The sequence below is a fragment of the Phyllostomus discolor genome, chromosome 6 (assembly GCF_004126475.2).
Source record: "Phyllostomus discolor isolate MPI-MPIP mPhyDis1 chromosome 6, mPhyDis1.pri.v3, whole genome shotgun sequence".
NCBI classification, from domain to species: Eukaryota; Metazoa; Chordata; class Mammalia; order Chiroptera; family Phyllostomidae; genus Phyllostomus; species Phyllostomus discolor.
Window position 1 is genome coordinate 47,988,397 of NC_040908.2, and position 72,089 is coordinate 48,060,485.

At 45.4% G+C, this 72,089-nt stretch overlaps 1 long non-coding RNA gene and 1 other non-coding gene across 2 annotated transcripts; one reads left to right on the plus strand and one right to left on the minus strand.

Annotated features, from left to right (window-relative positions):
- Positions 1–25,028: 25,028 nt before the first annotated feature.
- Positions 25,029–25,156, plus strand: LOC114501207. The gene has a single exon (XR_003684959.1). It is a non-coding gene; the product is annotated as a small nucleolar RNA SNORA40 (small nucleolar RNA).
- LOC118501510 lies at positions 25,065–41,516 on the minus strand. The gene is made up of 3 exons (XR_004904134.1): positions 41,507–41,516; positions 40,737–40,739; positions 25,065–25,157 (listed from the first exon to the last, which is right to left on the minus strand). It is a non-coding gene; the product is annotated as an uncharacterized LOC118501510 (long non-coding RNA).
- Positions 41,517–72,089: the final 30,573 nt, after the last annotated feature.

Here is a 72,089-nt window from a genome sequence, read left to right on the forward strand (position 1 = left end):
ACACACCAGCACCTCTAACAGCAGCATTTTCAATAGTCATTTGATACAACTATTGTTAAGACCATGATGAAAATACCACCTGGGGACACTGTGAGAAGAAAGACCCTTGTAGTGGGATTTAGCGGCAACCCGAGCATCAGCCTGAGCGTGAGGGAGAAGGCCTCCTCACTGGCCTCCGAGGCCACCCCTGGGCTCCCTGCCCCTGGCTGGGCTTCTGTGCCCACACCACAACTTTTTAGGGCCCACCGTGATTAGCTTCCATCTCTCTGTTGCCCCTCAAATGCTTTCTCTAGAGCCCTGGCAATCTTTCCACACCTCATTGCTTTCTCATTCCCCACAAGTCCTGGTAAATGGATTGGTTGCTCAGGGTCGAGGACGTGATCAGAGAAAGGGCTTAGACAGCATTCTTGCCATCCTCCCTTTTCACAAAGGGATGTGAGCCCAGAGGCAGTAGTTGAGAATGGCAATAGCTAGGATTATCTGAATATTTTCTATGAGACAGACTTCGAGCCAAGCATTTCATGTGCATTACCTCATTTAATTCTCACAACAACCCCCTGAGGAAAATACTGTTATTATCCTCACTTGACAGACAAAGTAACTGAGACGTGGTGAAGTTAAATAATGTGACCCAGGACACCCAGCTACTAAGTGTTAGAGCACAGATTCCAACCCAAGTCAGTCTGACTTCAACTTCAATGTCTTAAATGGATTTGGGAAGCAATTTGTATAAAATCCCACAACAAATCTAGGGTGTGGCTAACCTCAGGTCCAGGTTGCTATCACTTGCTATCCATCCTTAGGGGTCTGGTCCTTGGTAAACAATTGCTGAATTGATGAAGCCAGGGCCAGGCCTGGCCTGGTGGTCTCCTGCTGGCTCTGAAACTGGTCCCTTCCTTCTCAGACCTGGTTTAGCCCTAGTTTGGGAGAATGTCAGAGCTGGAAGGACTTGGGAGCTCATCTTGCTGAACTCATCACTGTGACTTGTTCAAGGTCAAAAGCGAGCTTGGGGCAGAGCCTAACACCCATACCAGCTTCTCTCCACCCTGGCTCCATGCTCTGACCCTGCCCCGATGGGCCAGGTGACATCATCCCCAATAGTATTTTGTTGGTCAAGACTTGGTAGCAAGTCTCAACAAGTCCTCTCCAAGGAGTTAAGATTAGCACAGGAACCTCAGCTATGACTCAGAACTGACCTGGGTCAGGTTAGCTTGGCTCTCATTACCACTCTCCTCTGATTCACCAGTGGAAAAGTGGTCCAAGACCTTTCTCCAGTTGCCAGCTTCCTCCCTTTGCTTCTAACCCACTGGGCTCTGCAGAGTGGGGAACAGGGCCTTCCTATTTCTCAGCCTCAGAAGCTAACCTCTGAAGCTGGCTGGGGCTTGGAGATTCCATTCTCTGGGACCCTCCCTGATGTTCTTCATCATTCTCTCATATTATCCATCCTCGGTCTCCCTGACAGTCAACCAAAGAGCTTACACTCACCTGCTCTGCTTCAGAGGGAAAATCCTTGGTCAGAAGCTGGCCTGGTACAGAGAGCTCTGTTAATATCCTACTGTGACTTCTCAGATTTCATTGACTTCTCTGAGGTATGATGGCCTCAATGCAAGTGTAAGGGAGGTACCATTTGTGTGTTTCATGTCACTCTCACAATCTTAAAGCTATAGAAGTCGGTGCCCTATGAATTCAGCTGTGTGTGTACATGCGTACATTTGTGTGCATGTGTGAGAGTCTGTGGAGGGAGCAAGAGGAAAGGGGCTGAAGCACAGGTCTGCATACCCCTATGGGATCCCAGGGCCCTGCTTTCACACGTCCCAGATCAGGGCTGGCAGAACTCATCGTCCCATCTGTAAAATGGCTGTTTAGACCTCATGGCCTGTTAGTGTCTTGACCTGCACGCCAGCATTTTTCCTGAGACAGTTAATTTTCAAATGCTCCTGGGCCCCACTTGCCCTTTTCACACACAGCCTTGGCTTGGGTCTGAAATGGGTATTTAACCTATTTCTAAACTCCCCTCTCAATCTGCATCCCAGAGGCATCTATGAAGGAGCAGCATGGGTCAGCAGGTGTCCCTGGTCAGCAGTGACCTCTCCAGCAGGTAGGAGAGATGAAGCAGGAGGAGGGAGAGGTGGATTTCTGGTGCAACCCTGTGATGTCTGCCGGAAACCCTCAAAGCTGATTACTTACCTGCCCCTTGCCACCCGCTGACTTTGATTCAGGTTGTCTCTTTCCCCCAGAGAAGTTCCTGGAATAGTGGAATGTCAGCATTCCCTTTTCCTTCTCTCCTCTTCTTTTTAAGGACATGGTGGAGACATGGCCCTGTGAAGCTGGAGTCATGAATGGAATACTTAGAAGGACCAGGGGCCTAATACAGCACTTTGTGAGTATCAGTGGAGCCACCATGTGAAAGGAATGACACCCCTTCTCCTGGACTGGAAAAGTGACCAGAGTCATGGGGAAGAAGGCCTTTTGAAAGCTGTGCCTCCAGTGAGGCTGGGGAGTGAGGGGAGACTAGGGGTGTCCCGGTCAGGGAGGGTGGGTACCTGCTCCTGTCCTGTGTCTGTCCCTGGGCAAAGCTGGAACAAGGCTAGGGAGAGCTGAGAGCCACCTCTGCTTCTGCAGAGTCTCTGAGACAGCCTGCCCTGCAGCCCAAAGGTTAATTAAACCGAACAACCAGCCCTGGAGAAAAAGCAGGCAGTGCTCCTTTAAAATGCTGCAACCTTAATGGGCACAGCAGATGACAGTTATAAAAATCAACAAAGGATGTGAACAGATGCTCCAACAGAGTCAGGGTCTCAATCACACAGGGTGGGGCTGGTGGTCCTTGCTTGGGCTTGAGCTGGGAGGTGACAAGGAGATATGGCACTAGATGACAGCAGGGAGTGGGGTGGGTAGAAGAGGACAGTAGATAGTGTCAGAGGTCAGGAGGCAGTGTTGTGGAAAAAAAAAAGGATGAAATGAGAACCATGAGTCCAGAGGGAAGGACAGGTGCTGTGGCATGTCAAGGCAAACCTGGTCCACTAGGATCTCACCCATGGACAAGTGGTCTCTGTAGTCCCCAGTCTGAATCTAAGAATACTGATCCTCAGAATAGGTAGCAAGGTCCAGCCTTGTTGGGTGGCTGTACCTTACAAAAGCTAGGCTGAGCCAAGGTGCAAGGCTGGCCATGTGCTGGGGAAGCTGCGGCCACACACAGGGTGGGCTTAAGCCAGGGCAAGAGATCTGGCTCTCTGGTTCATCCCAGGCTGTGCCTCTCAAGGCCACCCGGTGTGTGGGGAACACAGCTGGTCTGCCTGGAAGAGCCCAGCACAATCTGCATCTTTCTCAATTCATTCCTATTGTCCCCAGGGACCAATAGGGCCAGCCCAGGTCATTCCAGCCCTTAGCAAAGAACGTCCCCACCCCCAACATCCAGCACTGTGTACACCCCTGACTTTGCTTCAGGCCTGAACATGGCTGAATGCTGAGGAGAGGTTTGGGGGACCTCACAGCACTGCCTAGGAATAAACCCACTGTCCAGTCCCCTCCCAGGATCACAGACTCTCTCTCCACCAGTTAGGGGACAACAGTGAGGGTAGGGAGGTGTCTCTACCAACCCATGCATCCTTATCCCCATTTTTAATGGGCTATTACCAGGTAGGCACTTGGGTACTAAACCAGAGGGACAACTGAGGTGGCAGAGGCTTTGCTCACATCTGAAGGAAACCCCTGCGACATCACTGTCATGTTGCAATGTCAATCTATGTAGCCGCTATGTGGTAGGACTTTCTATGGCTCTGTAGACACAACCAACATCCATCCATCCATCCATCCATTAATACAGTCATCTGACATCCTGTGTCTCCCTTTTCCTACTCTGGCTCCCTCCACCCTAAACTTCCTTAATATGCCTTCTGTTCTGTGAAGCTTCCAGACTTTGACACAAGCTGTTCCCTATACCTTGAACATGCCACCCCCATCCAAGCCCTCTTGCCCATTCAGTCTCAGGTCTTCCAGAAAGCTATGGGCAATCTGATGGTGATGTTCCTTTCTCCTCCCATAGGCCCTGGGTTTCTCATATTATAGCATCTGTCATGCTGCATTGTCATTGCCAAGATGAACATGCTGCTCTATGAGACCTATGTAGGGTGCTAGAGACAGAGGAGAAGGAGGTGCCATCCTATCTGTCCCCACAGTTTACAAGACAGTTTACAGAGAGAGGCAAGTACCCAAACCACCATCAGAAAGCAGCAGCCTCTTTTTTTTAAGATTTTTAAAATTTTTTATTTACTTTTAGAGAGAGAGGAAGGGAAGGAGAAAGAGAGGGAGAGAAACATCAATGCATGGTTGCCTCTTGCATGCCCCCTACTGGGGACCTGGCCTGCAACCTAGGCATGTGCCCTGACTGGGAATCAAACCAGCAGCCCTTTGGTTCACCGGCCTGCACTCAGTACACTGAGCTACACCAGCCAGAGCAGCCATATCTTTCACATCTGTGGTTGACCTGTCAGCAACTTTGGCTTCAGTTTTACCACCGTCATCATGATCAGCACCACCACTTCTTTTAAACAGCTTTATTAAGTTATAACTAATGCATAATAATCAGACCTCTTTCAAGGTGAATTGTTGGATTATTTATAACAAGTATATACCCATGAAACCATCACTACCATCAAGATAATTTTCATCTTCTCCAAGTTTCTTCTTGCCCCCTGTAGTCCTCCCTCCTGTCACTTTCAGTGCTTTCCCTGTCCCCCAGCAACCCCTGCTCTGCTGTCTGTCACTATAGATTAATTTGCATTTTCTAGAGTTTTATATAAATGGAATCGTATGGCAAGTACTCTTTTTGACCTAGCTTCTCTCACTCAGCACAATTACCTTGAGACTCATCCAAGTTGTTGCATGAACCAGTAGCTCATCCCTTTTTATTGCTGACTATTGTTCCATTGGATGGATGTACCAAGATTTGTTTATCCAGGCACCTCTTGATGGGGATTTGGGTTCTTTCCAGTTTGGGGCTACTCCAGATAAAAACTGCCCAACATCTGTGTGTGAGGCCTTGCATAAGCCTCTATGGGGATGGATGCTGTCATTTCTCTTTTCACCACCTTCATGAACAGGCTCCTCCCATGTGAGGGTGGTGCCTGGCCAGCAGGACGTCCTGACAGGGATGGGGGAGAGAAGCAAGGAGAAGAGAACACAGCCTGACTGGCTAAGGGCTTGCTGCAAACCCCAGGGGCAGGAGAAGGAGGGGTCCAACTGCCTGGGAGGTGCCAGCTTTACACACCCCACACACCCCATGAGGGGCTCCTGACCGATCAGCACCAGGGTCTCTATCTCCACACAGCTGATAACAGGAAAAAGTTTTAGAGGCGTCTTCACTCATGGCCTGTTTAGAATGAAGAGGTATCTACTGGAACATCTTCTTTCTGTTGGGGCTGAGGATGAGAAGTCTCCTTCCCTCCACACATTGACCCCTTTCTTTCCTAAGGATATGCACACACACACACAGTCCTCTGTAACTCATGGGGAAGCAGAGGGTCTGGGAGGTGAGAGATCCCTCAGACCCCAGCGGTGGGCTTCCTGGAAGAGAAGGTGGAGTTGCCCTGAGGTCTGATGTCCTCACCTGGGAGTGGCTGCTCTGACCTGACTTCAGGTGACTGTGGAGTCACTGAGTGGGCAGCTGAGGTATTGAGGAGTTTGAAAAACCCCATGGGTATCTGAGCTGCTTTTAATCCTAAGTCCCCTCCCTTAGGGCCTCAGGACCAGCAATCCTTTGGTCCCTAAACCTCCCACATCAGCCCTCCCTGAATTCACTCCCCCAAGCTGGGGACATCATGTGGACAAGCCAGCCTTCATATCCCTCCCTTCCCCAGCTCCCTCTGCCACAGGCCACCCTCCTCCTTCACCTCAGGGCCTCCCCGTCTTCTAAGGGAGCCACTTTTGTCCTTGGGCCCCACTCCCAAGGCCTTTCTCACTTTTTTCTCCTTCAACAAGCTTCCTTTGATCAGCTCAAGTCACTCCCTGCATCTGATTTGCCAACCTTATTCCCTTTTCAAAAGGCCTGTGACCTGAGATAACTCCTTTGCAGAGCCTTAAGGAGTGAAACCAGGATTATCCAGATCTTAGAGGCTGCCTCAATTTCTCCTTTTCCACCTGTAATGTGAACAGTGCCCATGTTGTGGGCGGGAGGTGTCATCCTGTTTCTGCCAGGCTCAGGCTGCTCCTTTAAAACAAAGGACATGGAAGCAGTAGGGCTTGATGAACAGAGAGAAGATGCAGGAATAAGCTATTTTGTGTCTTCCCCATCAGAGTGGGTCCCCAGAAGCCAGGAAAGGGGCAGAGAGAGGCTTGAAACCAAGTGCTCTGACTTCTTCATGGATGCTTATCTACCTTCAAATCAAGTCTGCCAGTTTTAATAGATGCTCTCCCATGCTCAGCATGGGGCATTGGTGGCTGAAGGCCAGAGTAAGACAAATCAGTTGGGGGAGAGGTGGGAGCCAGCTGTGATAGCACTGCAAAAAGCAAATGGTCAGAATGGGTAAAATACAAGAACTGGATGTGTGTAATCCCAAACACAAAGAGCACCATCTGACAGCCTAAGCAAAGAAGGGGTCCTGCAGTCTCTGGCGCCCAGGAGGGATTCACAAACAGGGCCATGTGGGAGCTGGTGCAGAAGAGCAGGCAGAGCGGATGTGGGAGTGGTGTGGAGGGCACTGCAAATGGCCCACCTCCCTCACAGAGATGGCAGATCGAGCCCTGGTCCACCCTGTCTAGCTCCCTCTCACTTCCTTCAACTATATCCTCCAAGGGCTCCCCACATCCTTCCCTAATAACCCCCCACCCCATCCCAGGTCTCGTTTTCTTGTTTCCAAGAAATCCAGAGGGTCAGTGTAGAGTCCTGGCACCAACACTTTCCCTTTCCTCTTTGGGGCCAGCAGCAGATCTTTATTGGGAAATGACCATCCTGTGCCCCTGCCACAGCCCTGAACCCCACCGCTTGGCCTCCCATATCATCCAATCACCTGCAGCCTCCAAGGCCCTTTGGATAGGGCAGGTGAAGATGTGATGATATGGAAACATTATCGCCTTCAGCTATAAATACCGCCAGGACACTGGCAGAGGTGGGAGTTGCTGAATATAGTATCTGGCTCCAGATCTTGATGTGTGTGTGTGTGTGTGTGTGTGTGTGTGTGTGTCAGCATCACCTTGGGAGCTTATTAAAAATATGTAGGCCTGGCCCCACCCTGGAAACTGAGTCAGAATACCCAGGACATGATGTTAGGAGACATGTTTATATTTTTAACATTCATGAGATGATTTTAACATCCTTCCCACAGCCCCACCTTCCCCCTGAGTTGGAAACAAAGAGGCTGTGGGAGTAGAGAGGCTCACAGGTCCAGCCATCAGTCCTTTCCCATCCAGGTGGCCTGGAGCAGCCCTGGGCACTCCAGCCTTCTATGGACCCTCCGGAGATGTGGGAGCCTCCTGGCTTCACCTTCCTCACAGTTGGCTTCAGGGCATCATACCCACCCTGGCAAAGGGATCCTTCCAAGCCAGAGTTCTCCCATCACAGGTTCATAGTTTTTGTCTTATGGGCTTTGCTGCCACTTGTTTCTCACTCACATCTCTAAATGTGTGTAAAACCCTCAGCTTCAGACTCTGGAATTGGTGTCCCTCTTTCAGGTCTACTTTGAACCACTTTTGAACACAGCTGTTTTTGCTCTTTTTAATTATGGTTAAGTTTCTCCTTTTAGCTGTTCTAAATCAAAATCCTCCTCCTCGCCAACTCCAGGACCCTTTCTTCTTAGGAAAGACAGTGGTGATGGATTTGTATTCTCTACCACCTCTGCCACCAATGTCCCCCTCACTGTGGTCACACTCACTGCAACCAGCACCATCAATGTCATCTCCCTAGTTTTCATCACCACCATCGTCACTGCTACTTCCACCATTGTGGTGAATCTGGCACCATCATTACTACCACTGACATCAACACCATCACTGCCTCCAGCCCATCAGTATCACTGCTCCTTTAATTATCAACATGACAAGCATAATTATGTCTGCCATCATTTTCTTTATAAAATCTGCATGGGTTTGGATTTAAATGCCTTCTTGACTTTCTCTTGAGCCTGACTTGTGTTCTTGGTTGACACCTTCACCTTGCAACACCACTCCTATCTAGGAACTTTCAGGGACTGCTCAGTCTGCTGAGGGTGATAGCATCCCTCCTAGGGACCCCAGATTACTGGGGAAGACATACTCTCAAGAACTCCACACTGGAGAAAATCCTCCATTGAATATCTACAATGATGGAGACCCCTGAGGGAGATAGTATCTTAGGGAACTCCTGGACTGAGGGGAAAGGAGTCTCCAGACATGGCGGAGGAACTGTCTTAGGGGTTCCCAGATTGCTGGGGGAGCATTTCCTCAGGAAGTCCCTCACTGTATTGATGGGAGAGCCTTTTCAGCAAGCCATGTTCTAAGGTAGACTCTCCTTAACGAAGCCTTTTAGTAACTAACGGGTGAAGGCCATCCCCTCATGGAGGTTGGAGACTGCTGACAGGTTCAGAAGTACCTGAGGAAGGGGGCAAGGAGAGAAGGAAGGTGCTTTCCTAAGACTATCATTTAAGAAAACAGAGCTAAGATGCATATCAAAAACCATACTAAAAAGTATCAGGAAACACAGTGGAATGGACCTTGGGCCTGCTGCTGCTGCCGGATTCGCGTGGCAGAGATGCTAAGGCCTCCTGGAGAAGGGGGTTCTGGGCTGAGTGAACCCCTTGCAGCTCCCTGTCCCCAAGCTCTGACTTCCCCAGTGATGACCCAGCCCATCTCCAGCCTGGGAGTGGCTGGAGGGTGTGTGCCAGACTAGCATTGTTTCCACAGCCGCTCCCTGTTTCCAGGTTGTGTCCACCCTGCCTGGCGCCAGCCCCTGCCTGGCAGCCCCAAGTGCAGACACAGGGCTCAGGGGCACTCAGGGCCAAGAATGAGTGGAGCAGTGCCCTTGGCCAAAGGCAGTGAGAATTCTCTTCCCCCACAGGGCAAGGGAGGATGACCTGGGTGTTCAGGTACCTGACAATGAGCTGGACCCTGATCAGAAGTCTTCAACATTTGGGAACTTTCACTATCATTACGTTCAATTGGGTCCAACCATTCTTTCTAGTCCCTCAAGGTTTCACTTTGCCTTGCCAAGTTCTTTTTCAAAGTCTCTCCAGAAGCTTATTTCCTCCAGGAAATCATCCCTGGTTTTTCCCTTAGAGAGAAGAGCTCAAAATATCCTGGTTTCATGTCCTTATGTGAGCATGTAGACTTTCTATTTCCCAGCTACAGAATAGCTCCAGCTCTGAGCTCAGTCAGAGACTTGACCTTGACCTTGACCTGATATTGATTGATCCCAACACTGACTGTGGACAGAGTCAAACCCTAATCAAAGGTAGATCGTAAAGCTGGAAACTCAACTCCCAACTCTATCTGCTGCCCTTCAGAGAAAATCCATTGGTGGCAAGGGAAAACCAGGTAAGAAATTATGGTGGCCAGCTTCAGCCCTCTGCAGTGGTTGTAGCTTTCACTCACAGTAATTGCTTCAACAAAGAAGTGTGTGTGTGTGTTTTCTTTATTCTATTTAGAATCTCCTTTCATCACAATTCCGTCCCATCTTCTCCAGGGAATAGAAAAAACAGGAAAAGGATCTCAGGTTACATGGGGAGGAATTCTGTGAAGTCTAGAGTTCAAGGAGGCCCTCAGGCCACCTAGTGGGGCTCGCTGTCACTGCATCCACTGTGTCTCCCTCCTCCCCTAATCAGGAATGAACTGGGAATCTGAGACATTATGTGAGTGGGAGGCAGCCACTGGGACACGTTAGACCTTTGGAGCTTCTGTTTGTCTTCTCAGACAGTGACCAAAAGGAATAGAACCCTCCTCAATTCATCTTCCCCTGCTTCCGGTCCAGCCCTGCATTTCCATAGCCACCTGTCCCATGCTTGGCCCCACTCCTGCCTCCCTCTAGTTCTATAGCATCAAGTACACTCTTGGTCTGTCTCCCTCTCATTCCTCTTCTGTCTCTTATTTTCAGTCTTTCTTTACTTTTTAAACATTATCTTTTTTTCTCATCCAATTTTTCTGTGTCCCTCTATTGATCCTCAGCAAAACATTAAGCACCTGGTGCTTGTTTGCAAAGTATAGTTTCACCTGACATTACAAAGCTTCACAAGATGATACAAGTGTAAGTCTTGCCTCTTCGGCCAGAAATCTGAGCTGCAGACTTCTCCTATCTCTTTCACAGCAGAGTTTAGCTCACAGCAAAATCCAAAAGTGCCAGAGTGAGGAAGGTCTTGGAAATTCAGTGCTCTCATTTAACAAAAGAGGGACATTGAGACCCCATAAAAGGAAGGATATTTTCCTGGACAGCCCAGCTTATTAATAATGGAGCTACAAGTCTGACCTATATTTTACCCCCTTCAAGAATGAACCTTTACCTCTCTAAAGAAATGCCTCTGGTCCACCCACACCATTGGTTACCACTGCATTTGACTTAGTTCCTCTGAACAGGCCAATGATATAGGAATATAATACAGATAATGCTAAGACAAATGAAAACATGCCTAGGACTAGGAAGTCGGGTTCTCAATGTGGGAGAATGAGACCAAGTAAGCTGAGTCATAAGGAAATAGGGCAATGATTAGACTTGGTCTAAACTTATTGAAATCTGAGCCTGCTGGACAGGTAACTATATGGATGGACAGATGGACACACCAAGTGAGTTCTGAGTAAGATAACAATATGAGTACAGATGTCTCATCCTCTATCCCACCCGCTCACATTACCCGAGATTCTCATTGAAATGACCAAAATATTAGAAATGTGGAAATAGAAAATGTGCAGGATTGCCAATAATATGGAAGAGTACAACTCACAACCAGAAAATCAATGAGGCTTTGTATGAGAACAAAACCAATGACAGCAGCAAAGCCAATCTGCAGTGGTTCTGCCTGACGAACAGTACCCTAAAGGGGAAGTAGAGAAGAGCCAGATGAGAGTCAGAGAAGCCAGAGGACTGAGAGCAGATAAGGAACATACCATGTGTACTCCCTCCATACTACAGGGCAGCAGCCTGTGTAAGTGGCACCGGAGGCTCTAGGTTTTGAGTGACAGCAACCTCCCACAGAAAGCCTGCAGGGAAGTGGAGTTTGCCCTGGTGGAGTGGGCAATGATCCATGGAAGGAGGTTGGGTCCAGCTGTGGTTTATACCTGGAATGAAGGCCAGACCTAACAGGAAAACGGAAGTAGAAAATAGCTTCCCCAAACACTGAGCCAGAGTCTCAGACACACAGTCCCCTGCTAGGACTGCTCACAGCTCTGCCTCCCGTCTTACTCTGAAGGGATTGTGTAAATTATTACCAGCCACCTCTCCAGCTTAAGATCTGGCAGCAGAATTTGTGCAGCAACCAAAAAGAATGTGATAGAAGCTAAGAACAGTTCCTTCATTCGCTGTACTGGCTGGTCCTGTTGCTTTGTCCTCAGGAGGAAGTTGAAGAACCCAGCATGGACCAAAAAGATTCTGCAAGATGAAAAATTATACTTTTATCCAATATTTAGTATAGGAAATGTTAGGAAAAATTTTCTTTTTGTTCTCCAATAATTCAATGTAACGTAAACTCTATAAAAAGATAACAAATGAGATGATGTAATATGAGATAACAAATGAGTGAGACAAAAAGTGGTAAAATGAAAAGGGATAAGTCAAAGAGTTAAAGATAAAAGTGGAGTTGAGGATGGGGAAAGAGGGTAAGGAAACTAGACATGCCATAGAATTGAAATCTGCACTAGGTATAGAAAGGAGAATTTGACACTGAAGAAAATGGAGTCAATGACATGAAGGATATTTGAGCTGTTTTTTCAGAATGCCAAGGAAAACAATAAGAAGGTAGAATGATTAAAAGAAAATGAGAATCTTTGTGGACAGGAAGATTCAATATTGTCAAGATCTCAGTTCTTTCCAGCTTTATCTAAAGATTCAATGCAATTTCAATCAAAATTCCGTTAAGTTGTTTTTGTGGGTATTGACAGTCTGATTCTAAACTTTATATGGAGAGGCAAAAGACCCAGAGTAAATAACGCAATACTGAAAGAGAAGAACAAAGTTGGAGCACTGACACTTCCTCAGAAAGAGATCCCCATCAATATAGTCAGCTGATCTTAGATAAGGAACAAAGACAACGCAGTAGAGTAAAGATAATCTTTCAACAAGAGGTGCTGAACAACTTAGTTTTAAATGTAGAATGCAAAACTATAAAACTCTTAGAATATAACATAAAAGAAAACCTAGATGACTTGAGTTTGGTGATGACTTTTTAGCTATGTACCAAAGGCATGATCCATGAAATTAAAAATCAGTAAGCTGGGCTTCACTGAATTTAAAAACTTCTCTGCAACAGACACTGTCAAGAGAATGAAAAGATAAACCACAGACTGGGAGAAAATATTTGCAAAAGACATATTTGATAAAGGACTTGTTCTAAATATACAGAGAACCTTAAAACTCAAAAACAAGAAAATAAATTAAAAATGGGCACAAATGGACACCTCACCCAAAAAAGATATTCAGAGGACAAATAAGTATATGAAAAGATGCTCCACATCATATATCATCAGGGAAATGCAAATTAAAGCAACAATGGGACACCACTACCCACTTAATAGAACAACCAAAATCCAGAACTCTGACAGCACTAAATGCTAATGAGGAGGCAGAGCAGCAGGAACTCTCATTCATTGCTGGTGGGAATGCAAGGTGGCAACAGCCACTTTGGAAGGCAGCTTAGCAGTTTCTTACACAACTAAGCATACTCTCACCCTACAACCCAGAGAATGCACTCCTTGGTACTTACCCAAATGAACTGAAAACTTATGTCCACATAAAATTTTGCATATAAATGTTCAGGATAGCTTTATTTATAATTGCCAAAACTTGGAAGCTACCAAGATGTTTATGCATTTCAGGTAAATGGATAAACAAACTGTGGTATATTCAGACAATGGAATATTATTCAGTGCTAAGAATAAATTAGCTTTCAAGCCATGAAAAGACATGAAGGAAACTTAAATGTATATCACTAAGTGAAATAGACTAATCTGAAAAGGCTACATACTGTACCATTCTAACTGTATGACATTTTGGAAATGGCAAAACTGTGGCGACAGTAGAAAGATCAGCAGTTGGTGCGGTTATGCTAGAGGAAGGGCTGAATAGGAAGAGCACAGAGGATTTTCAGGGCATGAATGTCATACATTTGTCAAAATCCATAGAACGTGCAATAGCATGAGTGTAATGCAATGTGAATTATGGACTTCGGGTGATAATGAGGTGTCAATGTAGTTTAAATTTTGTCACAAATGTACTGCTTTGGTATGGATGTTAATTTGGGGAAGATTTGGGAGACAGGGTTATATGGGAACTTTCTGTAGTTTCTGCTCAAGTTTTCTGTGAACCTAATAGTGTTCTTAAAAATAAAGTCTGTTTAAAAGGGAGAGAAATAAGAGAACATGGCACTGTGAAAGGAAAGAGCAGGGATTCAATGTTCAGATCATTGATATTCCTGAGGAGGAAATCAGAACCAAGGAAACCCACCACACGACAATGGAGACAAAAGCTTTTTGAGTTGAAGAAAGATCTGAAAAGGAATAATTACATTGGATATATCCCCAGAAATCCCAAAATTCAAAGAAAAAGAGCATCATGATGAAAAAGAAAATAGGTTACATACAAAAGAAAAAAAGTAAATTTTGTACTTCTTTTCTGTTTAATGCAAAAAATAAGGAAAAAAGATATTTGAAGCTTTAAGAAAGAGAGTCTGCAATTGGAAACACAAACCAGCCAAGTTTGCATCCATGTGTGAAGGCCATTGTCAGATATGAAAGAGCTCAGAATATTGTATCCATGTACTTCCTAGAAGTATACTTATTTCCAGTATATATAAGACATAACCCACTTGAAGACATAATCCAGCCAATAAATAACTCAAGAGGGGTGTGTGTAATGTCAGACTGACAGTGAGCACTATTAAGTGTAGACAGGTACCTAAGTAATTGTGGTTTAAAGAAAAATGGCTGCCCCTGTCCAAAATTGAAGAGGGGATATTGGCCACCTAGATGGCCATTTCCATTTGCAACTTCTATACTAAATTAATTATTTTTTAACCATAAATAATTCCCTAAGCCATTAATGTGCTACCTTGACATAAGTGGTATTCACATAGGTATATAAAGAGGTAAAAATTCATTAAGCTGTATACTCAAGATTTTTATATTTTATTGCATATAAGTTATACTTCTACTGAAAATAAATTAAAAAATGAAAAGACAAAAAATTCACTTATATCAAAAACATTGGAACTCCAACCACTGGGAAGAAATACCATTAAATGGGTGCATTTTACCTATCCACATGACATTTCTGTGTGAGTTAGAAAATAGCCTTCTCTTTCTCAAGAGCCTTTACTTCCATCTCTTAAAAACTGTGCTAATAAATACATATGCCTTTGGTGACTATTATTAAATTGTATCTACTTAGCTATGGTACATATGTATAGTACAACCTGCCTAACTGTATGGTTTAGCCTTAGTGCCCTACCTGCCTTAACCCGCCCCCTCCCCATGGCCTCTGAGAGGAGTGGGAGCCACCACTACCAGGCTATTTTCTTACCATTTGGCAGAGTTCATCCACATTGGTCCATTTTTTATTTCAAACTTAACTTCTGAAGTGATACGGTAAATTTCTCTACACAAGGGAGGTTTTCCATTAAGTTCCCCATAACTTTAGCATAAGATTTCTTGCTATAATAGCCAGAAATAAGTGGGGTACTTCCACCTCTTCGATTGTTCAGAAATACCTTGTCTCTCCTAAGTCTACCCCACACACACTGAGGCCTGCTGGCAGGTAGGAGATGAGCCTATAGTTGGTCACCCATGCCCTGTTTGTGACCAGGCACCTTAACATAGGAAGCAAACAAATGGGCTCCATAGGACCCTGGGCTTGTTTGGGAAGCCCATTCCTCACCAAGAATGGGAATCTAGCCACTCCCACTCCCCCAGTTCCCTAGGTCTGTCCTAGTGCCACCTGTCCCTGCCTTACTGTTTGACCTGTAAGGGTGGCCAACATCTCCATTCTCTCTTCCTGAATTAATGATATTAATGACAAGAATTTGAGGGCACTTTTATTCTCATGAGCTGTAGGATTGTGTAGTGTTTATTTCCCTTGACAGATCTAAAGCCCCATTATTCTTACCATAAGATGAATTAATTTCTCTCAAGGAATAAATGAAATTAATGCATTTTGACAGCTTTCTATGGTAAAGAGGTCAGCAGCACAAGAATGGCTTAGGGAATTCTTTATGGTTAAAGAATTCACCTAAAGGTGAATGTTACAAATTGTAGCAAATAAAACAAAATTCTTGAAAGGAATTCCTTGGCCCCAAATTCTCCCAATTTCTTAGATGTTGCTATTACAGAACACAGGGAGACTCACCCATCATCCTCAAATACTAGAACAGAATTATGACTGATGCTCACTGTAGCCAGTAATTTCAGCCCCAAAAGAAGTTATAAAAAGGGTCAGAGTACCTTCGCACTTTGAAGCAAATGGTCAGTTGTGTGATCTGCATCCATCTGGTCCCACAAAAAAACAGGAGGGTTGGAGAGATGTGCTTAGATCTTGTTTGAAAGTAGGGAAGGTGGGGAAGAAAGCTTGCCAGCAGGTGGCTGTGGTCATCTCTAAGTGCTAAGCAACATTTGGGGTCACCAAGGGTTCATCTTGGGCTCTTGGCCTCCTGGAATTTCCTCCTTATTTCTACATGGAAACAGTGGTTCTCCACTGGGGGCAATTTTGCCCTCAGAGAATACTGGCAAGGTCTGGAGACATTTTTGGTTGCCAAAACATAGGGAGAGGGGCATTGCTACTAGCATCTAATGAGTGGAGGCCAGGGATGCTGCTAGATATCCTACAATGCACACAACAGCCCCTTCTCCCCGGAAATTATCCAGCCCCAAATGTCAGTAATGTTGAGGTCGAGAGACTCCATTTTAAAAGAAGCAAAATTCAGCCTAACTCAGAGAATGGGATCGTGTCCGATGAGGACCAGCACAAAGGCTTCCCCTCGCCTCCCGGTGGCAGCCACTTGCTCCAGGTGGGTCTAACTGTGCACTCTCTCCCCCTCAGCACCTGACCATGGCGCCAAACAAAATCTCTCATGTCACAACATATGTGTGGAGGCCTTTTCTCTTTCTTGTTGGTTGTGGTCAGAAACCTTAAGGGCATTCCAGCACCTTCCCACATCACCACATGCCCATTCGAGGGCTGGCAGGCCTTGTGCCTACCGCAGATGGAGAGGCGTTTGTGGCTTTGAGACCATTTATGCTCCCAGTGTCTGAATGACCTATCACACTTTCTCTCAGCCTGAGCTCTCTGGCTCTGAAGCAAGCCCCCCAAAGTTAAAACCACAGCTCCAAGCCCTTCCCCTGGCCTCTCCAGGTTAGCCAATTCCCACACATGGCCCTGGTTTCTGCAAGGCCTATTTCTCCATTAGGCACAGGAGATACAGTGCCAAGAGCTTGCAATAATTTTAGGGGCTCACAAAAATGTTTTAATTTGATGTACTTTACAAATCAGAAGAAAGAAAAGAATATACTAATAATGATGATGTATAATTGAATTAATCTTTTTACCAACATAATTGTAAATGTAAGTCTACATATGTTTGTTTTTTAGGGAGGAAGAGGTCCGTGGAGGCAACAGTGCCTAGGGTCCACAAAAGTCACAATGCGGCCCTAGGTTTCTGGGAGCACACGCCTTCCACCACAGCCCCAGGTCAGGAAAGCGGGTTAGCAGGTAAATTAGGGTCATGGAAGCTGAGGGAAGTCTGACAGGAATCTCTCTTCCCCTTCCAGGAAAGACTCTAACTTTTAAAGAAATTGTTTATCTATTGAGGCCTGCCGTTTTCACCAGGGAATCTGTTAGACTTAACTTCAGTGAGTTGACATAACCCTGCATGACCTCAGTTCTCTGTCTGAGGCATCCAGTATCAGAGGGAGCTGCCCCACAGGTTGTAAATCAAGTTCAGGGAGCTTCCCAGCTTCCCTCCAGCTTTGAGGTGGATTCTAGAGCCCGGCAGGTCAAGAAGGCTAGTCCCTCCTCCAGGCACCCAGAGTCCAAGAGTTTGGCTTCTGTACTGAGGACACACTCCTGAATGATGATTTAATTGGCACCACATCTGGACACTGCCCTGAGTGTTAAAAAACCTGGGCAAACCTCCAAAGTGTGCCCCAGATATGAACTGTCTTCCCAGATAGCTTCTCTTCTCTTTCCATACCAACTGAAAGCCAACTGGGGGAAAAAGCAAGAAAATATATTACATATGACAAATGAAAGTTATAAAGAACATGGAGCAAAGCCCCAAAATAGAAAACTGAAGGTAGCATGAAGTATGATAAATATACACTGATGGCAATCACAAAAGACATACCTATACCAATGTGGCACAGGACTTTAGAATTTAAAAATGGAGTACAAGAATGCCAAACAAATGTGGAAAAAGGAAAAGATAACAGAAGTCACGAGAATATCAAACAAACAATTATACTGGACAAAAGGTCACTTGATAAATGCTCCAGGACACATCTGCTTCAGTATTCATAAACTTTATGTACCTATTAACACACTGGTTGAACTTGAAAGAGCAAAATCTGCTGAATATGCAAAGAGAAATTGACAGGAGTATGGCAATATGGGGAATTTAAGATGCCATGCCCCCACTTAACTAATGAAATAACCACAAAAGCAATAGTATAGAACATCTGGATGATATAGTTAACAAAGTAGAGTTAATATGCTTATAAGCCTCACCTCCTACAAACAGAATACACCTCCCTTTCAACCATTCATAATACATTAAAAATGATCATATTTTAGGCCACAAAGAATGCCTCAAAGTAAAATCCTCAAAGTAGAAATGGTACAGACCATATCCTCTAACCACAATGTAATAAAACTAGATATTAATAACAAAAGTTCAAACAAAAAATTGCAACTACTTAGGAATTTACATTGAGTCCCCTGAATAACTTTTGGTTTAAGAGGAAATCAATTCTGCAATCACAGATTTTTAGGGAAATAATGACAATGAGAGAGTCAATATATCCAACTTTATACATACCATATGATCACTATTATGTTTAAAAAATTGTCATGGCAAAAGAATGGAAATAAAATGCATCAAAGTATTAACAGTGTCTCAGGGTAACACTGAATGCCCGTTGGGGGCTGGGGACCATGCTCTGTGTCCTCATTTCATATTCCCAATACCTGGAGGTAAAAATTAATGCCCACTTTTACAGAAGAGAAAAACAAAGCTGGAAATGTGCAATGTTTTGGAAAACATCACATACTTAATGAATGCAGTCAGGATTAAGACCAAGTCTGACACAGAACACCAAGCACTCTTCCCTCTACCATACTTCCCTACCCTGGAAGCTTCGTTTTCTCCAAGTAAAACCAAGTGACCATAGATGGTTTCTGAGGGCCCTTCCAGTTCAGTCCTCTGGGACTCTAAAAAACAGGAGAGAAGGAAACTTAGCCCTCAACTGGCTTTCATTCTAGCTGGGAATATAGGTTTGCAACCTAGGAGAGTGAAGCAGCCGGTCCATCTGGAGGGAACATGAATCACAAGGGCTAGGTGTGAAAACTTCCATCTCATCCTATAAGACGAAGATTTGTTGGGTATGAACTGTATGTACTAGCACTGGGCCTGTGACAAGTAGGCATCAGGGACATAGAGGACAAGTGGCCATCTGCCCTCTGAGAGCTCTTAGACAGAAACTGGCATAGCTTCCCAATAACTGGGTAAAATGCAAGACACACTGTGGCCAGAGCCATGTGGACATTCTGGGGTTTGGAGGAAACAAGACAAGAGGTGCCCTTTGAAGGGTGGCTTGGGACAGACAGGGGGAGATGCTCCCGCTGGGCAAGTGACATGGTCAAAGTCTTGGGAATTGAGATGAGCACAACTCTGACCTTGAATAGAGTGGCGGTTAGTTAGGCTTTCATCTTGCTGGGAAGGTCAAATGGCTGGATGCCTTGTTCCTGGGTAAGATCACACCCTCACCATCACAGGGATCTCAGCTTATCTCATGCTCACCTTCTCAAAGATACCTGCAAAGCATGGGTGTCTCTAACATCCCCACATTCTCCTCTTCTTTCAGGTATCTTCACTACCCTCACATCACAAAGTACTTCAGGTATTGTTAGCGTTCGAGACACACTTTTAAAAAATAAAAGCTTTGGTGACACACTTGCTGGGATTAAAAGAGTCAAAACATCTTGTGAATGTGTTGGTAGCTGAGAATGGAGCTGTGTGGGTGCCTCTGGCTCAGAGCCCAGCTCCTCAGGGTCACTGTAAGACCTGGACCTTGTACTTCAGAGATGGGACCTCCCCTGCCCTTCATATCTTTATCTTTTTGGCTGCTTTTGAGTGACCAAGACTGGCTCCATTTTCCCCACCAGACGGCAGTACCCCAAGGGCAGGAACTGTGACCCCTGGTGTCTGGGGCACCTGAGGAGGCATGTGGTCTGTATTCTCCCACACTCTTTGGCATGGTTTCACACACAGCTCCCTGACATGTTGGAGAAAAGGACTTAGCATTGCAGCTCGCCAAGCGAGAAGGCTGGAACATTAGCTTCATGGAATGTTAGAGATCCTCTAGCCGACAATTTCCCAACCAGCAGTCCATGGACGGGCATCAGGCCAGGGCAGATTTTTACTGGTCTGCGCAATTTTTCCTTCCCCGCAGTTCTTTCCTCTTAAACCTTAGAAACTGAAGCACATCCAAGTGGCCCCCAATGTCCAGAAACATAACAAGGGGTCTGACTTGGACTCTTGTGGGGCTGGGGCATTTGTGTGGCATTGTCTTGGTGCTGAGCCCAAAGCATGTCTTTTCCTCCAGCAGGTCAAAGAGCCTGCAGAGGCCATGCATCCTCCTCTGCTGCCTATAGCTGCCAGCACAAGCCAAGGTTTGCCTCACCTACATCGGGCTTGCATAAGCTGTTCCCTCAGCTCAATATACCCTCTCCCCTTGTCTGTTGGGCAAAGTCCTATGCATTTGACATCAGCTCTTGTGGGAATTTTCTCTTGACCAGCCTCCTGACTCAGTGAATACCCAGTACAATGCCCACCCCTTTCACTACATGAACACTTACACATATACCCAGACATACTCAGCCTCTGTGACTGTGAAGGTCTAGCTTTTCTGTCTTCTCCAGCAGACCATGAATTCCTTGAAGATGACTACCTAAGTGCCCCTCATCACTGTGTTCTCAGGACCTGACAAATGACTGGGTAAATGGATGGATAGTTGGGTCCATGGGGTTGAAAGGAGGTCTGGATCTTGCTATTTATGCTTCAATGGGGTGGGAGTGGAAGCAAGAGTTTCTGGCCAATACCCAGAAACTCTAAGACCCAGGATGAGTGTTCACTCATTTTTTTCTCTATCCATGCTAGTTGAAAGATAGACCCTGCATCAAAGTTGAAAGATTTGAGGACCACATGCTGGTTATTCCTTCTCCTCTGACCTCTTCAAGAGGCTGTGGTGGCAGCAGGAGGGCCAAGTGGAGAATTCGGGATCTGCTTCTTACCATCTTGGTCCAGAAGTGGCTGTGGCCCTCATGATGATTGTGGTTTCCATATCCAGAACTCTGTGTGTGTGTGTGTGTGTGTGTGTGTGTGTGTGTGTGTGTGTACACAGATGGCAAGGTGTATAAGGGCACAGAGAGGACTTCAGGCCATCCTCTTCTCCCAAGCTGGCTTTAGGCTACTGTCAACTGTTAACCATCCTGCCCGGCCATCCAATCCACCTGATTGGCATCAGCTGTTTCATTTGCTGCAGCTCCAGTCACCCCAGTTGGATGGTCACTACTGAAGGCTTGACTACAGATCACAAACATAAGCACACATACATATTCACACATTGATATACTCACACACCACACACCCTCTGTTTCCAACCAATTGGAAGTTAATGGGGATCAAAGCACATGGTCAGAATCCTAATGATTTCCAGTGTAGCATTCCTGGTGTGGTGGGATCAGGAGCAGAGCAGGACATCCATCCTTTTATCTGCAGTGACCTGAACCCCTAGCTGAAGGCCCTAGGTATATCAGGCTTTTATCTCAGTCCCCCACTATCTGATCTCCATGTCTCCACAGCTCTGGAAGAAATTCCTCCATAGACAGTCAGATTTATACATCATTATTTGTATTTTTTATATAATTTTATTAAGGTATAATTCACATGCCATAAAATTCATGTGTAATGCAATGTCACCGATGATTTTAGTAAATTCATATAGTTATTCAATGATCATCACAACCCAGTTTTAGAAGATAGAGCCCCATCACCCCCATCAAGTTTCTCAGACTAGGGAAGAGTCTTTCTCTTCCTATTTTATTGAGCATTGTGCTCACAAATGGGAGCATATTGTTTGGGTTGGGTAATAAGGTTCTTAGCCATTCATACCTTAGTGTGGATTAACGTAATGTGTTGCTTTTATAAATTCATTTCATTCATTAAGCAATTATCTAGCACTCCTTCCACCATTGCCAAGGCCAGTGAGGGCCTGATGCCCCCTGGCTCCTCAGGCAGTTGGGTCATTCTTCAGGGGCTCTGCCCCAACTCAGGTCCTGCCCTTTTCCCTAAGGCAGCTCACCAGGGAATCCCAAGTTTGGAATACAGATAGGTATTATGAGCCCATTATCAAAGAGTGAAAACTTTGCTGAGACAATATAATAGTTACCCAATCACCATGATTCATTCTGGAAAGCATTCACTGGATTAATAAAGGTACAGAATGATGGGATGCTGTGAAATTTAGAGGGTAGAATGGTTTTTCAAGGCAGGGAGAAAGCGGTGGAATGTGTGAAAGTCCTTGAGGATGGACTGCTGGGAATCAGGGGTCAGAGGTAAGGAAGGGCAACCAGGGAGGGTGATGGGGAACACCAAGCCCATAGGACATTGTGGTGAGGGCTGCTTTCTCAGAACTCCTCCTGTGGGACCATCTATCCAGACATTTCCCCTGCTTCCTTGGGGCCCTCAGGTGCCTTGGGTGCATTGGCCAGCTCTGATGGACAGCAATGCCTACTCCAGAGGAGGCTGGACAAAAGGTTAACCCAACCCCAGGTCAAGGCAATATCTGCCTCTAGATGTTGTCACAGGGGGGATACTGGCCATCACCCTTGGAGTATGACCTGACAAGACCCACTGCCATGGCTCCAGAGTTGCCCCCAGACAAGCCAACTAATCCTCAACCTCCTTCTTCCTTCAGATCTCTCTCTCCTTCAGGACTTGGTTCCATCTCATTTACTTTTTCTGCTATCCTTTGCCCCAACCCCTGCTCTCATTTCCTCTTTCCACAGTGCAAGGGAATTTCAGCTGGAACAGTCCATAGTATGTGGTGGGCCTGGGGGGCCATCCAGAGTCGTTGAGCTGGGAGGGCCCCAGGCAGGGGCTGAGCAATGTGTCACTGCCAGGGCTTGGCAGAGGCTACAGCCCTGGGGGGTTGGGAGCAAGGGAGGCCTGGGAGGTGGGAGCAGAGGGTAGTCAGGAAGCCTGGAGCCTGCCAGAGGAGACAACCTGAGGTGGGGGTGGGAGCCCACTGAGTTGGAAAGAAGATCCTTTTTGACCAGTTCCTGTCCAAGCTCCCAGGGTCTTTAGTGAGGTCCCCTGGCTTGGAAGGTGCCACCCTAGCCAAGAATTTTTCTTTCTTTTTTTCTTTTACTAAATTAAATAGTAGAAGGACTGTATCTATCTCTATTTCCATGTAGCCAAGTCTGAGCCTCGGCTGATCCTGGAAACCAACCAGGTACGTGGAAAGAGGAAAAAGCAACAGCCAAAGAAAATGAAGTGATGCCTTGAAGGCCAGATGGAGGCCGCGGGCAGGGATCTGCAGGAGGCCCTATGCTGGGGGAACAAGGAAGGTGGTCTGTCTCACCTCAGAGCAGAGGGGTAAAGGCCTTTAGGGTAGGTGTTCAACGTGCACAGCCAGAGAACGAATGACCCTTCCTGGATGGAGATTCCTAAGGCTCTTGAGGGACCCAGAGGGATCAAGAAGGTCTCTGTGTTTGGTGGAACACAGGAGAGAGAAGGTGGTGGACTGGCCTGGTGAGAGGAGGGAGGTCATTCACTGGCTTGAACCTGCTCCCAGTCTGGTCACCCTGCTCACTGTAGCCTAGAGCTCACTTGGGCCCACAATTCCTTTCTCGTACTTCCCCTCCCTCCCATCTCTCATACTTGGCTGAACTTTCCCCTGAAGAACACTAGGCCTGGTTTCCAAGAAGGAAAATATGGTGGCAGGGTGGGGAGGAGTGATGATTCTACCTTATTGACTTTTTCTGAAAAGAGAAAACACACATCCATAGCTTCTTGCCTTTAACCATTGCCCTTCTCTCCGTGCCTGCTGCTTCTGGCTTGCGTGGAAGCCCTGAAATTCCACAAGGACAAAGCTCCCTGACCTAATCCTGCTGTGTGTACTCCAGGCACCCTCAGACCCATTCCCCACATCACAGTCAGAGACATCTTCCTTTCCTAAGATACCAACCCCTGTTCAACATTAAAACTCATCAATGTTCTTCTCAGCTCTCAGGATTTAGTCCAAGTTTCTAAGTGTGTCACCAAAGGTCCAACATGACTTGTTCCCATCTTACCATTCCAACACCATGACACTAAGATACCCCACCTTCCCAAATTCTTGCACCTACTTCTCGCCACTAAATTCTCTGAGTGTTCTGCACTCTCCCTGCCTCCACCATTGGCTGTCCTCTCTGCCAGGGCAGCACCCTCTGCCATGTACCTGGTTAACACCTTTGTCCCAGCACCAAGGACAGCGCCTGGCACAGAGCAGGTGCCAATAAATAACGATGAATGAATTAATCTCTCAGGCTTTGTTTCTGTGTCCCCTCCCTCAAACAGGATTAGGAACCTCTAGCTAGGTTAGGCTTCCCTAGATTTTATCATATTATTAAAATAGCTGACCACTTATGTAGATGATAGGATTTTAGGCATCTTCATTGATGTACTTTTTCATCCAAGTATTTATTTTTCATCCCATGGTTTCCTCCCATTTAAGCTAGATTTTAAGGCATCATGCATTCAGTAAGGGCTGTTTTAGTAGAAGCCAGAAATATATTTGAGAGAGGTCAAAGAATAAACCCTGAGAGAATAAAATAAATGATTGAGTCTAGTAGGATGCTCCAGATTAAGGCAAGGGGGAGAGAAAGGGAAACATTAGGAGAAGGGTGAGGCTAGATAGGAAGAAAGGCAGTGCATCCAGAGAAACCATTGTGTTCATGGGCAGGCTAGCATCCAGAAGTGTCTGGCTCCTCTTTGGCAGGCATCATCATTACCAACAGTAGGCTGCCATGTTGATAGCCAAGTTGGTACAACCCTGAGCTCCTTAATCTCCATTTGAGTGAATTTTCTAGGTTGTCCTTTCTGATATTAGACAACACCTGCTATGGGCAGCAACCAGAATGCTCCCTATTGACAATCCAGAAAAAGGGAAGTTTCTTTTTCTACTCTGTGTCTACTTCATCACCATTCAAGTTGTCCAGGGCAGACCACCGCCAACACTGTGGTAACCTAGGGATGTGGGGCTCTGAAAGAAAAGGTGAGGATGAGATGCCATGGAAGGAAAAACTCCCGCACACTTGACAAAACAGAGCCTGCTCAAGATGGAGGACCATGCAGACCAGTAGCCAAGAATGCACAGTCCTGTTATCTTCATCTCTCTCCACACTAGGTCAGGATTCCTGGGCAGCTGCATCCAAGCTCTTAGCCACACTCCATGGCACATTGTAGAGTCTCAATAAATCTGAAACAGGTATTCTCCCCCTCCCTTACTAACAGAACCTCAAATCTGTTCAGGAAAGCATTGTGATTTATTGGAAAGTGTTCAGCTTTCTAGAATCCCTTGCAGCTAAGGTGGCATTAAGACTGTGTTCTGATAGCACTTGTGTTTGTTTTTTGCTTAATTTGTGGGCAAAAGACTACATACAGGTGCAGAAATAAATCCTCTTTTGCAATCCAGAACTCATTGTTTGGTATGAGTTTTGATATACACAAGAAGGAACATGACTTTTTAAAAAAAAAAAAAAGACTGTGTTCTGGCCCTGGCTGGGTTGCTCAGTTGGTTGGAGCATCATCACATACACCAAGGTCACAGATTTGATCTTGGTCAGGGCACATACCTAGGTGTAGGTTGATCCCCAGTTGGGCTGCATACCAGAGGCAACCAATCAATGCTTCTTTCTCATCTCTCTCTCTCTCTCTTTCTCTCTCTTTCCCTCTCTCTCTAAAATCAATAAACATATTGTCAGGTGAGGATTTTACAAAGACTGTGTTCTGGATAATAAAATTTATGTAGGACAATAAAGTAAAATAATATATATAATATAAAATATAAGGCAGTTGAGGCTTCTGAGAAAGCTTCTTAAAGTGGCTGACTCAACCAGTATGTTTTTTTCAGCTTTTGTCCCTTCACCTCTTTTTTCTTTTCCTGCCTGAAACATGTACATGATGTTCAAAAAGCAGGAGCCAGCTCTTAATGATGAAGAACAATTCATATGATAAGAATAACAAAGCAGAATAATAAAGCAAGCATGATCTCAATGGCATAGTGGAGGCCAGACTCTACCTTTCCTGGATTGCCTATCTTGGACTTCTTGCTAGTGAGTGTGTCAGTTAGCAATTCCCTCAACAGTGCTGCATAGCAAATCATCCCAAAAGTCAATGGTATGAAACAACAATCATTTATTCTCACTTATGCATCTGAGTGATCAGCTGGATAATCTTGGGGCTGGTCTTGGCTCCAAGCTGCAGGTTGAGTAGGTTTTGTGCATCCTCTTATCCCCTAGGGCCAGCACCTACTCACAGCATGTTCTTCCTATATAACAGTAAAATCACAAGAGGTCAAGCTCAACTGTGCAAACACATTTCAAGTCCCTGTTTGCATCACATCTGCTACATCCATTAGCCAAAGCAAGTCATGTAGATGAGCCCACAATTGAGGTTTGTCAGACTATACTCTGCCTCTAATTGGAGGAACCACAAATTTGCATGGCAAAGGGCATGGATACAGAGAGGAATTAAGTCTGTATGGAGTCAACAAATACAAATGGGAGTCAACCATTAGAAAATACTTGATGAATAAAAAATGTTGAGTGTCTATTATGTATCAGGCATCCTTTTAGGTGTTTTACACTCATTAATCATTCTCATTTATTCAACTGATATGAAGGAGGTTTATGAATTTACTTTAATATTAAAAAACTACTGTGCAAAAAGGTTAAGTAATATATCATTTGTAAAGGGCAGGGCAAGGATCTCTACCGTGGTTCTGGTGGTTTCCAAAGACCATTCTTACCCAGTTACATTATAAATGTCCTTACTTTCCCCCTACAGACTTTAGGAAAGCACATGTGTCTGACTTGGAAAACCAGCTTTGTATCTTGTCACTATATATTTCTAACTTCAGCCAAATAGGCTCCACGGAATGCAGGGAAGGTGAGCACAGAAAGGCTCTGAGAATTCAGATATCGGTTACAAGCAACAAAAAACTGAGTCTGGCTGATGTAAGCAGAGAAATGCTATCTCAGTGTTTCCCAGAATTCTGGGAGTGTGGTAAAACAGGCTTGGAAGACAGGTGAAAACACAGCCCAAAGCATGCAACAGAAAGGGTCCTGCCACCTGCTGGCCTGCATACTGGGCACCACAATAGCCACTACTGTTGTTCTCCTTCAAAACTAGAGGACTGCCTATTGCAGCCATCACCAAAAATTCTTCCCTATCCTGGGTTTAACATCTAGGCAGGGTGACTCCAATTGGCCCAGCCTGGGTTAGATGTCCATATCCCAACTGCATAGAAAGTAGCTGGCTTCAGCATTTGTTGTGAGAAATGGGATTTGTCTTGCACCAGGACTCATTCAGTTAGGATTCCTCCATGCACAGGAAAAAGATTTAGAGGTAAGACGCCAACAAGAGAAATAACGATAAATGTCCATTCAGAAGCTTAGCCAGCAACCAGCACTAGTGTGGTCCGTGAGTGTGTGAAGCAAAGGGAGGCCTGCCCCCTGGATCTCCAGCCCATCTCATACCCCTGGGGGTTGGGCAGTGGAGAGGCAGGGAGCATAGAGCAGGAGCCTGAACATCCTGGCGTCCAGTCCTCACCGCACCCTCCCCCCCCCCTTCCCACACACACAGGTGAGGGGTGCTCATCAGGAGGCTGCTGTTTCTTTGCCCTTAAGGTCTTCCAGGCTGGGAGAGAACAGTCTCGCCACAATGGAATTTCTGGAGACCAGCACAAGGCAAGCTTCAGCCTCTTAGTGTTATTGGAGATTCAGACAAGGGATTGGGAATGTCAAGGAGGGCTCCACACTGAGCTGGGCCTAGGAAGAGGCAGATGTTTTCAGGACAGGTAGGGGAGGGAGGGCATTTTGCTGGGAGTAGAGCCTGGGGAAAAGGGGGTTTCCTGTCCCTTTCCCCATATTCTACTGAGTTGTTGCCAACTGCATCCCTGGGCCAGCCAGCTTTCTCTGGACCAGGGAGCAAAGGGCCTGTTCAGACCCAAACACAGCTACCATGAACTTCATGGCTAGAACCCTTGTGCTGGGAAGACCAATGGACTTCAGATTCCGTCCTAGCTCTTTTCTCTTAGAACAAGTTTACTTCATATGTCTGTGCCACAATGTCCTATCATTAAAGTAAACATAATAGTGATACCTCCCTCAGAGGTTTGCTGGAAGGACTGCCGTGAGATACCAGGAGTAAGTGCTGAGAACATTGTCTGTGCATAAAAGGACCATATGAGGATGAGCCATTGCAGCAGCTGCTGGAGGAGGAGGAGAATGCAATGAAAAACCTAACATGCAGGCAAAGCCATAGTGGGAACTCACTACAAGCTTGTTCCTTTTATGTTTCCCTGATTTCAGTTCCCCTTTTCACTCCCTGGTACAGTGTCCCAGGACTGCCCGCCCCCCACCCCAGGGATGGGGCTTGCTGTGGTCACACAAGACTCCTCAGGTCTCTAGGTGGAATAAAAGGTATGTGTGGAGGGCTGAGAGCAAACGATGGATGGGAGCTCTCACCTTCTCTGCTCTTACAACCCAAATGAGGCTCTTCCCTTGTTGCTCCTCAGCTCACCAGCCTCTCCTGGGACTGGACCATTGCTCTCTGTGACTGCTGAGGTCTCATTCTTCTTGCTGAGTCGTTCTTCACACAGGCCGGGAGCTCCCAGATGGGAGGTAGTACCTATGCCTGGTTGGGCCCAGGGCTGGGGGAGACTGGTCTCAGAATGGTGGAGAGTACAGACACAGCCCTTACCTGGGTCTTACTTCCCACCGCCTCCTCTTCACCTCCATGAGCTCCCAAGGAGAAGGGGGCAGGGAGCTTGGGGCAGGAGGGAAGGCTTTTTTTCATCCCACTGTAGAGGCTTAGAGGAGCTTCAGGAGCCAGGGAGCAAAGGAGGCTCCAGAGCTGGGCTGGCTGGACTACCCCACCTTCTCCATGAGCTTCTAGAAAAGACCCCTCCTTCTGACTCCCCCAGGCAGGCACAGCTTGTCCCCAATTGCTGGGGTCAGGGTGTGGGCACTTGGCACCCTCCAGTCTCTCAAATCCAGTCCCTAGGCGACCCCATCTCTTCTCCCAACCCAATGACTGAGCAGTCCTGGGACAGCCCCAGCCCTCCTTGCTCCCCTCCCCTCCCCGCGTAGTCCCCACACAGAAGCCCCGTCAGGGTTCATTGCAAAGCACCACGTGGAGATCTAATCTGGGGCGGGGGCGCCGAGCTGAGGCGGGGTGGAAGGGGTCGACGAGGAGGAAATTAATGATTAATAATGGGTTCCAAATGTAGCGGCTCCGAGTGAAATCCCCAGCCGCAAGCCGGCGGGCTGCACGCTCTGGGCCCGGCTCCAGGAGCCCGAGGAGGCCCGAGCAGGCTGCGGAGATGCTGGTGGCGGCGGGCGGACGGCTCCCCCCAAGCTCGGTCAATGGTCCCGGCCCGGATGCGGGGTCAGCGGGGTACCCCGTGGGGCCCTGGTGATTCCTGATGACAGGTGGGAGCCCTGCCACTTGGAGTGTGGCTGCTGAGCACAGCGGGGGCCCTTGCAAGGGACACAGCAGTGGTGGCTGGGCCAGGCGGGGAGGAAGTCTTGGCCGGCAGCTTGGCCAGGGCTGCAGCCACTCTTGGCCTCCATGCCTGGCACCCCCCACCCTCATTTCATTCCATCCCTTCATTGCCCTGGCTTCCCTGAATCTTAGCTCTTCCTGAAGGCAGCACCCCCGCCCACCCCCTCAATGAACACAAGGCAGGGGAAGGCGCCTCCAGCCCAGACCATCACTCTCACCTTAAATCTTCCCTATGATTGCACCCTTTCCTATGTCCCACCAGGATGTGCAGCCCTTATATGGGGAGACAGTTCTCACACAGAATCTCTGGTCTTGTCTAGAGCAAATTCCTTCTCATTGTGCCTCAGCTTTCCTCTGAACAAGGAGGGCTGGGTTCCTCTATTGCACTCTCCTGAGAACTAGGCCCCTTTTCTTTTGTATGTCTTCTCTCTAATGAGTGTAAACTCCCCAAGGGCAGGGAAGAGTGAGCCAGCACCCTGGACTCTGGTTTTCCACCATGAGAGAATATGGCCGTGCACCCTCGCCGTACCTCCTGCCTGTAGGGGGGGGGGGGGGGGCCAGGTCTGTGAAGCCTGGGACAAGCATTTGGCCCCAGGGCTCCTTCCCCCTCCTCTGGAACCCCACTTGGAGCCTGAAATTTTCCACACTGAGCCTTTGGCTGCAGACGCTGGAACTTTTGCAATTTCCTGACTTGAAAACTGTTCCCCCACCCTACACTCTTCACCATGTCCCACAGGTCTTATGGGGTGGTCACTTCAGCAGGGTGGCTTGGAGCCCAGACTGTTGAGAGCACAAGCCTAGGTCTTCAACTATGACATTGGCTGGAAGCTCCCATGCCACTGTCTGCAACCATTTGCCAGTCTCACCAAGGACCTCTGAGTGGAGCAAGAAGGAAACCAGCCTCCAGGTAAATGGGATTGAATGATGGGAATAAAATTTCTGTGTGAAACTCCATTATAAGAAGAGATCTCAATCAGGAGTTTGGGGCCAGCGCTATCTTCCAAGACCAGAAGGATGCCAAGGAATATCTGGGCCCAGGAAGGTGACACCCGGAGCCCTGAGGAGCATTGCTTTCAGAGCCTGTGACCAGGCCAGCACTCGGGGGAAAAAACTGGAAGCCAGGAGCCTGGCTCCCAGAGGTTTCTATTGCTGAAACTGTCACAGGGGCTCCTGCTGCTTCAGAGTGCTGCCTGTGGCCAAAGGAGCGCTGCCAGGCTGATGGTACCCTGCAGGAGCTTGCAGGTAACAGCAGAGAGGGAGCAGCTCTTATGGCTTTGCCCACAGGACTAAGGCTAGGCCCTGTCCCACAAGGCTCTCCAGAGTGCTTCCTGTATCATCTGACGGCTAGCAGCCCAGAGCCAGGCCCAGGCCTGCAGCAGACCTTGTGTCACAGCCGTCGTGCTCTGGGGCACCAATCTTGGGTCACTTGTATGGACTTCCATTTTCTCCTACTCTGGAAAGACAGGCCAAATAAACACCAGGCCGAATAAGCCTGAGGCCTTCCTCGCCCCAGGTCCCCCACACCACCTCATCCAAGATCCACACACCATCCTGGATTGCGCGTGCAGAAGAATTTTAATAAAAAACAAGCAATTCAGAAGGTCTGGCGGGGCAGGCAGGCTGGCCGTGTAGAGTCAGTCTATTCCTGGCCTGGGAGGCCAGGAGGCTTCTCCTAGGAACGAGCGCTCCCAAGACAAATACAAAGCAACAAGCAGGCTTTGTCCTTCTCTCTTTGATGATGGAGTGTCCAGGCTGGGACTTAGCCACACAGGAAGGGGGTGGGGGAAGCTAGGAGGGAGGGAGCAAAGCTGGGGGCTTCAGTCCTTTGGGAAGCTCCCTGAGGGTGAGCATTTAGGGCAATGTGTATATGAGCTTAAGAGGAAGACATTTTTTTGGCTTTGCCACCTGTCTGGCCTCCTGTTGTCACTTCACTCAACACCCTCCACACAGTTCAATCAGGTGCCATTGTCCCCACATGAAAATCAGTCACTAAAGGCCCCAAAGCCCATGGCACAGATGGGGTGAAAACAAAAATCAAAAACAAAACTAAAAAACTTTTAATCCCTTGCTTCTGCGGAGATGGATCTTTTCCAAAAGGAATTTAATTAAAGACAGAAAAAAAACAACGTAAACCAAGAAATCACACACACATGTGAAAAGCGCTGTGACGACCTTGAGTCCTGGCCTGAGAGCAGGGAAGTCTGGGCACAGGGCTCCCAGGGCCTCCAGAAGCTGGGCCTGCCACTGACCTTGTCTGCCGCAGTTTCACAGCCCATCTTAAGGTGTGAGCCAGGCAGGCTACTGGCCCCTTGGGGAAGTTCAGGTCTTCCTAATAGCCATCCAGACCCTGCAGTCAAGCCCTTGGAGCTCCGGCCTTGGGACTCCCACTTTTACTGCCTGTTTTTCAGGGCCATGAGGGTTGATGCTCCCTGGTACTAAAAGCCCACTGTGGAGAAGTAGTTGGCCATTCTCTCATGTGGATGAGAGAAAGGCTAGTCTTTCTTTCTTTCTTTCTTTCTTCTTTTCTTTCTTTCTTTCTTTCTTTCTTTCTTTCTTTCTTTCCTTCAGCAAAACAGGTCTATTTTTGTGATTTTAAAATTCAACAAGTTTTCTTTTTCCCAATCAGTTTAGCACATTGTGGTCAGCAGCTCCCCAGCCCCTTGTCCAGCCAGTGTCAGCAGCTCACAATGAGGCTTTGGACGTGGCTTGGCTCTTCCCTAAAAGCTTCGCCAAGCCCTTTTTGCTCCCCTTTCTGATCTGACCTCGGTCTTTTCAGATTTTGACATTGTGAGTTGTCTTCTTCCAAGGTACTCAACTCGCCCCTCAACCTGTTGCTCAGTTTGCTGGTTTCTTTCTATAAATAAGATGTCTGGTTCTCCAGGTGACATTGCTGAACCTGCCTGGAGACACACCTGCTCCAATTCAGCCTGACCCTAGGTCCTTGCATATGGGCATGGTCCCTCCCTGACAGTCCTCCTCCAGTTTTACTAGGACCCTAATAGAGGTTGAATGAATGAATGAATGAATGATTAATGGTGAACTCTTATCTTGTCTTCACACACCAAGGCCTTTCCCAAATGCCTAGGCAAAGTCCCCTTCTTTATGACTCTTATGACACACTTATCAATGTCCGATATTGCATATTGGTTAAACTAATATTGCACATTAATTCTCTCCAGGCCTGTTTACCTTTGCATCTTCCTAATGATACAGGTAGACCCGGCCAGATCATGGGGCAGAGGAGGGGCCAAGGGAGAGAACTACAGGAGACAGGGGCAGTATTGCATTGCCCTGGTAACCAAGCTAGCACAGCACTGGAGGAAGTCATTGCTCTGAGCATGCATGAAATTAGCAAGAGTGATTGGCAAAGTCCTCCTACACACTTCTGGACCCTGATTGAAGGTGAGACCAGAGGACACAGTGGCATGTGTACCATAAAGGTCAACAAGGCAGCGGGGAGCTAGACCTGTCAGTCTAGCCTAGGAAGAGGATGGGAGTGGATGGGGTGGGAGGCTGGACCCTCCCAGAGACCCACAGAAGTTTGGACAGGAGATTTAAACCAAGGGAAGGGAGAAACGCACTTCCTCTTGGACCCACGGCATGGGCATGCAGGGCCAGGGCCTGCAGGATCTTTTTTGTGGTGGGTCTGGCACATGCAGACTCTAGGCGGGAGCCTAAAGCCAGACTGCAACCTGTAACAAGCTAAGCCACCTGGATGGTTATGCTGCAGCCACCCATGGTTCTAAGAGTGGTTTTTTCAAATGGCGGAAGATAACTCTGGGCATAGCCTTGGACTAGTGTGGCAGAGGGTGGTTATGTTTTCTTCCAGGTATTCTGGAGGGGACTGGCTTTGAGGCAGGAGCCTGCCATCCTCCCAGATTGTGCAGATTTTGAATAAAAGACCCTTTTTCTCTTCTCACCAAATCTTTGCCTCCAGAATTCACCTATGGGTGGCAGCAGGCAGCCAAACCACACTTTCTGTCTGGTAACACTAACATTTAGAACAATGCCTGGAACATAGCAGATGAATGTCTGTAGAATTAGTGGCTGTGATGTAACTCTGAGTTTTCTCAACCTGGACTATGATCCTTGTTCTACCTTCTGTGTCCATCTGTGCCTCTCACATTGAAGCTTAAACTCTTTCTCTTTCCTTTCCTCATCACGATCATTCAAGAGCTCCATGGACACATTTCTCTCAGGATTCTGTGCTATAAGAGCCTCTGTTCTCTGTGAGCTTCTCCATGATGATGGTCTTACATGTTTATTGTGGTGTCCCCATCACAGCATCATGTCTGGCTCTCCATAATGACTGCTGGATGAATAAATGGAGAAATACTGATTGAATGCATGAATTAATGAATTGACTTTTTTCTTAGAGTTTTGGAAGTTTCCCTGGCTATATAACAGACACTATTCATCAGGATTCCTCTCACTTTCACTTTTCTAACTAACTTCTTGCTGATCATAAATTCAAAAGAGTATTCCATTTCCTTCAGTTCCTTCATCAACCTTCTGGAAGATAACTCTTCTGTCCTCTCTTCACTTTACAGTCCCCCTTTCCCTCCCACAGAAGGCACACTGGGCTCAGCTTTGTATAACTTAGGACAAGCTAGGTCATGATACTGTGACAAACAACCCTCAGATATCAGTGAAGTAAATAATAAGGGACTGGATGACTCTCCAGGCCAAGGTCTTCCTTCCATTAAATGTTTTAGGGTTGCACCCCCTGTGTGAATGGCTGCTTCCACAGCTGCCGCAACAAGGAGAGGTGGAGAGTTGAGCAAGGACAATTCAATTTTTCCACCAGAGGTGGGTACACCTCCCTCCTGCTCACATTTCATTAACCAAAGAAAGTCATATGACCACTCTTAATTTCTAGGGGGTAGAGAAATACAATTTCTGATGTACCTTGGAAGAGAGGAGACCAAATATTAGGGAATAGTGGTAATCCCTGTCACACCAGAATTGGGGCCCAACTTCTGCCTGCTGAGGCTGTTAGAGGCTCAGTCTGTGGCTGAGGCAAGGAGATGAGAAACAGAACAATGGGAATAGCCCCACCGTAGATCTGAACTGGGTCTTGGACTTCTCAGTCACTCTAATTACCATACCAGTCATTTCCTATGATTTCTGCCAGGATCTTTGCCAGGAGGCCTGAGTAATCACAGCTTCACAGTCAGCACCAAGGAAAACTTTGTTGAACTTCTCTTAGGCCAATGTTTTTCAACTCAGGTTTGTGGGTTTGGGGTCTGGGACCTGGGGCCTGAGCGGCTTCCCTGAGGGCCTCTCATCCAAACCCTGTTCCTGAAGGGGATTGTCTAGGGGGAGAGATGGAAAGAGGATGGTTTGCTGTGTTGGGTCACCTACCACAGCTCCACCTCTGATGCAGCCCTTCCAAGCCTCTGCCTGCTCCTTCCTTTCACCACCATGCTTACTATCCTTCATTGATTGGTGCCTCTTTCTCTCTGATTTTCTTGGCCAAACCATAGGGTCTGAGTCCCTGAGAAGCAGGCAGGGCTAGGGAGAGCAGGTTTGATCTCTGGTTGAAGAAAGAAGAGAAGGAGGGGGAGGAGGTGGGAGAGAAAGGAGGAAGGACAAGGAGGAGAAAAAGGAGAAGGCTGCAGGGGCTGTGGCTCTCTAATTATGGCAAGACCACTTAAACTCCACATATGGCATTCACTCCAGGGCCGGATTCTTTCATCCAGCAGTCCCTTGATTGTATCTTCATCAACACTCCCAGCTCAAGCTTCTCAGCCTCCCCCAGTCTTCTTTGAATGTCCCCAGTGGGGTCCTCCCAGCTACTCCCCAAGCACTAAGAACCCTCCCTCCCATTCACAGGGACAAACTCACTTTGCATCCATTATCCTAATAACTCAGATAAAACAGGGAGATTGGAGACCCCACCTCCCAAACCAGCTGCCTGCAGCCCATCATCGTCACTCCTGCCAATGACATGGAGTCTGGTGAAGCTCCTCTGTCACCAATGAGTCCATGGTCTCTTTACTTTTACTATGGTGCAAGGAATGGAAGTATCACCTCTTGGCTTTGAATACCATATGCTCTGACTCTCAAGTGTGCTCTCCTGCTCAGAGCACTCTTCTGTGCTCCAGACCATCCTCTTGATGCCTCTACTTAGGTGTATCACAGACATTTCTATCTTGGCTCTAACTAAACCAAGCTCTTGGTCTTGTCTCTATATTTGTTCCTTGCTTGATGTTCTTCATCTCTGTCACAGACACCTCCACTTAATATCAAAAACCTGCAGGCCATCCTCAGTACCCCTCCTCACCTGCCACATTCACTCCAATCCTGAGGCCTATTGATTGTACCTCTCAAATATACCCAGAACCACTCATTTTGCTTTTCTCCATCTTCACTGCCACCATCCTAGTCTAAGCCTTGATTATTTCTTGCCTGTTTGACAATCCTAACCCACTTTCTACAGAGCAACAGAATGACACTTTTTTAAAAAAGGATTTTGTTTATTTATTTTTAAAGAGAAGGGAAGGTAGAAAGAAAGAGAGGGAGAGAAACATCAATGTGAGAGAGAAGCACTTATTGGTTGTCTCTCAAGTGCTCCCTGACTGGGGGACCAAACCTGCAACCCAGGCATGTGCCCTGACCAGGGATAGAACTGGCAACATTTTGCTTTGCAGAACAATACCCAAGTAACAGAGTCACACCAGTCAGGGCCAGAATGGTATTCTTAAGATATAGTTTTGATCATGTTACCACCTTGCTCAAAAATTTTCAGCAGGTTTCTATATTTGTTCAGGATACAGTTCAAACTCCTGAACATGGTCCTCAAAGCTTTGCATAGTCTGGCCCACCTACACCTCTCTACATTCTCACTCCAGCCATGTCAGCCAGTCTTCATGTTTTTGAACAAGAGAAGAACTTTCCTACCTAAGGGTCTTTGACCTTGCTGTTCTTGTCTAGAATGTTTTTTTTTCTCCATTTGTCCCTGGGTTATGTCTTCTCATCTTCTAGGTTTCAAATGAAATGTCACTTCCTCAAAAGGCATTCTCTGATACTCAAACTAAATTGAGTCCTGTTGCTATTGTTTCACACACACCTGGCACCTTTCCTTTTTAAAATCTCTACAATATGAAATGATAATTTTGTAGATGATATTATGTAATGCTTGGCTCTCTTACAAGACTGTGAGCTCCAACAGGAAGAGACCATGTCTACATAGGTCATGGCTGTAAACTCAGTGTCTTGGAACATGTTTGGCACATAGTAAGTGCTCAATAAATATTTGGTAAATAAATAAATAAATAGGTCATTGACACTACAGATGGACAAACTGAAGATTGGACTGGCTACATGACCTGCATATTGTGTGAATGACAAAGTTAAAACAAGAACTCAATTCTCCCAAAAGTCCTCTGTGCTCTTCCCGCAATACTACCCCCATATCATCTTTTGCCACCACCTCTGTCACTACCAACAAGGGATGAGTTTCCTAGGATGATGGGGGTATTGCAGGGAAGAGGCCACAGAGAGAGGTCTGCCATCCTCCAGAGCCACCATGGCTTCCTTTCTGCCCCAGTCTTCCCAGGCTCTTCCCTGGACCTCACACACCACCCATCATGAGAAATGGGCCTTTGTAGGAAAGGTTCCCTGCTTTGAGTACTGCTCCTTCTTTGCCACCCCAACCTTTCCTATTGTTCCAGATCCTGTGGAAGACTCACCTACTCACAGAAGCCTTCTTCAGCTGCCAAGGTCCAGGATATTCTCCAGGGCTAAGTTGTTCTCTGGCCCCCTCATGAATGTAGATCTCTCCTTGCTCTGAGGATTATGAGTTTCCAAGGATGGAGCTGGCCCCATAGGTCTTGGGTGATGCATGCTGTGTTCCAGTCACTGTCTGGATGCCCGGGAGATCACAGGGAACAAGATTATATCTTTACCCCCATGGAAAGTAGATTCCAGTAGAGGAACAAGTAAAGGAATAATATTATTTCTGGGGTTGACAAGAGGACATAGTGGTGTTTGGGAGAGCTGATTTAGACCAGGGTTCCTGTGAAGCAATGAAATTTAAGCAGAGACTAAAGGGATGGCAGTGAACCAGAATGGCCTGCATAAGGGACATAGAAGAGATGAGCCATTTCTAGAAGGGTCTCTTCCACCTCTAACCTCATGGATGTGAGAGCTGGGAGGAGGACCTAGGGGAAAGTTTCTGAAGGGGTGGAGAAGACACTAAAGATAACCCCTTCCTGTGGCTGAGGATGTTATCTTCCCTTGTTTCTGTCACACATAGCCTAGAACAGGTGGTCAGCACTGCTTTGTTCATAGATTATCAATAATGTCCTTTCTTGGTGTGTATCCTGAATCCATGCAGCAGCTACCCAGTTTAAATATGAGTTTAGTGAACAGTTTTCAGGGACAATTCTTCAAAGGCCTTTCAACCTTCTTTCTTCCACCTGCTCCCTGTGGGCTTCCCTCTAAAACTGCTATTGTTAGAGAGCTTGATCCTTTCTGTAGAATTCCCCTCTCCTTCCCTGGGCAGGCTGGGCAAGAGCTACCTGGACTTCTTATCTCTAGGGAAGGTAGGAAGGCATTCTAGCCAAATACTAGCCCCAAGGCCCTGCTTTCTGGGGCCTTCTGACCTTACTCCCAACTCTCAATTCTGCTTTAGGGCCAGGGCTTCAGTGGTTCTGGTTGATGTGCATATAGGTGAGCTTCGGATATTTATTAGAAGGAGTGTGCTATTCATATAATACTGGCCTGTGGGAGGGTGAAGGGCAGTGATGAAGGCCTTAAACACTGTCTCCACTCAGAATGGTTCCCAGCCCCACTGGGCCCTCAGGTTCATACTGAAGGGATAGAGAGAAAAGAACCAGAGTGAGTCAGGGACAACTCAAAGGTGAAGAGCAAACATTTGGGAAGTGCCTGATGTAAGAGTTGGGAAACTAAGGAGGTTGGGCTCTCCTGTCTTGGCCGTAGGGGAACCCAAGTTTCCAGGAGAGGCACTGGTTCACTAATAATACGTAGCAATGGGCAAGCAGGTGCCCAGGGCATGGGTTTCTGGATGCTACTGACCTGGAGTAACCTTGTGAGGCTGCAGTGGTCAAGCGGGGCTTACCTGGTATAGAAGGTAAAATTGATGTACTCAGGTTGTGGCAGTATTTCTTCAAGGGTCATTGTTCACTTTTTTTTTTGAGTAAATCTTCCCCTCCTTCTCCACCCTTGACTCTCAGTTTCAGCTGTCTTGGTCTTGCTTTCTGGAATCATTTTTGTGTCACTGACCTCCATCAGCATCTCCCCAGGCTGGCTTCCATACCACTGAGGACTCTGCTTCCTCCTACCTCTCTCTTCTGCATGTTCTCCTCTTTGTATGGCTTTAATAGCACCCCTTCTCCCCTGAGCCTATGATAAGAGTCCAGCAACACCCTTTTGACTTGTAAGTCCCAGCTTACTTCTCCATAGCCTCCAGAGCCTCCTTGTTAAACTATCATTACTCATCTTTAATAGGCAGGGACTTAACCAGGGTGGAGGACAGAGATTAAGCCCAGCCCAGCCCTCCAGGAATCGAGTGTGCTGCTAGAAGCACAGACCATAGGCATTCCAGTTAGGATTTCCCAGAAGCAGACCCTGAGACAAGGATTTGGTGAAGTGGTTTATTTGAGAAATATTTCCAGGAAACACCAGTACTGGAGTGAGACATGAGAAAGGGAATGAAGGACAGTCAACAAGTACCATAACAGTTCAGCTACCACTTTGGGCAACTATAGTTTAACCCCACTGAGGATTCTCTGAAGACCAGCATATGATTCTTGCTCAGTTATTTTACCCAAGAGTGAGGGATCTGGGTATTTATTGGTTGAGAGCTGTTTGCGGGGAGTGTCAATACCCTCACACTTCTAGCCTGCTACACAGAGAACAAATCTACCAGTAACCAGAAAAACCCCACAGGAAAATAAGTGTGAGTACTGTTGGCTGGAAATTGAGTTAGAATGCACTGAAATAGAAAGGGCAAGAGCAGCTGAGCACTGACAACATCTGCTGCAATATTCTAAGGCACTCATTTAAAGGACACAGAGATTAGGAATGGCTCATATAGGAGTTAAATTTGAAGTTTGAGTAAGGTTTTTGAAAACCAGAAACATGGAGAGACACTGAAGGAAAGGGGAGTAGCTGAATAAAGTTATAAAGGCAAGACAACAGAACAGTGTAACCTTAGAATGAGTCATGGGCTGAGAAATTTTGTCAGGTGATGTACAAGCCATAGAAAGTATGGAAAAACCAGCATTCGATGCACAAATGGGAAATGATGGGGCATTGTATCTGAGATAGGACAGAGGCGGGTATTAGGAGGATGACAATGAGTACAGGCATGAGTACATCGAATTTAAGGTCTCTGAGTAATCTAGGTGATGTACAGTAGGTGGTTGCACTTAAGGGTCTGAAGCTGGGGTTAGAGGCCTGAGATGGAGATGGAAATTCAAGAGTCATCTGCTTAGAGGTGGAGGTTAAAGCCATGGAATTGGTGATATCATCAGGAAGTGGAGGCAGTGAAAGAAAAGTCAAGGAGAAAATGAGAAAAAATAGGAAAATACCTATACTTTGAAAAGGGAAAGAGGTGTAAAGCAAAGAAACAGATAATGAATCCTGAGAACTCAAGAAACCAAAGGAGGAAGTACTCTAAAAAGGAGTTGAGAAACAAAAAATTTTGCTAAAGTCAAGGTGGACAAGGGCTGTAGGTACAGCAGTTAGGAGGTCCACTGGAGTCCAGAACAGAATTGGTCTTGGGATACATTGAAAGGGGAAGTCTGACAGTCAAGAGGCCTGAGGGGGGTCATGGTCCACAGTTCTTTCAAGTTGAGAATTAGAAATTACACACACACGTGGGCCGAGAACCAAAGTATTGCAGGTTCAATTCCCAGCCAGGGCACATGCCTGGATTGCAGGCCATGGCCCCCAGCAACCGCACATTGATGTTTCTCTTTCTCTCTCTTTCTCCCTCCCTTCCCTCTCTAAAAATAAATAAATGAATCTTTAAAAAAAAAAAAGAAATTATACACACACATACACACACACACCTGGTGTGGCATCTGTCAAATTTAAAATTAAGCCCTATGTCTGAAATTTACTACTTTGTGTGACTTTGTGAAAATTACTAAACCTCTTTGAGCCTTTGTTGCCTTATCTGTAAAAGTGAGGATAATAATATGTGTCTTTAGGGTTGTTCTAAGATTAAATGGGATAATGCTTATACAGTGTTCAGCAAAGAGCCTAAGTTATCTTAACGAAATATAGTTTCTCTCTATTTGCCTATGTTTCTATCACATGAAAGAGGTTGGTTGGATTTCCACCAATGTAAGAGGTTATGTTTTGAATGATTCATAATATACAGGGGTTTCTCAAAATCAGAAATTAAGAAGCTTGAGTTTTACAGCTCACATAGGAGCACAAGAGATGACCTGTGCCTATGAAAGTTAGGAAGTTAGGGAAGTTAGGAAGTTATCATCTTTCATGCCAAGATCTTGGAATATATCCTTAGTGCAACAACAGAACAGAATAATATTTAACTACCTACTTTTTCTGACTATAATCTAGACACAAAAAAAATTAACCTTTGAGAGTGTTTAATCATTTACCTTCACCTTTGCAAGTTTGGGCTTTATGTTTACATTCTTTATCTAATCATCATGAAAAGCAATTCCATTCAAGTGATAGCCTCAGGACCCCTGGCAGAAGCAAACACAAGATCCTTGAAGAACAAATACTCAACCTAGATAACACTAGATCCCCCTAAACAAAGACCTCCTGAAGGTGAAACTCAGAAGGAAAAAAATTCTGTCGTGACCAAGAGGTAGTAAACAAAACAAGTAGTTTTAGATTCCTAAGACTTTAGACAATAAAGCTATCAGGTAGATACTATAAAAATACATATTTTAATTATCAAAGAAAAACTAAATATATGAGAATAAAATTCTCTTTTAGAAAGTCAGATGAATTTAAAAAGAACCAAATATAACTTATAGAAATGAAAAATAGAATCATGAAAACTAAAAACTTAATGGATGGGAATTTTAAATACAGCTGAAGAGAAGATAGGTAAACTGGAAGACAGTTCAGAGAATGTTACTCAAATTTCAGGACAGAGAGAAACAAAAATGTAAAATAGAAATGAGAGTTTAAGAAATGTAAAGACTAGAATGAGGAAGTACAACGTGTTTTTCATAGAGGTTTCTGAATGGGAAAGGAGATAATGAGGGAGAGGCAATATTTGAAGATAATGGCTAAAAACTTTCCATGTTCTTGATGAAAGACATGACTCATATTTAAGAAATAAGAACCTAAAACAGAAAGAAATCCAACCTAGACACATCACAGTGAAATTGCAAAACCCAAAAGACAATGAAGAGATGTTAAAAATAGTCAGGGAGAAAAACTAGATTACTCACAAAGGAACAACATTTAAACTGACAGAAGACTTTTCATCAGCAACAACGGAAGTCAGTTGACAATTGGATCATTCTCAAGTAATGAGGGTAATTGTCAGTTATGATTACATACCCAGTTAACATATTTCAAAAGTGAGAATGATATAATATTTTTACAAAGACAGAGGGTACATGATACTCAAAGGCCCTCAATGGAAAAAAAAAAACAACAGAAAACCTTTGAAAAGGTGCTTTTCAGTAGGAAAGAAACTGATTCCATAAATTAGTAACAGGATGTGAGAAACTATAAATAGTAAAGAAATTAATGTAGGTAAATCTAAACAAGTATTGATTATATAAAATAATAATTATTGTGATGATTAATTTTGTGGCATTACATAAGTGGGAATAAAATATTAGAAAATATCATGTTAATAAAAGTTAGGGTGTGCTTGGTTCTTCCACTATTTAGAAAGAGAGTAGATGGGCTGGTTGACTTTAGACTTAGTTATATAGTAATGTAAAAAAAAGTAAGTGCCAAAAGTGGAAATAAATGTGTATTATCCAACAAAGATAAATGTGTATCTACTAACCCTAGGATGCTTACCTTTAGGCTTCTCTCCCAGCAGAAAGCAAATGCTTTTTTGTTTAAGGCATTAAAGTTGTGTCAATATTTCCAGTAGGCATTGCCAAGTCTAATATTAATTGGTATAATTATTTAATAATATCTCTCCATAAATATACCAATTTTGAAGGGACAATTTCTATCTTGTCTTTTCTTATACTTTGGTACTTGGTACAGTGCTTGTAATAAACCATATTTACATAAAAAAAAGAAGGGAAGGCAGAAGAAATAAAAGGAAGAAAGGGAGAGGAAAAGAGAGGCTATCTGAATTGTTATAACCAAAGAGTATTTATCAATGAATCTACGTCAGCCTGAAGAATTTTACGTTTAATCTATACTTACTCCTGTCTTTCCTAATATTTTTATCAATAATCTGGATAAGAATAATGACTGGACGTTAATCAACTTGACAGATGCTATAACTATTAATGGAAATAACCAATATATTAGGTGAAAAGTTCAGATAAAAAAAATGACTGGGAAATGTGGTGGGAAGAATAATGCCTATCCCCCTCAAATGCCTAGACCTTATTTCCTTTAACATGTGAATATGTTACCTTATATGGAAAAAAAGATTCTGCAGCTGTGATTTCATTAAGCACCTTGAGAAGGGGAAGTTATCCTGGATTAGTTGTGTGGGCCCAATATAACCACAAGAATCCTTTGAAGAATCAGAGAAGAATCAAAGACAGCAGAGTCAGAAAGAGGCTTAAAGATTCTATGTTGCTGAATTTAGGATGCAATTAAGATGAATTAAAGATGTAGGAAGGAACTATGAGCCAAGGAATGCAGAAAATCTCTAGAAACTAGAAAAGGCAAGGAAATGAATTTTCCTGTAGAGCTTCCAGATGTGGCCCTGGATTTTTAGCCCAATGAAACTCATTTTGGGCTTCTGACGTCTAGAACTATAGGAAAATTAATTTGAATAATTTTTAGCCACCGAGCTTGTGATAGTTTGTTACAGCAGCAACAGGAAACTATTGCTGAAATTATAAAATTATCTAACAAGCCTTGGCCAGGTAGCTCAGTTGGTTAGAGCATCACCCCATTATGCCAATGTTGCAGGTTTGATCACAGTCAGAGCACAGACAATAATCAACCAATGAATATGTAAACAAGCGGAAGAACAAGCCTCTCTCTCTCTCTGTGTCTCTCTCTCAAAAAAATCAATAACAATATTTTTAAATAGTCCAACAAAATTAAGTATTTAAAATAAAGATCTAATGCAAAAACTAAGTCCAGATTGCCAGGATATAGAAGACTTTATAATGTGTAAAAGGCCTAAGAATTTTCACTGGCTACAAGCTCAGCAGAAGATGAATAGAGAAGCACACACAAAGAATGTGTGGACCTGGAACAGAAAAACAGAAGGGCATATCATCACCGAGAAGGGTCCTACAGGTTCCACACCCTCACTGATGCACAGTGTTTAGCCATAGGTTCAATACTTTACAGAGGATATTGATGAATAGAAGGGACATCTGGATAGGGAGGGATCTAGAAAGCATATTTAAAAAGGAAGGAACTGGGTATGAAAATTTCATCAAAAGAAGAGAAAAGTCTAAGAAGATACGACATTTTCTGAAAGGATGGGACTTATTCACTGAAGTCCCTGGAATAATCCCATCAAGCTCCAAAAAGATCTATTTTAATTTAACACAAAGCAGAAGTCTTTCACTCTCCAAGTAGTCCTGAGATAGAATGGATTTCCTTTGGGAGTGTTCTGGGATTCCTGTCCCTTGATGTATCTGAACATAGTATAGACATGTCTTTTAAGGTTCCTTCTAACCTTCAGAGATTGTGTTCCTTAAATGGGAAGTGAGTTAGGTATGGAGTCATGGAAAAAAAGAGTGATAACTCTTTCTCACCTAGCCACACCATACCTGCAGAAAGAAACATGGACAGTTAGAATTCTGCTTCCAACTCAAAAAACCCGAGGTCCTGCTGATAAAGAAGAGGACCTCGAGTCCTTACCAGCAATCCATCCCCACTCCCACCTGGAGGCTCCCCCTCACCAAAACACAACACCACAACAAAACAAAAACCTAGTTACATCAATAACTAGGCTTCTCGTGACCAGTAAAGTCTTATAACTGAGGAAATTGTAGTATTTTCTGGGAACTTGTGCCACTTCTCAAAAAAAAAATGGAAAACCAAAATGAGCAGCAGTGATTATAATAGAGCCTAACTCCTGATCTAAAGAAAAAGGAAGCCCCCCACCCAGCTCCTCCCACTCTGGAGCAGTCTTCACCCATTCCCTCAGGAACCCCAGTCCTGTGAGGAAGGTATGAGGGAACTCCTTTCCCAAAGTGAAATATGGCTCTTGACCTCAGGGAGAGCTCAGGGTTCTCTGCCTTCCTCTTGCTGCCTTGACATCTGCATGCAGAGGGGTCAGATGAGGGGCACAGAGTGATGAAAGGGTGGACAAACCAAGCAGGATCAGGACCTGTTTCATGTCCCATGGTACAAAAGACCCTTTGATGCAGAAGAGTTCCAGGTAGGGGAGTGGGGTAGGGGGTGGAACGGAGAACGCATGCTTCCTGGAATGGATTTAAACCCACAGATTAGTGGTTTCAGTCCTACAGATGGCATCCTCTACTATCATCAACTTTAAGGGAATTTCCATCTCCTACTTGCCCCTCAGCTCACCCTCCACCCCTGCCCAGTCCCCAGGACGGGTGGGAAGGGAACTGTGGAAATTCCCTTTTCAGGAACTTGAGGGTGACCTAGAGAGCAGGGGATAGTAAAAACAAAGGGAATATTGAAAACTGAGGACCCCTGGGCTCCCTGGCCCTCACTTTCATCCCCAGCCAGTGCATCTTTTAAAAGGAGAAGGGACACACTAGACCCATCTGCAGGTGTTGAATTTTCCCAAGGCCTCCAGCCCACCATCCTCCAGTCCCCCAGCCAGCCCATCCCACTGGGGAGTCAGAAGGCCCAGCCAACAGCTGGGTTGTGCAATCAGCAGCCCAGATGTGGCTGGGACTCTGGCTTACGGCAGCTGCCTCTGTCATCACCCAGTGCCTATGGCCTTCATTTCACCCTTGAGCTGTATTCTAGCAACATTCCTGTCCCCATCCCAGACAGGCCCCACCCCAGCCACCATCCTCCTCTAACAGTCTCAGAGAACACTCGGAGGCTGAAAATTACAGCCCCAGCTCAGTTATACTATGTATGTTGTGCCACCAGTGGAGAGGCCCTACCCTCTCTAGGCCTTAACAGACAGGTAATGAAGCTTGAACTCTCACTTCTCCTTTGAATTTCCTCCTTATTACTGAGGCCCTCAAGTTTAGTGATACATTTATTGGCTCCCCACAGGAACTGGATAAAATATAAAACCTGTTTTATTGCTTTTAGGTATTCTAGCCAGGGAAAGGTTACATCTCATTTTGCAGCTGCCATGACCACTGTTTCCATGAAACCTTGGGTGTGGTCAATCATTAGTTAATGCCATTGAGTCTTTGGCTTCAGAATTGGCAGCTGTCAGACTTACAATAATCTCAGCCTACTCTCTGCTTCACATAGGACTGCCTGACTCAGAGAAGATTCAGTACAGTTATTTGCTAAATTAAAAAAAAATGAAATAAAGATTCACAGAAATGGAAAAATTTCCCTGAAGTCATATAGTGAACCAGTGTCAGACACAAGGTTAATGCCCAGGTGTTGGGCTTTGGAATCAGATTCCTCCCCTCAACACCAGAGTCACTGACTTCACAATTGCGATGATGATAATGGTGATGAAGGTGGTGGTGATGGTGGTGGTCATGACGTTGGTGGTGGTGATGATGACAGTGATGGTAGTATGGTGGTAAGGTGATGGTAGTGATAATAGTGGTGGTGGCAACAGTGGTGATGATGGTGGTCAGGATGGTGGTGGTTGAAATGATGTCAGTGATGGTGGTGATAGTGCTAACTGCTGGTGATGATGTGGTTAAGGTGGTGACAGTGGTGATGATGGCAGTAAAGATGATGATGTAATGATGATGATGGTGGTCAGGATGGTTGAGGTGGTTATAGTGGTGATGATGTTGGTGATGGTGGAAATTTGAGTAATGATGGTGATAATGCCCTGATGTAATAATGAAGACAAATCCCTCTTCTCTCAAGAAATTCTCTTAAGGAATACAAAGCTCATTCTAATAATTTCAGCTCTAATCTTCAACTTTAAAATGATTTGGAATTTGAGTCCTTATTCTAATCTCCCTTCAGCAGCAGAAATCAAGCCTCATGAGCCCCTGCTTCAATGAGCATATGAAAAGATGGCTTTAGATGCTGATCTTCTAAATCCACCACTGCATTTGTGTTAAAGCCATACTTCCCAGGAGCTACTCTAGCCAATGGTGAAGCATAGCAGGCGTACTAATGCTGGCCAGTTTCTGGAGATGCTGGACTCTTCAGCCAGGTGGCTTTGGCTCAGGGACTCCACATCAGACACCTCATCATGGCTGAGACTTTCTTGGAACTTCACTATGGGCTCAGATGCTTCCTCCTAGTCCTTTGTCCTCTCCTCTCCTTCACAGGGGATGGATCTGCACTGCCATCTGAAGACTTTCCTTGCCTACTTTAGCTCCCTTCCATTTGTCCTTCACAGGCATTTCCCTCAATAAACCCCTTTCATGTCTGCTCATGTCTTATTCTATACTTTAAGGAGACACAGACTCTTAAACCTGAGTGATCAATTTGGGTAATACCATTCTGGCACAAATAAAAATAATAGATAAAACATTTTATAAATAAGACAGATTTTCTTCTATGACTTAGAAAGTGTCTTTAAAGATAATTTCAGGCTGAAATGTGTTGAATGCTTTGAGAAATGAAGCAAAGTTTGCCTGTAGAGAATTAAATCCTTGCTAGGGACTTGAATAGAGTGGAGAGAAGAGAAGAGAGAAAAGCCGGGGAACCACAAGGCAAATAACTTGAAATAGGAATAAGCTTGATGTGTTCAAGAAATGGAGAGCCATCCCACATGGCTGAAGTGGAGAGGAGAGGCTAAAGCTGAACAGGGGGAGGGGATGAGACAAGAACTGGAAAGCCAAAAGAAGAACCTGAGATTTGATGAGACAAGAAAGTGACCCAGATGACTCTTGATCAGGTGGGAAGTGGCATTATAGAGTGGCAGGGTAAGGAGGGTTTGCAGAAAAGGGCCATCTGTGGGTCAGCCAACCAAGCATTGATGAGAACTGGGACTGAAGTGGTGGGTGTAGCGTCAAAGAACAGACAGGTTGAGAAAGAAGGAATCCATTTTGGCATCTCATTGGACATGAGTGTTAAAGAGGGTTTGAGGGGCTTCAGGGGGTTCCAGTCTGGAGAGTAGACTGGTGGTACCTCTGACAGAAACAAGATAGTTGAAAGGAGTGATGTCCTGGAAGGAAGGTTATAAAATGTTTTTGGTAGTGTTTTTTTTCCAGAGACTTGAAAATGTGGCCTAGAGCTCAGAAAAGAGGCTTTGAACTGGGATGTGGGCTTTGAAAGCTTCAAAGACAAAGGAGCAAACAAGCTGTCCTGCAATGGTGACTGAGAGGGTGTGCTACAGATGCTGCCATGGAGAAAGCAGATCTTGAGAAATACCCACAGGGGTGGGAGGGAAGGCTGGGGTGAAGCCAGCAATAGTGAGAGAGTGGGCAGGGAGGGCAGAGACCCCTAAAATCCAGGTGTCCTAAACACTGGATGTGATACCCATGCCCCTCCATAGCCATCCAGCCCAAGGCATGCCATTGTTGGCATCTGGAGATTTCTCAAAACCCTTCTCTAGGGCCATGCCAGAACAGAGGGGTGATATTCTGGCAGGGCTCGGGACTGCCAAGCCTACCACGGGGGTGGCCTCCCACAGGCTGCTTCTGTGGTCCAGTGGACACGTTGCTCTCTTGGGGTCAGCGTCGGGGCGGCAGCAGCCTCTGTGTGAGGTGGTGGTGCTGGCATCTGCTTCCCTGGAACAGAGACTAGGAAAACAGATGACCTCAGGCTGAAAGCTCTTAGAATCATTGCTCAGAAGAGGGCGGAAAAGACGAGGCTAAAAATACATGCAGACCCACATTTCCTACCTCTCCAGAAAAGTTCCAGGCAGTGTCCTACAAATGTGTTTGACGCAGGCCCTGCAGCTGACTGTTCCCTCCCCAGCCTTTTCATCACGCTCCTCTCTGGCTTGCACACCTGCCCTTCACCCAGGCCTGGTTTCTCTTTATCCCCAAGGGCAGGCTGGGCTCATTCCTACCTCCTGCCTTTGCTTCTGTTCTCCCCTCCACCTGATGCTTCCCTCCCCTCCTCCTGGCCTATCTCCAACTTGTCCAGTGCTCGTCTCACAGATCCCCTCAACCCTCCTCCCAGGAGTCTTCCAGGCCACCAGTGCTGGGACTAATTTGAGTCCCCTGGATCAGGAAGCTGAACCACACAATTAACCATCAGATGGTCGGTCTTTCCCTTAATTTCTTAAGGTTAAAACACATACATACCTGCCCTTGTGTAGTCACATCTGAGATCCTCAAGATGGCCCTGGACACCATGAAGAGCCAGCGCCCCCATCTTTTGGGTCACAACTGCCTGGCCCTCACCCTGAGCCTCCTAATTCTGGCTGGAGGTGAGGGAGCTCTGCTGGAGGGACCCCACAGCCCAGGCTTTGGTTCAGCTGCTGCTATGCTGCCTCTGATTGGTGTTCTTCACTGGTGGGTGTGGGAACACGTGGAGTTGAGGGTGTGTTTAATGGCTGACCATTTCTTTACACCTGTACCTTTGCTCTTCTTCCAGTACCCTCTCCTTCCCACTGCTTCCATCCAACTGCCTCAGTCCTAATCTGGGACCTTCTCCTCATCTCCCTATCTGCCCCTTGCTAGATGAATTGTCAACCTGGTCAGAGGGAGATGCTCCTGTGGCCAGGTTTTACAGTGGTGGGCTTACTCAGGTGCCACTTTCTTCTCTCTTGCACTTCCTGGAACTCACCTGCCCGGGCCATCCCAGCCAGCCTACTGCATCCTCTCACTTTCTGTGCTGTAACCTGGCTCCCAGAGGCAAAGGCAGCCATGTTCTGAACGGCTTGCCTGTGGCTGGGTGCTCAGGGCATTCCCAGCCTTCAGGGGAGTGGCAAAGCAAGTGCAAGATCTGCCATGCAGGAAACGCCCACTGAGACATAAGGGACTTGGGAGCAGAAAGCTCCCAGTTGGCTTCCAGGCAGAGGCTCCTGTCTAGCTCAGCTTATCAGAGCAACCCTGCTTTGGGGAGATGCTGGCATTTGTCCAGAGGTTGGGAAGCTACTACCTGGTTTCCCTTTTGGATTTTATCTCAATGTTCAAGACTCCCGTGGCAGGAAGAGAAGTGAACAGTAGGATTCAGGCCCCAAACCTCCCTGAAAACCCCCAAAAGAAGTCAGCGCAGCAATAACTCTGCTCAAGTTGCCATTCTCAAGGACATTTGCCCTGTGTCCTATTCATTCCTTAAGGTTCTGCCCAGCAGGTACAGATAAGTAAGGTACAGACATGAGGCTGGGGGTTAGGACACTAAGATTCATCCCAGCTCTGCCCCTGAGGGAACCCTTCCTCCTTCACTGCCTTGGTTTTCTCACGTGCTGAATGAGAAGATGGTTCTGGAAGACCCTGCAGACCTTCACAAACTCTCACGATAAGAACTTCACGATTGCAGTTCAGTTTGATGCGTCTAGCTTGTGTGCAGTACAGAAGCTGAAGGAACTTAATGGTGGAGTTAGGATAGAGAACTCACATGTGCAAGCCAACTGCAGACAGACTCTGGGCAGAGTTTGATTGAATGCCTGAGTGAGTGGATCAGACCGGCAGTGCCTGGCTTGTGGGCTGGAACCCTTGCAAGGGAGCTGTACATCCAGATGCCCTACAAGCATCAGCCGAAGGCTGGATAAATAATACAACTTGCACGTATATGTGTGACTATTTTTCAAATCATCAATGCTGCTGTCACGAATGAAACACAGATTCACTCCAAAGTGGTCCTGCATGCAGACTGCCTTTCGGTTACTACACATTTTCTCCAACAGCAGACCCTATAAAGATGACTGCTGTTTACAGTGAAATAAAATGTTATCTGGGCTCTTCTGTAAAATACCCAGGGGGGGAAAGGCAGGGGGTGGATGAAGCTAGAAGGAGAGAATGTTAATAATTATCGAAGCTGGATGATGAGTAGATGGGGGCTTTATACTGTTGTCTCTACTTTTGTATGTTTGAAATTTTCCACAATAAAATGTTTTTTTAAGTATAAATGCTCTTATGTGGTCACTCATGGAATCTTTTGACATTAAAAAAGGGGGGGTTCTTTGTGGAAAGCTGTTCACAATATATTGTTGAATAAAAAATGTAGTTACAAGGCCATATGTATGACTTCAATTCTTCTTTTAAAAAGTGAGTGTGTGTGTCTAGAAAAAGGCCTGCCTCTGAGAACCTCATGAAGATATGAATGGTGGCCACCTCTAGGTTGAAGGAATGGAACTGTTTTTATTGTCTTTACTTTGTTTATCTGCATTTCCAGTGAACAAGTTTTCCTTTCGTTATCAACCCCCAACGTTATTTTTTAAAACTTTGTTAAGTATTCCTATGTTCAAAAAGTCTGAAGAGGCACTTGTCTGGACCCTCTAGTACTGTGGGAATTCAAACTTCAGGGAAATGGGCGTGGGTACCGGGCCCTGGGAAACTGTCATGGTGGACTAACTGCCTTGCCTTATGTCTTAAGGATGGGTAGGATTTAGAAATCCTGAGGCGGGTGGGAGGGTGTTCCAGGGAACACAAAAATAAGTACAGCTTGTCTTGAGACAGTGGCCTTCCCAGCCCAGGGGTGAGCCCAGAGGCCAGGGAGGTTTGGGGGGGTGCATAGAGCAGGGATAGAGGGGCTGGGTAGGGCACGGCCTGGAAGGGCCATGGGGTTCTGGGAAAAGAGGAGCCTGAATGTCTGCCTAAAAATTGTCCTGGGTATGTGTGTGAGTGTGCACGCGCGTATTAACTGTGGCATTCAGAACGAGGGATAATTGGAAAAACATGACCAATGCTGAGCCACACGCATTTGGGGACATGTGGCTCCAGTTCTGGGATTGTTTGTCATTTCTTATTTCAGGGAAGCAGGAAGACAAAAGATGAAGCGTCAAACACAATGAGGACTCAGATATCACTGAGGAGTCAACATGGGGCCAGGACTGCCATTTCTCAGCAACTGTCTCTTGGGGTTGCCACCCACCCATGACCAACTCCATCCCTGAGCTGTCCCTATGCACAGCGCCAGTTGCCAGTCAGGACCCAGAGCCCTCAGCAAGCAGAACTTTCGCAAGCTGGGAGAGGGAACTCTGGCACCTTCCCAAGGGTTTGCCGGAAGGAGCTGGAGGGGCAGCATGAAGGAGAGGAAGAGGCTGCATTACAGGCAAACTGAAGACAATTCGGGAAACTCCCAGAAACCCCAGCACAAACCGCGGAGAAAGCCTGAGTGATCCGCAGAGGCCTATATGACCTCACAAAAGCCCAGAGGCCGCTGGCTACCAAAAGCTGGGGAAGTTGATGGCATGTATCTCTGCACCTCTGTGTCCTTATTGAACTAAAGTGGAAACATTGGAATGGTGGTAGAGGGCTCAGATCAGGCATCTAGGGCTCCTGGAGAGGGAGGAAAACTTAGGACAGGGCATTCAGAGGCTAGGTTGGGTGGGTGAACTCCCACTGAGGTGACCAGGGGGGGCATGACCATTCAAGCTGCCTTTGAAAAAGGTGATGGAGATCCAACATGCTGCTAGCATCTGGCTTTCAGAGTGCCCTTCACTTACTCAGACCTAGGAAACCTTGACTACTCACCAGTGTATATAACATCTCAGCATTTTAAAACTGAATGCAACCTTACCCAACCTCAGTCTGACCTTTGTGAGAACACTGAACTCAGGGCTCAACAATCGTGAGGTCCATTTACTGTTCCTCCCCCAACTCTGTGTTCCAATAAGGCCTGGGTGGCAGCCTTCACCAGGAATGCAGTAGCTTCCTCCTTGTTCTTCCAGCCAACTCCCTTACCCCCAAACTCAGCCAAAATAAGGTTGGACTTTTTCAAACTATTTACTAGGAAACTAAGAAACAAACAATGCAAAACTAAAGGCAAGTGACAGAAGTTAGGAATTATTACAGAATTTCAGAATTTATCAGCAATCTTAGATCAAAGAACCCAACACAAATCCCCCAGGATTTCTTTCGAGTTTTTAAAAAAGTGGATGCCATTTATTATTCTCATTTTATTATTCCAATCCTCATTCTCATTATTATTTTTTGCTAATATTTTTGAACATATACCATATTTGAACATACAAAGCACTTGGCAATGTGATCATCTACCATTTTATCAGGATCACTCAAAGTATACATACAGCATTTTATCAGGCTCACAGAGGTTAAATAATTTGCTTATAGTCACTCTTCCGTGGCAGGGGTGAGACCCAAAATCAGCTTACTCTCTTTGGCAATGTGTTCACCCTCCTTGTAAGACATCCAAGTTGGGGGAGGGGAAAACCAGGAATCACATGTAAACCTTGGGACCCATTTCTGGCCCGGGCCAACTTTGTACAGAGGCTCTTGACATTAGCTGTGAAACAGTTTCCAAGTGTATGGGGACAAACAAATGGGACCACCTTGCATTTCTTTAATTTCTTTTTCTTATGGACTTCAGCTACACAATGTTATAGCAGTACCAATCTTAACCTCATAGCACATATCATCACTGGTTCATACATGACCCTTTTATATTTTTATTTATGTATTTGTTCATTTCTAAGAAACTGAATACCCACTGCCCACCCCCCAGCATTACAGATAACTTACAACTACCCACATTCCTTTCCCATTCTGTCTTCTGACCCCACTCTCCTCAGAGTAACTATGCTGACATATCACATTTACCATCCTCTTACTTAAAAAAATGTAATTTTATCAGATATATATGTATATTTAAATATAAGGGATTTTTTCCATTTGTTTGTTTTCAAACTTGAGGGATTAGAGCTGAGCACCAAAACCTTCTGAAGTTTTTTGTTGTTGTTGTTCACTCTAAATTTGCTACCAAGATTTATCCACAGTGTAGTGGGCCCTTTCTGCTGCCCGCCCCCCCCCCCCCACCCCGTGTGATCCTGTCAATAAAAACAACTCTGTCAATATCTTTGGTCACCTTTGCATCTGATATATCTTACATTATTGCTTGAATTTAATTTTCTTCTAAAAAGACACATCAAAAAGTGTCTTCCATGTGGGTCTTTTGTGGCTAGTCATCCAAGCCCATGTATCACTAAGAATATTTGTATTGTTCATTGTCATTCAAATGACAATTTCGTTAGATATAAAATTCTTAGTTCCAAGTTTTTCTTTCAATATTTAAAACATATTATCCCATTGTCTTTTTGCCTCTGGTATTGCTATTCAGAAGTATGATATCAGAATGACTCTTGTTCCTTTGTAGTGGTTCATCTTTTTTTCTATGAAAGCTTTTAAAATGTTCCCTTTGTCTTTGATATGCTTAAAATTTGGTATAGTGTATTTAGGGATGAGGGTTTCCTTCTTTTTCCTATTTGTACTTTATCAATCCTTTTTATCTGAGATTATATTTTAATTCTGAGAAGCAACTCGATTACTCATCAAATATATTCTTCCTACATATTTTCATCTTCTTCTGGGACTCCTGTTATTTGGATATTACCACTTCTACTCCCAGCCTCTATATTCCTTCACTTTCATTCATATATATATGAATGAAATACTATGTATATCTATATCTATATCTATATCTTACATGAGATCTACCTTCTTAACAAAATTTTAAGTATCCACTATGGTATTGTTAACTATAAGCAAATGCCATCTGCAGTCTTAGTACCCTGAGATTTCTTCTGTTAATAGTTCAAAGCAGATCCTGTCATTACCTCCAAGATGGTTGTAATAGTGTGCATGACATAACAACTGGGTGCTTGAGCTTTTATTTCCTGAAACCCTCTACTAATGCTGGATACTATTGATCTTATAAAGGTTTGCAAAACTAATGGTGAAAGAAATGTAATTCACGGTTGATTTAATTTGTGGGTCTGCAGAATTAACTAATGGCACTTCTGTGAAATGCTCATTCTTGCCCTGTGTCCACTTGCTTTTGAGTTATTTGATTTTTTCTCATTCATTTGTAGAATTTCTTTATATATTATTAATATTGTAGAGAAGAGCCCTAAAACTTACTTATCTTGCATAACTGAAATAGACAAGTGGAACTACATCAAACTAAAAAGCTTCTTCACAGCATGGGAAAGAATCAACAAAGTGATAAGACAACCTATGGAGTGAGAGAAAATATTTGCAGGTTATATATCTCATAAGGGGTTAGTATCCAAAATATAAAAGGAACTCAACAGCAAAAGAAAAAACCCCACAAATACCCCAATTTAAAATTAGGCAAAAAAAAAACTTGAATAGACATTCCTCAGAAGAACAGATACAAATGGCCAACAGGTACATGAAAAGGCTTTACACCCTTATTATATGTGTTTCAAATAGTTCCTCCTACAAAGCAGAGGAAAGATGATTTTCCTTTAATTGTGTTTGTCTTTGAAAATACAGATGTTTAAAATTTTCATGTAGTTGGATCTTTCAGTATGTTCTATAAAACTTCTCAGTTTTGTACATTGCCTAGGAAGAACTTTCCTACCCTGCACTAAGGAAAAAAAACTCCAAAGTATCTAAATAAATATTTCTCTGTGCAAATAGCCAAAAAAAAAAAAACACATGAAAAGATGCTTAAAATCATTAACCATCAGGGAAATTCAAATAAAAAATGCAATGAGATACCACATTGTATCCACTAAGGTGGCTATAAAAAACTAACAGATAATAACAAATGGAAAAATTGAAACTCTAATACACTGCTAGTACAAATACAAAATGGTACAGCCACTTTGGAAAAAAAGTCAGGCAGTTCCTCAGAAAAATAAATGTACAGTGATTGTATGACCCAGCAATTTCACTTGTAGGTAAATACTTAGAAGAAATGAAAACAAATGTCCACACAAAAACTTGTACACAAATGTTTGTAACAGTGTTATTCATAACAAACAAAAAATGGAAACAACCTAAATATCTATCAACTAATGAATGAACACATAAATAAATATGTCATATCTATAAATGGGACATTATTTGGCAATAAAATGGAATGGAGTACTGACACATGTTAGAGCATGGATGAACCTGAAAAACATTAAGTTAAATGAAAGAGGCCAGTCACAAAAGACCACATATTATATAATTCCATTTATTTGAAATGACAGAAAGTTGATTAGTGGTTGCCTAGGGCTGAAGAGGTGTTGTGGAGAGGCGATGATTATACAACTCTGGGAATATATTGAAAGTTATTGAATTGTACACTTTAAAGGAGTGAATTGCATGGTATATGAACTATATGTCAATTATCTTAATCTGCCTTAGGTGTAAAGAGAATTCATCTGTTCAGTTAATGAAAAGGGTAAAAACTCAGCAAGTGCACTTGGTTTTTCCCCACTTCCCTCCTTGGCCTTTAAATATATAAAATTCATTCTCAGCCTCCTTGTAGTTTTTCACATGACCATCAACAAATAACTCAAAACCCTGGGGTGTTTTGATTGGCTAGGCCTGTGTCACATGCTTGTCTCCTGTTGTTGAGAAAGGAGATCCACTGAGATCACAAGGATCAAGAGCATATGAAGAAATGGACCCTCAAGTGACATTTGGGAGCTATTTCAGGAAGAAGAGGCAACAGATGCTGAGAAGCAAAAAATATTCAATGTGGAGTTGATCAAATCATCTGAAAATAATTGTTTTTGCCTCTTTGTTTCCAATGTTTATGCCACCCAATTTTTCTTTTCTTATTGTATTGTCTAGAATATCCAAAACTATGTTGAAAAATTGTAGTAAGTATTCCTTGACTTGGTGGGAATACTTCTAATATTTAACCATTCTGGATAAAGTGATTTAAATAAAGTTTGACACTACTTACCAAGGAAAAATATACACTCCTAGATCCATCTGATTAAATTTTTTTAATTAAAAATGAATGTTGACTTTTATTAAATGTCTATTGCTATGATCGTGCATTTTCTCTCATTTGCGTAATAAGTAACATAAATAAATTTCTTAATGTTGAACAGTTTCTGTATTTTTATGAATTGCTTTTATAATGGGGGGATGAACAGATTGTTTTTATTATAAAATGCAACAAGTAAGTTATGACATCTTTTATTTTAAGGCAGCTTTTGGTTAAGAGGGGAAAAAATTGATGGGCGCTCATGGAGAGCAATATGAGACAAGAATCCAGGATATGAAAAAGGATATGGCAGTTGGCTCTGTTTTAGGCCCAGCTTTTAGGACTTTGCCCTTCCTGGATCCAAGGCACCGACTATAACCATGTAAGAGGCAGGCGCCTAGGAAGCCCAATCTACTGACTACTCCTTCCATGTGACTTCTATAAAGGATGGTCATCGGATGAAGGGAAAGAGACACTGAGAAGACAGAGGAAAACCCTGGTGCAGAGAGAAAGTGACTTGTCTACAATTACACAGGCTTCAAACTTAGGCAGTCTCCTTCCAAACCTGAGATCTTAGCCTCACCTCTATGCTCCCTGAATGCTGGTCTGTACTGTTCAGAACAAGGGTTATAAATTCCTTAGACCTGGAAGTTTAGGGAAAAGAGGTACCAATTCCCGTGTTCCTGACCGGGTCACAGAACCCCTTTCACCAGGATTAGCTACCTTGTTCCCCCCCCTTACTGATGCCCAAATGGGTTTCCAAAGATCCAGTCCTCCTGTTCTCACACCACTCACATTTTTCTAGAGACAGTTTTTAAGAAAAGGAAGTTTATGGAAATTCCAGTCAGATTCAGACTGGAAAAGGATTGTCCCTTCAAAATATTCATGCAACCAGCAGCTCCTATGTTTGGAAATGCTAAAATGGACATCAAAATGAATGGAATCAGGATTCTTTGGAGACCCACAGGGCTTTGGTAAACCCTAACAAGTCTGACTTGCCTTAGATATAATGAAAGGTAGAAGGAACATTGAGGACAAAACTCAGTAATAACGGAAGACAACATTGGAAGCCCTTGGGATTAGCCATCTCTTCCTAACAGAAAACAGTGTTGATTTCATAGGACTGGATAAAGAGAAGTATCATTCATTCATGTTTTTTTATCAATACTTACACAGTTTCTTCTGTGTGCAAGGCAGCGCATCAGCTGCTGGGTATACAGTGGCGAAAACAGTAGATGTGGCCCTTGAATTGACAGAGATTTGAGTATAGTAAAGGATACAGTCAACAAGAAAACAAATTTCAAACTCTGCTCTGAGGGTAAAGAAGAGTGTGCTTTAAAAGAGGAGGAATGAGGATATACTTGGGTAGAAGAAGCCATCTCAGCTAAGAGGGAGGAAGCCCACAACATGGGCAAAGTCTTGACAGTACAAAAAGGCTTGGCTTGTTTAAGGAACTGGAAGACCAGTGTAGCAGAAGCATCATGTGCTGGGGAGACTCATGTCCATGATATGACATTGAAGAAATATCTTGGCCATCTCATGCTGTTCATCTTTAGTCATGTTAGAGGGTGCAGATTTTGCAAGTAAGATATGAAGTCACAAAAAATGTTTCAGACAGGTGAGTACAGTAATCCAATTTCTTTTTTTAATTGTTCTAACTTCTATGTATAAAATACTTAGGAAAGGGCAGTATAGGAAATAGGGAAGCTAGTTAAAGGCAAATTCACAGACGAGAAATTCCAGAGGCGTGAGCCAGAATGGTGTCATTGGAAATGGAGAGAAGTAGACAAACTAGAGATGTATGTTGAAGGGGGAATGAACAAAATCTGTTGATAAAGACAATGTGGGAAATAAGAAAAAGGGCAGAATCCATAATTACACAGTTTTTTGGATCTAACTTATTGGATGGTGGTAGCATATTGAGATGAGAAAACTTAGGAGGGGTGAATCTTGAAAGGGTAAATCAAGAGTTTTACTTTCAGGAATATAGAAACTAAATATCTACTTTTCAAACTCCTTTTCTCTAGGGCCACACACTGGACCTCACCGATAAAAGACCCTACTCTGATGGGTGTGGTATGGACCCTACCAGCCAACCACCAAGGACTGGAGCACAGGAGGACCCTGGAACATCTCATCACCCACTCTTTGCCATAGCCCCACAATGACTGTCTCCAACAGCTCCCCGGGGCCCAAGTACTCCTTCCCCATTTCTCCATCTAAACAGGAGGATTGGGTTGACCCTGGGAGTGACTCTTGGCCTCTACTGGGAAACTGGCTCCCAGTAACCTCCTCCCCCTGCGTCAATCCTTTTCCCTTAAACACTTCCCAGCTTCCCATATGGTCTCCAGATACCCCCGCACCCTCTCCCCTGGGTGCAATCATCATTCCTAGGGTCAGTTCAGCCCTTTGGATCCCTCAATCTAGGGAGAGTCATGAGTCCATCTGTCATCACTCACCTCCCTGGGAACTGAGGAGGGCAGAGAGCCAAGCCAGTGGGCAGAGCACATCTGTATCTCTTTGTGCAAGCCCAGTTCTGCTGGTTAATCCATGGAGAAGTCCAGCTGGGAAGTCTACAGAAAATACAGGAATCACTAATTTGAGCCTTCTGCCCACATACGCCCCCTACCCATCATCACACGCATTCTGTTTATTATCCCAAGCTTAATTCAAAGGTCACCTCATCTGGGAAGACTTCCTAATTTTTAGGCAGACCCAGTCAGTGCCTCTCCTCTACTTCCTTGAACAGACCACAATGGCAGCCCTGATTGAGCTGTCCTGGCTACTTGTCTCTTCTTTTCATTATATCTGTGCTGTCTAATATGGTTCCCATGCATCATAGGTGACTGTTTAAATTTAAATTAATTAAATATTAATAAAATAAAAAATTCATTCCTTAGCTGCTCAACAGCCACATGTGGCCAGTGACTCTCATATTAGACATCATAGGTTGACAGCATTTCCTTCATTGCAGAAAGTTCTATTAAACAGTGCTGAATTCAATTAAGGGCTTTCTGAGGACCAAACTAGGTGTTATTCATCTTTCTACCCCTGACACCCAGTATAGTATCTAGAACATAGAAGATGCAAAATACATATGGATTGAATGAGTGGATGAGAGAAGTAGTTCTGGATGCCAAATGTCAAGAGGAATGTAGATAGTTTATATGAAGCATGTTCCAAAGACAGGGACCAGGAGAAAATATGATGTAGGAGAAAGACAGAGAGGACAACTCAGTGTAGGCAAGGTGTCTTTTCCATGTCCTGGGACTCCAGAATAGTGTTGCCAGAGTGCTTCGATAGCACTATTATATCAGCACATAGCCACACAGGACTGTTCATCCCTACCAGCCTCTCCTCTGTGACACCTCCTTTTACCTCTCTGTCAATCCATGTATATCATTGACCTTGAGAACCCCTGAGAAGGGTCTCCTGACCAACTCTAGCTGGTCCCACTCCTTACATAGTTTTGAGGACCTCCAGTGGCAGCTGTCCATTTTGTGTTGCAGGGCATAAGTTTAATGTCCATGACTGTTCTCTATTTCAGTCTGAGCAGAGGATCTTCAAGGGTCCCTAAGACCTGGGCTCTTTAAGACCTGGGCTATCAAGGGACAAGAACTATATTTTACCAATGAGGATAGGTAGGGGATCCCCAAAGGCTAGTGCCTATTTTCTCATTAGGCAAAGGGCTTAAAAGAGAAGAATTATGAGATCTGCCTTTGCAGGAACAATTCATCCCGAGTCTTGTCCACCCTGGCAAACACAAATCTCGTGCTTGGGGGAGCTCAAGATGATGCTATTTCTCCTCCACAACTTCAAGTGAAATTTATCCAATAGTTTTGCCTTAGAGCAAGTGTCTGGACCCTGTATAAAATGAGAAACCCAGGCTGAACTGCAAAAATTATAAGAAGTTGAATCTCCCTTCCTCCAGTGCCCTTGTTTCTGTTTTCTTGTATCAGTTCCTAATGCAGCACCCTGAGCTCCATCACCTTCTTTTGTTCTCTAAGAACCGTGGGAGATGAACAGGTCAGCCCTCTGGCTTGGCTCTCTTTGGGTTCCTAATTGACCCTAGAGCTATCTGTGCACTTACTGCTTTATGGACATACTCCTGCCATCAAGAAAGGCTTTCTGATCTTAGAGTCCTGATCTCACCAAGGGCCCATTTCTCTGTGGCCCCCTGGGTTTATCTGGCATTTAGGCACAAAGCTGGTGGTAGTAAGGTTCTTTTCTGCCCTTGGAGATAGTTCAACTTCTTCCCCCAACTGGGACCTAAGCTATTCTCAATAACAGGTCCAAATGTCAAGATGGTGGCCCCATCAATGCCAAGGTTGTAGAGCGTGATGTAGTATTTAGAATGTCTTCAGCCATTCAACTTGTCCTTCCAATGGGCTCTCAACATCAGCCTCTTTGATCCAAGGACTATCCCTTGAAGAGAAGAGGAGCCATTTTCTTTGCCCCCTGAAAAAAGTCTGGTCCTCAACAGCTGATCTTTGGAACCTGGAGAACAGACATACCTTGTGCCCCATGCACAATCCTTCCCATTGATTCTGTGTGGTGCCCCTTCCACTAAAGGGAAGTCTGTTTAGAGTCATGATTTCCAAGGTTCAGTACAGTCCATCTGTACAGGAGTGCACATTGTTGCTATGAGGAGGCTTGTTCATGCATAGTTTCATGTGAGAGGTGTCAGGAGAGCTTTCTGATCCTCAAATATGGCTAAATGTTTTCCCATTAGATTCATTCCTTTGAGTTGAGGCTTGCTCTCCCTAGACCCTTCTTTTTAAATAATAGTCTTTCTGCCTCCCCTGAGGGGGTGCTAGAGGTGGGTCTATGAGGGAGCTTCATGGATTCTAGGTGACTCTATGACTGCTCCTCAAAAGGGGAGTGGGAGCAAGTGACAGTCTTAACACTGGGCCCTGTGTTCCTCTTTTCTCAGCTGACACGTGTGAGAGTGGAGGCCGTCTTTCCCATGTTCAGGGCAGAGGAGGAGAAGAGCTGGAAGTCATCAGGGTGTTGTTTTTGCCAGTGGAGCCCTTGAAGTGGAGACAGGAGAAAAACAAACAAACTCATGTCATCTCCCTAGGGCCCTGGAAGAGGTCCCTTTCACAGCCAGGAATGTGACAGGGAGTAAAGTCAGCCAGGAGGCTGCCTGCAGAGGGAGGGATGCAGGCAGCCTGGGCTGAGGATCAGAGGCACAGATCAGAGGCACGGAACCGGGGAAGGGGCCAGATCTGGGGGTCCACTGCCACCACATCCCTGGGGAAGGTCAAAGAACCACCAGAGAGAGCTGTGTCCCAAGGCTGGAAAGGCCCCAGAGCACAGAAATACCACACACCTCAGAGGGGATACTTAGAGTCTGCTGAAGGATCCAGCTGATGCTCTCTGGAGGCCAGTTTTATGGCATAGATGTGGCAGTAATCACACAGATTGGCCACAGATTGGCAGGGAGATCCCAATCAGGAAGAAAAAAAGGGTCAGAAATAGATACATAGAGAGCAATAAGAGTTCCGGGGAGGATACAAATATCAGGGAAGAGAACCAGCCCTGGGCTGAGAAGCATAACTGTCAGAGACCAAGCAGACAAGAGTCAAGGTTGAGAGCTGGTCTAGCCCTCTGGCACACCAGGAGGCCTCTCACAGGCTGGAATTAGCCACATGCACCACACTGCTGATGTTTCAAGAACCTTGGCCAAGAATCCAATGGCAAGTTCCACCTTCACCTCACTACCAAGGTGCAGGGCCACCAGCAGCTGCAGGGCCCAGGTTGGTTCTCAGCTCACCACAGCTACTAGGAATGGGGAAAGGGGGCAAGGAAAAGATGTGGGATTTCCTACACATTCTCCTTCTTCCTCCAAACTGTGTATTTAGAGTCCTCCAAACCACTACTGCAACCTTGAGACCACAGGGCTCAGGCCCCTCCTGCTCTCCTTTTCCCTCTGTGTGTGAGAAGCTCTAAGGTATGCTCCACTGTGGGCCCCTGCCCTGGGTCTCAGCTATCTGAGGAAAACAACCAAGCCCATTTCCCAGCAGCTCTTTTTCTAACACCATGCTCACGATGAATGGTCAGACACTCAATGTGCCCACTTACAAAACGGAGACAAATTCGGATCCCCCACCTCCCTTGCAGTGGGTGGTTAATATGAATTCAGTTGTGAGAGCACCCAGGAAGCAAACTAAAGCATCTGAACTATTCCAAGAGAAAAGCTCCTTCCGTGGGGTCTTCTGCCGAAAATGTTGACTCTTTCATCAGCCTGAGATCAGGCTATCAGAGTCAGCTGGTCCCACTTCTCAATTTGTGGGTAAGAGGGCTGAGACCCAGCTGGATGAAAGGGCAGCCTGTGCTCTAGGCAGGGCCAGGTGGAGCTCAGCATGCACCTGTCTGTTCTTGCCCTTCGGGTGGGCCAGAGGAAGGAGAAGCATGGGGATAACCAGGCCCACCCTCTCACAGTCTCGACCTTGTGCCTGCAGTCTGATAAATGGGATTGCACCTCTCAGATTGTATCTAAGACCCCAGATCCACCCAAACCTATTTCCTGAGTCTGAAGCTCTGCCTCAGGATCCTCTTAGCACCATTTTGAAGCCCAGGCCTTGCTCTTGTTTCTCCTCCCAGAGGCCCAGTTCCTGCCAAGCCTTCAGTCCAAAGACCAGACTTGCAACATCCCCCACCTGCTACCCCTCCTGGCTGCCTGGCCTCTACCTGGAATATGAACCCATGCAGCCGGAGATTTGGGTGTCTCTTGTTTGCTGATGTATTCCCAAGCCCCTTGAGCAATGCTGGCACAATAGACATCCAATGTTTGCTGAATGAATGTGCAGAGGCCTGAAGCCACTATAAAGGGATTGGTACGAAAATGGAGTCATGAATTGCTGGGAAACAGACAAGAGGAGACACTGTGGTAGACACTTGTGTCTGGTTTCCCCTGCCCCTCCCCAGTTTGCACCCTCTCCAAAATAAATCAGTCCATCACACAAAGGACCACCTCCCTCCACCAGCCCACATCCTACAGCTCTTCAGGCTACCTCCTCTCCTCTTGGGTACCCACTGTCACCACAACTTTGGGGATGGTCCCTCAATCCTTCAGGCTACAGACTCACCAGCCATATGGAGCTCACCAGGCTCCATATGGTAAGTCTGCCCTCCCAGTTCGGTGTGTGGGTGCTCAGACAGGTGTCCTCCTGGCCTGGAGGCCACAGGGATAGGAAGGCCTGGTTGGACACAGCTCCTAAAATTTGTTGACTATCTGCAGGGAGCAGTTTTCTCTAGCCTTCCTTATAAGTGCATTCGCAGCTCCACTACCATGCCTCTCTCTGCACATCCTTAACACCCCTTTCTACTTGCTGGCTTCTCAGGGGGTCCAGACCGCAGACCAAGGCCACTTCCCTGCTGCCAGCCCCCAGAGCACAACGAGGCTGCTATCTCTCTTCCCTGGACTCCAGACCCCAGGAAATGCCAGGACCTTGTGTTCCTCTGCTGCATTCCAGGCAGAACTCTAGGGGCAGTCACAAGAAGGCCACCAAGGTGGTCTGGGCTCCCAGGAACAGCCTGACTCCTTCCCCACCCACCCTACTCTGACCTCCCATCACCTCTCAAGCTTTCTGGCTCTAAGTCATCCAGAGGAATCTCGGCCCCAAGTCTCCATAACCCTTTCTTCCACCTCATCCCAAGGCCACCTCATCCTCTGCCTCCCTGTCTGGGCCCTGAGTACCTCCGCTCACTTGGAAGTTCCTCATGTCTCTGTCACTCTCTTTCTCTGGCCCCCAAAAGTACTGCTGGAACAGAGACTTTAGAAAAGTTCTAATGAAGCTGGAACCCCAAATAGTGACTGCCCCCTATTTTAGGGATATCACCTCTGAACTCCATCAGGCTGCCCCTAAGCCCCAAACTGCCCTACTCAGAACACAGATTGATCCCTAACTCTGGTCCTCATTTGACCTACCTGTTCTCTCACAATGACCCCAGTCCCTTCCACCAACTCTCAAGTGTTGGATGTGAACCACTTGAGAGACCAGATCTGAGGCTTCTGGAGACCCCATTTAGAATCCACATTGGGTGGGAAGGGGCTGGCCTCCCACCATTCACTGCTTCATAGAAACTTTTCTGCCATCAGGAAGGGCTCTCCGGGCCCATTTCTCTGTGCCCCCTGGCTTATATGAAGTTTATAGACAAGACTGGACGTAGTAGTTGCCTCTGGGGATAGTTTAGCTTCTTCTGTCACTAGAATCTATATGCATTCTACTGGACAGCTAGCTTCAAGGCTGAAGATGACAGCCCCAGCAATGCCAAGGCTGTAGAGAGGGGCGTAGTATTTATTACATCCTCAATTATTTACCCTGTTCTTCCACTGGGTTTATTAAAACATTAGCCCTTCTACAGCTGTGCTCCTCTTATTGGATGCTGCTACCATTCAGCTTTCCTGAGGTCTCTGTGGATCTGTCCCTTGACCTGTACCTGGACCTCTACCAGCACTCCAATTCTTTTTTATGTGTGGAAGTCACTTTAATTCTTATCTCATCCCTGGAGCCTGTGTGGGCTCCTAAAACTCCATGTTTTTACTAAGTCATGGCCTATCTGTCTGGATGTATATGGGTCTCTGGTGGGACAGATCCAAAAAGAGGCCTTGGAGGGTTGAGAGAGGAATTCCAGTCCCATGTGGATAGCCAGAACAGCCTGAGTGCCCTGTGCTCCCACCTCCCCTGCATATGGTGACCATGGACTCCAGAGAAGAAGCCCTGGAGCTGGTTGGGAGGAGGACACAGTGGGTAACCCAAGGGTCCTGTGGCAGGAACACTGAGGAAGATGATCCCAAAGGTGGCCAGAGTCCCAATACCTTACTTCCTACCCCAATTCTTTCTTTACCCATTACCCAACTGCCTAAAAATGTGCCTGATGGATTTCTTTGAATAATAATAATATTTTAAGAAAATACAAGCACCTCTGCAAAGGCTTGGTCTCTCTCTCTCTTGCTGTACCCTGGCTGAGACCAGGACCTTGGGGCACATGGAAATTTGGGAGGGGTAGTAGGTAGCTAGAGGAGCAGCAGACCTTTGGGAGTCTGCAGTGGGATAAAAGGAGGTCCTCCCAAAGGAGGTGAGGGCAGGTCGAAGACAATGGCCTTTGTGAAAACTTTGCCCAGGACTAGTTCTTAACTGCGCTTTCTTTCTCTTTCTCCTTCTCCTTCTCTGTGTTAACCTTGTTATCTCTACCTCCTTGATCTTGACAGTTTATTCAACTGTGCAAAGATGGGACATCTCCACTGTCATTTTCACCAACTTCACCTTGTGTTTCTCTACTTTTCCTTCATTTGCCAAAATACCAGTAAAGATCCTGCAATGTACAATGTGCTGGGTACTTTGTGTCTTCTTTTTCAATTTCTAAACAATGATTATAGAGTTAGGGGTCCTAGCCCAAGATGAAGTCTGGCTAAAGAGAAAACTGGTCCATCCCAGGTCTGGGTAGAGCCCGGCACTTGGTATGCAAAGTGGAGACTAAAATTTCATGAACTGCTTTGAGTTGGAATTCTAACAGGCACTTACCTCTCTAGTTTCACAGCTTTGCTAATGGTATCACCATCAACCAGACTTCCACTTCCCACTCCCAATTCACTTCCACTCAGCAGCCAGGAAGATTTTTCAGAATGGAAATAAGATCACATCCCTCATGATATACAGATTTCTGCATAATCTAGCCCCTGACTTCCCTCCCTTCTCATCTTGAGTCTGTGTCCCCTCACTTGTGACAGCCACATGGGCTTTCTTTGGGACCTGCCACGTGCCAGTATCCATGTGCCTCCCTCACAACTACACACATGCTGTTTCCTTGTGCACAACACTTTTCCCCATCCCCACTCTCTGCTTCTTGCCAAATTTTGCACATCATTGACATTTCAATGTAAGTGTCACTTCTCCAGAAAGGGACAGCTTACCTGACCTTCAGGTAAAGTAATGTCCTGGTATACGCTCTCATCATCACCCTCAACGTCATAATGTTTCATGTATCATGCCATCATGTATGTAATCCTGTCTCTTTCCTCGACTAGAATAAGCACCTTGAGAAAGAGGCCCTATCTGTACTGGCTGAAGTTATTGGGCTGGCTCAAGTAAGTCCAGGCCTTTGTTGGAAAGAGCTTGAAGGGTACTGCCATCTTCCCCCTTCTCACTGACTGGCTAAAGCCTGCATGCAGTATGGGGACAGCAGGATGGAATTCACCTGGGTGGAAATGATACTCCAAGTACACTTAGATCAGAGTTCCCACTAGCCTGTACAGCACCTTTGTGAGATTAGGAGATACTCCTTCTTCTGGGAGGGTGCAGCCCAACAGCAGACAGAGCACAGGCCTTGATGAGTGGAGTCTGTGGTTACATTTCAGCTCCAACTCACCCCTTGGGCAGGTGCCTTTTTTCAGGACATGCCCTGATTAAGACCCAGGTACAGAAATGAGTTAATTTTCAAACTAGCTAAAGACATTGACCCATGTTCTGAAACTCTGCTACTTTTTCAAGGACCAGTGGGGCTCAAAAATTTGTGTCACCTCTTCTCCTTCAGGGCCTTGAATCCTCTCTCAGAATTTTATTTCTTAGTCTAGTTCTGAAGACATCTCAGAGTCTTCTACAACTCTAGCTGCTTCCCACTTCCCTCTTCCCAAATCGGTGATTCTCCCTCTTCTATTCTCTTCCCATTTCTGCCAACACCTGTCATGGGCCTTACAGAGAATTATGTTTGAGGATGGGGTATTGCATGTGGACAAGGCATCCCAGCCCTTGCATACCCCACTGGGCTCCCAACTATTTCTCTATGTTTAGTGACAGCAGGGGGTAAGGGAGTCTCATTTGGCCAAGGGAAAACATAGGTGTATGTTCCCAGAGTACAGTCCTGGGACCCAGAAGAGAAGTCAGGACTTCGTGTAATCAACTTCAGGAAGGCCTGCATTGAGTAATAAAACTATTGTAGCATTCCCAGTCCTGGAATGGCCTGGAAGACCTTTCATCCAGCAAGGTCTGGATGACTGGTCAGTGAGCAGCTGGATTACAGCTGGGACAGCTCTGACCCGCCCTGTCCTTCCCATGTCTGACCTCCACATGGCCCCAAGGATCACACTGCCCCCCAAGCCAGCAGCCTGTCATCAGCATCTTATTTCACTCTCTCCCCATTCTCTGGCTCACAGTGTACTGGGCAGCTCATTCTCCCAGAGTTGCCTGGGGCACAACGAAATCACAGTTGGCTCTTCCCACTCAGATGGCAGCTGATAAGCACTCCAAGCTCCACTAAGCCTGAGCTTTTGTCACCTTGCTGCCTTTCCCACACATTGCCATAGTGACCAGTCTGGCCTTATGAGGCTGTGGACATTGTTGCTGCCCATGTCTCTCCCTGGCTGCCAAGCTCTCTCCAGGGAAAAGGGAATATGCTCTCAGAGCTCCTGGAGACCCAGATCTGTGGCTCTGGCTCAAGGTGGTATGACATCGGCATCTCTTTTCTCCATCAGCTGACCAGCCCTTTGTGTGCCCTGCATATTTTTTCTCTTATTCTGCCTTCAAAAAAAAACACAACTGATGCTGACAGCAGATGCTCCTCATTCTTCTTCCCCTTCTATTGTAGCTCCAGTTCATCAGTTCTTGTCAAAAAAAATAAATTGAAGGCAATAGTTCTAATAATCTTGGCTTATAAAATAATTTGCTCAGAAAACCCCTCTTCCCTTGGGGGCTAGATTTTGATGTTACATTACAAAGAGAAAGAGAAATACAGGCCAAGGGACTAACTCACCATTAATATCTGGGTATATCTGTAGCTAACAACATCAATTTACTGTCATCAAAACCATCATCTTCACAACTATGATCATCACCACCATCACCATTATTACCATTGTTACCATCCAGTGAACATCATCATTCTCATACCCCCCATCTTTATCATCTTCTCCATTATCTTCACCCTGATTAGCATCATCACTTTCACCAGAGTCATTACCACCACCATCACAATCATCCCAGTTATCTTTACTTCTATTATCAACATCTCCATCGCAATCATTGCCACCATGATTATCACTTTCATAAATACCATCAGCTCCCATATCATCATCCTAATCATTTTTACCATCAACAGCACAAGCATTACATATACCATCTCCTTCACAAATAGCATCACCAGTGTTATCATCAAGCATTACTAGCATCTCATTATCATCACCTTCACAACCATAATTATACACTGCCATCATCACCATCACCACCACTATCACCAGCAATGTCACAACCATCAATACCGTTACTAAAGTCAGCACTTGTTAACACCACCAGCATCACTAACCTCATCACATCATTTAACTTCTTTATTGAGTTGACCTTCTTTACAAAGACATCTGTGAAATTCAACTCCATTCTGAAAATCTATGCTAAATATTATCAATGAATTCAAAACACAATGGGTTATTCAGGTTGAATTAGTTGGCTTTTGCTGCATAAAATGGGTGGCTTAAAACAACAAACATTGAATTATTTAACACATGATTTTGGGTCAGCGGGACAGTTCTTCTGGTATAAGCTGTCTTAACTGATCTCCTCTAGGCTTCCTCACACATCTGTAATCAGCTGATAGCTCTGGTAACAACTGGATGAACAAGGATGGCCTCACTCACATCTGACAGGTCGTCTCAGTTCTTCATGTAGCCTATCACCCTTTAGCAGGTTAGCTTGGGCTCATTCACAGGGTTCTAAGCTTAGCAAAGGGGCAAACCCCAATGCATAAGGATGCTTCTCAAGCCTCTTCTTACATCATGATTGCTAATGTCTCATTGTCTAGAGTTAAGGTCAGCACAGATTCAAGTGGTGAGGAAACAGGAGAATCTACAATGTTACTTTGCAAGGGCACAAATTTGGGGAGGAGAAGACTTCATAGCCATTTTACAATTTACCACACAGGTGGACATGGAAAAAAATGGAAGACCTATTCTTTACATCTAAGAGCATATACTAGCTAAGAGGGCTCTGATATAATGTGATATTTTATTCATAAAAATGCCCTTGAAGTAGCTTCCAGAACTGACGAAATTGCCTACCCAGAGGCAATTTCTGGGTCCTTCCACTTGGCCTATTTCAATGTCCATGAACTCTTTAGCTTGCCACTTTTATCTTTTGTCTTCCAGATTTCTGTGTTCTCTGTCTTTCCCTGACTTTCTACAGGGGCTCCTTTCCACCCGCTTCCAGGGACTCTCTCCATTTCTGCTGAACACAGCTTATGAAACTTCTCAGATTTTCTCTGAATTTAGCCATCTACTCCTCCTCAGCGTCCACCACAGTCAACTAACTCCTTACATGCTTGCATGATTCTGACATCTGAGGTCAACCAGCTGCCCTGCCAGAGTCTCAGGCTCCCACTGCACTTGCTATGTATTGATGTTTTTTCTAAGTCAGCTCCTGAAGGAACGGGGTGATACAATCAGGACATTCAGGGTATCAAGCTCCCTATGAAATGAATTTTGAAAGAGAGAAGATAGAAGAGAACTTCAGAAAAAATTCTCTCTTCCATGTCCCTCTAATGGACTATTCTAAGACACATTTTTCCTGTATACCTTGTCCAGAGATGTCCTGTCTGGATGGATAAGATGCACCTACATCTTGACCAGCTAGCTGTATCTCTGGACATTTAATCAGGAAGCAAAGGCCAGTGTGATAGCGACTCATCCTGCATTGTTCCCTATCCTTTACTGCTTCATTTCCACTTTGACTCACTGTTGCTGCCCTAGATTTACACCTCCCAAATTAAGCAGTAGCACTTAAGCCTTGCCTCAGGCCCTATTTTCTAGGAACTACAAACAAAGACATCATCTTAAAGGAGTTCACAGCCAGGGATCTTAGAATGAAGTCAAGGACATGAGGGGGCTAAGTGGTTATGCCCTTTACCAGAAGTCTCTAAATTGACAGAGATCTTCTTGCGATGTTACTGAGAAGAGGAATGGTAGGACATCCTTCCCCAACCCTGCCCCCCAAAACTAGTATCCTTCTAGAAGGTCACAGCTTGGGTGTGGGGGTCCAGGAACTCAAGTCCCTATTGTTCCAGCTTCCTAGAAAAAGGAACTTTTCTTTACTTTGCCCCACCACAAGTTCTCATGCAAGTCCAAAGATTCTTAGTTGTGCTAAGTATTAGAACTATTTTCTCACATTTGTGTCTTTGCTTTATATCAGAGCCAATAGGCATGAAGCTTCCCAAATCCAGAGATCATTTGGCAGCTCCTTGGTGACCAGGACTTGGACTCCCTCATCATGTTAGGATTCACCAAGGACAAGAAACATGTGGCTCCCCATCAAATCCAGCCCTGCATGATTTCGTCTGGTCATGAGAACAGAGCCCCAGCCACAAGGCTGAGGTAGACACTATCTAGCCTCCCCTTTCCTCATTCCTTCTTCCAAGTGTCTAGCTCTCATCAGAGAGCTCACCACCATTCTCCCTTCAGCCACCCCTGCCAGAAACTGAGTTGTGTACATGAAATTGTAGCTCCTTTTGTCCTTCTGTATGTTCATAAAACTAGATAATGGAATTTTCAACATGGTTGGAAGGTAAAACAAAATGTTAACAAGTAACCCCACAAAGGTATTTATTTATAAAATGAGAAAATATTTTCATTTGGAGAAATTTAAGCCCCTACCCTAATTATTTTGCATTTGGGTTTCCCAAAAGTCCAAGCAAACCAGAGAAAGGACATACAATGCTTCAACCCCATATTTCAGAACTGAGACTGAGTACATGCATTCATCCAGGCATGGAGACAGGACAGGTGACTTAGCCCTGGCCTCTAACTCAATGGCATCAACTCCCCACCTGTCTCTTGAGTAGCTCTCCTGCCTATAAAGACATTTGAATCTAACACAGAAGCAGAGAAAATGTTATTGGTTGACCATTTCTAATAGTGGCCCAAGCACTTTTTTAGGGGGTCTCCTTACAGTTCACACAAACCCTCATGACTGTAATGCAAGCTTGTTTCTACCCCCCAATTTGTAGCAAAACTTGGAGCCCTGTTGTGTCATGCTACAGTCATTGGTCCTGGCTTTGCAGAAACACAGGGTTTAGCTGACTCTTTGGAGCTCTTGTTAACATTCAGTTCTACCTAACACTGGACAGCTGAGGCTGGGTCCTGCACTTTACCAGACTTGCCGTGCTCTCGCTAGTATTCTCAAGGGCAACTACTGGGATGTGTTATAGGGTTGAGACCCATCCTTAGCATGGCATGGCATGAACTGCTGGACCATCCCTAAGGTCATGCAACACCTCTGGAGGAACAACTGTTGTGTTCTAAGGTTCATCTCCCAAGCATATTAAATAATAAAATACAGTGCTCAGGATATAGTGAAACTCTGTAATGCTCCTTCCCTATTGAAAGCCCCTTGGATCTGATTGGTTTGGGATTGAGGGAAGACACTGTGATTCCTCCACAAGAGCCTTTGGGTCCCTTTCCAGATGAATGGCTTCCTTCAGCATGCAGCAAAGAAATTATCTGAAGACTGTCTTTGCAAGGAAGACAATAGGGAAAAGGGGAAAAGAAGGAGCATCCAATGAGTCTTTAGTGTGTGCATTATCCTAGAAAGGACTCAGAAAGGCCCAATGAAGTAGCCTTGGCATCCTCATTTAGTCTCAGAAGTAGTCTTAGACAAAGCTCAGATCTCTTCTTCTAGAAAAAAGGCCAGAAGGATGAGGGAAAGTCTCTGGTACTGACTGGGGAACTCAAGAGTTAAAGATTGCAGCTGTAGCTATAGTTGATAATCTTAAGTGATCAATGCACGTGGAAAGCTGTTATTCCAGGAACTGGAATGCATGACCTACATGACTCCAGAAGGTCGACAGGCAAGTCAACCTTTGTGCCCCAGGGGTCTGCAACTG